At 47.5% G+C, this 68813-nt stretch overlaps 8 protein-coding genes and 1 pseudogene across 12 annotated transcripts; 3 read left to right on the forward strand and 6 right to left on the reverse strand.

The window, feature by feature from the left end:
* Positions 1–4155: 4155 nt before the first annotated feature.
* On the forward strand, positions 4156–7684 carry LOC100831661 (coleoptile phototropism protein 1). 3 transcript variants are annotated; one of them, XM_010237276.2, is made up of 5 exons: positions 4156–4436; positions 4573–4714; positions 4841–4910; positions 5172–5817; positions 6065–7684. In XM_010237276.2, exons 2-5 carry the CDS (start codon positions 4602–4604, stop codon positions 7453–7455), a joined length of 2220 nt encoding a protein of 739 aa, XP_010235578.1. In that variant the 5' UTR covers positions 4156–4436; positions 4573–4601; the 3' UTR covers positions 7456–7684. The 3 variants fall into 3 exon arrangements, with proteins under 3 accessions (XP_010235578.1, XP_010235577.1, XP_003575199.1); XM_010237275.2 differs by having other exon boundaries at positions 4156–4432; XM_003575151.3 differs by having other exon boundaries at positions 4156–4426.
* A 12133-nt stretch (positions 7685–19817) lies between these two features.
* On the forward strand, positions 19818–20679 carry LOC100831971. Its single transcript, XM_003575152.4, has 2 exons — positions 19818–20039; positions 20131–20679. Exons 1-2 carry the CDS (start codon positions 19924–19926, stop codon positions 20510–20512), a joined length of 498 nt encoding a protein of 165 aa, XP_003575200.1. The 5' UTR covers positions 19818–19923; the 3' UTR covers positions 20513–20679.
* Positions 20680–22787: 2108 nt separating this feature from the next.
* LOC100836357 (E3 ubiquitin-protein ligase ATL6) lies at positions 22788–24127 on the reverse strand. The gene has a single exon (XM_003572591.3). The coding sequence runs from the start codon at positions 24073–24075 to the stop codon at positions 23011–23013; it is 1065 nt and encodes a 354-aa protein (XP_003572639.1). The 5' UTR covers positions 24076–24127; the 3' UTR covers positions 22788–23010.
* A 3209-nt stretch (positions 24128–27336) lies between these two features.
* LOC100836661 (E3 ubiquitin-protein ligase ATL6) lies at positions 27337–28498 on the reverse strand. Its single transcript, XM_003572592.2, has one exon. It carries the CDS (start codon positions 28493–28495, stop codon positions 27458–27460), a length of 1038 nt encoding a protein of 345 aa, XP_003572640.1. The 5' UTR covers positions 28496–28498; the 3' UTR covers positions 27337–27457.
* A 3120-nt stretch (positions 28499–31618) lies between these two features.
* LOC100836975 (probable bifunctional riboflavin biosynthesis protein RIBA 2, chloroplastic) lies at positions 31619–35917 on the forward strand. 3 transcript variants are annotated; one of them, XM_024462344.1, is made up of 8 exons: positions 31619–31879; positions 31978–32062; positions 32315–32639; positions 32752–32973; positions 33667–33989; positions 34719–34848; positions 34960–35256; positions 35444–35832. In XM_024462344.1, the coding sequence occupies exons 2-8, from the start codon at positions 31992–31994 to the stop codon at positions 35681–35683; spliced, it is 1608 nt and encodes a 535-aa protein (XP_024318112.1). In that variant the 5' UTR covers positions 31619–31879; positions 31978–31991; the 3' UTR covers positions 35684–35832. The 3 variants fall into 3 exon arrangements, with proteins under 3 accessions (XP_024318112.1, XP_014756665.1, XP_024318111.1); XM_014901179.2 differs by having other exon boundaries at positions 31689–31791; positions 31977–32062; XM_024462343.1 differs by lacking the exon at positions 31619–31879 and having other exon boundaries at positions 31898–32062; positions 35444–35917.
* Positions 35918–36890: 973 nt separating this feature from the next.
* LOC100832262 (probable bifunctional riboflavin biosynthesis protein RIBA 2, chloroplastic) lies at positions 36891–41420 on the reverse strand. Its single transcript, XM_003575153.4, has 7 exons — positions 41119–41420; positions 39983–40379; positions 39650–39871; positions 38617–38939; positions 38027–38156; positions 37626–37922; positions 36891–37337 (listed from the first exon to the last, which is right to left on the reverse strand). The coding sequence occupies exons 1-7, from the start codon at positions 41172–41174 to the stop codon at positions 37098–37100; spliced, it is 1665 nt and encodes a 554-aa protein (XP_003575201.1). The 5' UTR covers positions 41175–41420; the 3' UTR covers positions 36891–37097.
* Positions 41421–45629: 4209 nt separating this feature from the next.
* On the reverse strand, positions 45630–47534 carry LOC100837584 (flagellar attachment zone protein 1-like). Its single transcript, XM_024462345.1, has 3 exons — positions 47303–47534; positions 47113–47215; positions 45630–47000 (listed from the first exon to the last, which is right to left on the reverse strand). Exons 1-3 carry the CDS (start codon positions 47320–47322, stop codon positions 45753–45755), a joined length of 1371 nt encoding a protein of 456 aa, XP_024318113.1. The 5' UTR covers positions 47323–47534; the 3' UTR covers positions 45630–45752.
* A 12033-nt stretch (positions 47535–59567) lies between these two features.
* LOC100832572 (7-deoxyloganetin glucosyltransferase) lies at positions 59568–61648 on the reverse strand. Its single transcript, XM_003575154.4, has 2 exons — positions 60998–61648; positions 59568–60880 (listed from the first exon to the last, which is right to left on the reverse strand). Exons 1-2 carry the CDS (start codon positions 61485–61487, stop codon positions 59886–59888), a joined length of 1485 nt encoding a protein of 494 aa, XP_003575202.1. The 5' UTR covers positions 61488–61648; the 3' UTR covers positions 59568–59885.
* A 315-nt stretch (positions 61649–61963) lies between these two features.
* On the reverse strand, positions 61964–64613 carry LOC100837896 (annotated as a pseudogene).
* Positions 64614–68813: the final 4200 nt, after the last annotated feature.

The following is a 68813-nucleotide window of genomic DNA, read 5'->3' on the forward strand; positions in this document are numbered from 1 at the left end:
ACCACAATAAGGCAAAGGCAATGAGGGATGCCGCGCCGGCCACGGAGCGCATGTACACATGCATCGAGAAGTGCATGTCCGACGCCGCCGCACAAGTCGCGAAGAGGGACGAGCTCGCCGCCAAGAGACAGGCGGTCGCGGCGTCATGGTGGGCGACGGTGATCAAGAAGCAAGATGATAAGCTCGAGATCCTCAAGGCGAATGTCGCGACGAAGAAGAGGCGGGAGGACTTGTTGATCTTGACATGCGACACCACCGGCATGGACGCTGAGGTGAAGGCGTGATACACGGCCAGCGCAGGCTCATTTTGGCCGAAGCGAGAGCGCCGGCATCGGCGCCCGCCACAGCAACAACGGCCACCTCTACTCCATCAGCGCCCTCACCGCCCTAAACAGCAACTCTGGCCCCTTCTACACCATTGGTGGGCTCGGAAGTGCCATCAGTGCCGGCGGAAGACGAGGGGGCCGAGTGATTTCACTTTTATTTAAGTTTGATGTTATTTGATCACCGAAACTTGTGATGAACTTGGGCGATTTGGTGATTTGGGCCGGCCTGTGAGATGGTGGCAAAACTTTGTTTGAATTGTATTTTTTGGGGGGAGGGGGGTGGGGGGCGATGTTTGGGGGGTGCGGTGGGTCGCGACTGGGCCTCGAACGAAGAGGATGCGCCGGCGCCCCCCCAAATGGGCTAGCGCCGGACGCGAAATGGGGGGGAGGGGTGAGTGGAGTTGCTCTAATATAAGATGCAAAATATGAAACCTCAAAAAGTTATAGGGCACAAAAAACTGGAATATAAGCAAGAGGGTTAGTGAGTAAAAGGTGGTGTTTATGCTGGCCTAGCCTATAGCGAACATTGTCATACACTTGCGCAAAGTTGATACACGATTTTTTAGTAGGTTTGGTCATTAGGCGAGACGCGAGAGATTTGTTAGCTGAGTGTTTTGGGCCGAGCGGATCTTCCCAAATACACTAAGTGAGAGAATCTTTGGGGCCCTCTCATGCTCTAACTAAACGGTATTTCCGAGCATCGAGGTAAGGATACCCTCCGGATTCTAACCCAACTCCTTCGTTCCTTGAGCCCAAACAACATTGTCGCTCGTAGGATCCCTCATGACTAGAGTTCTCCAAAAGCTCTTAGCCTCTTCCGTTGAGTTTATTCAAGTTGAGAGTGAATGTTACAGGACCCCTCGATGGTGTATTTATATGCTAGGGGGCTGATGCCATCCCACAATTTGGGTCCATAGCTTGCGTCTATCCCCCTCTCTGTTTCCTTCCTTCCAAACCCTTCCACCAAGTTGACCATGGCATGATGGTTTGACTTTGGTTGATCGGAGTCTTTGTAGGCTTGATCATGCCATGTAGGCACCTTGACCAGAATTGAAAATTTATTGACTTTGGTCTTCGCCATGTAAGATTTGTAGTCCGGCCCATATAAGATATTTATTTTTGTACAACAAATAATAATATGTAAATGTTATAAACTGAAATTTTAGGAAATTTCATAACAAAAGAAACACATCACAAGTGTATGTTATGAAAAAACAGAAAATTAGAGAAAACTCACAAATAATTCTTTATTTCTCATGACTGTTTTTAAACTTCTTATTTTCTGAAAAATAACTGTTATATTTTTCCGTGATTTTCTCTTTCAACACTTATTGACTGTGCTGCTACATGCGTACATGTATGAAAACATACCCCACGACGATGTCCTCGATCAAACCATTTTGGATGGAGTAGGATCAAAATTGTCTAGTTTTAAGTCGAGTCATTTTCTTTGTTATTCAAGTCGAGAGATTAAGCTTCAACTTGAAAGGGTGAAAACACTCCCTCCGATCCATAAAAAATGTCGTTCACTTAGTACAAAATTTGTACTAACTTAGTACAAAATGAGCGCCACTTTTTTATGGATCGGACGGAGTATAAATTTCTCCATCGAGCTTGATTATAGTTGATGGGTGAAAAATGTGTACGTTTTTTTTGTATGCGTTTCTCTTCTTATTAGATAAAAGATCAAGGGCACTTTTACGGTACAATTTACTTGTGCTAGGAGAGAGTAGTACTAATTCAGATAAAACATGGTATAATAAACATTCTGCGTCGAGCTTACCATATCTGTAGATTTGTTGGTCTTCTCACAAGAAGCTAATTATGTAATTAATATATTATATTCCTAAAAAGGTAACTAATATATTAGGCATGAGATTCTACAATCATCGAGATCTGTTATGCATAAAAGAAATTATTCACACTCCTTATTAAAAATATCATGGCAAATTTCATTGCGTTTATTTTTTCTCCAAACCAACTTTTGCTTAAAACATTGTATAGACCACTGAGTAGATCTTTTTTGATGAAACACATGACTACATAAGAAAATTAAAAGGAAGAAAAGAATTACGAGAGAAGTATAAACCAAAAAATGACTTTTTATATACAGTGAGTCATTTGAGAAAGCCGAGCCGATGGTTAGATTCGTCTCGTGAAATTGATCAAAAACAACTATGGGGTTATTCGGTTTATTTCAAATCTTACATGAATTTTGGATTAAAAAAATAAACGTTTTTTAACGAAGAAAAAACCGGATACACATTTTCCCATGAGACATAATTACATGGTAGTAACAAATCAATACTAAAAGAGTACTACTATTCAGATTTAGAGGTGTCTTTTTTCATCAAATATGTAAAAAATATATTCAAGTTGGTCACACTCATCAGTTATCACGTATAAGACAATCTCATCAGATCAAAACAAATCAAATCACCAGCATGGATACATATGGGTCGTTGGGATTTATCTGGGATTCTACCCGATTTACCGTTTTTGCTAGTAGTAAAAGTAAATACTACTCCCTCCGATTCTAAATTGTTGTTGAAATATTACATGTATCTAGACGCTTTTTAAGAATAGATACATCCACATTTAGGCAAATTTGAGTCAAGAATTTAGGATCAGAGGGAGTACTCTTTTGGTATTCCAGTATTGGTAAATTTAAGCCATTAGATCATCTCAATGGAGTGGTTTTATTCATCGGTTCCTACCATAAAAGGCGTACCTGTTCTTGAAAATCAAACATAACTAAGAAACTGCGGCGCGTGTAAAACCAGTCTTCGTAAATAGTGACCGAGAACCAAAGTGACCCGCAACCCTAGTTTTGAAAACTGGACCGGTGACCGAACCGGCGAGCTCTTGGTTCAAGTTTTTCTTGTCGAACCACCGGTTCACCCGGTTGAACCGGCATGGTTTTTTAAGATATAAAATAATACATTTAATTATAATACTGCAAATAGCAGCCAAGACGGCCCAGGTTCGTGGAGCCCATTCCCTAACTCCAAGTTAAAGGTCCAAGTGTCCAGGCAGGTATTTAAGTTTTAATTCAAAGTCCAATATGCGTCAGCTGGGCCAGACACGATACCATCCTAACCCTACCCGCCGCTGATCGATCTCTTTCTCCGTCTGGTTCCTCATCCCGAGCAGCAGTTCCGGCCATCGCCTCCAACACCACATCTCTCTCTCTCTCTCTCTCTCTCTCTGCACCATATCTCTCCCGAGCTAGAAGGCCGGTGGGGAGGACGGGGGCCGACGCCGGCAGGCCCGAGCGGAGCTGGTAGCCTGGTACGCATGGTGTCCGCATCGACGGTGAAGGAGAAGCCGGACGGGGCGGCCGCGTTGGGTGCGGCGCGGAGCGGGAGGCGGTCGGAGACGACCACGCGGCGCGGACGGGGACGGGGAGGCCGGCGAGGAAGGAGAGCAGCGGGGTGGCGCGGGTGGCGGTGACGCGCTGGGGCGGGATCGAGCGAGCGGCGGACGGTTAGGCGCGGGATTGAGCGGCGGCGCTGGTGGTGGAGACACGCGGGATCGAGCTCGAGCGGCGGCCGGCGAGACGGCCAAGACGGGAACTTTTGGAACGGGAACTGAACCGGGCGGTTCGAGCCGAACCGCCCGGTTCACCGGTTTTCACCGAAACCGCCCGGTTCACCCTGTTTTGTCTGGTCCAGTGGCCCGTCCGGTCCAGTGCGCTAAAAAGACCGCAGAGGTCTCCGGTTCCGGTTTTTTCCTGTCGGACCGTCGGTCCGGTCCGGTTTTCAAAACTAGGCCCGCAACACATGCGGCTAGTATATAAGGGTAGTAGCTTAGCTAGGTCCCTGGGCGCTGCAAGCGAACAAACAAACACCCCATGTGGTGGATCGATCTCTCTAGCTAGCTCCCCCATAAGGCTATAATCCTCGTCGACGAGGGCCAATAGATATTCTTCCTTTCCTATCCCCCCCTTTGCTGTGCTACCCGGACAGCTTCACTCCACAATTTCTCACACCAGTTTACATCTCACGCTCAGCACATATACAGCCTCTCCTTGTTCTGAAATCCTGCTGCTGCTGCAAGCAAGAAGAGGATCCAAGCTACCATCGCATCTCTCTCAGGCCGTACGTGTAGGTTGAAAGCATTTCCTGTGATGTGATATTCTTAAACCTTATGTGCATAATATTTGCACATCCATGCGCTACATACGCGCGTGCATGTGTATGTGTATCTACGTATTTCTTGGTTAACATTTTCGCATGCTCTGCAGAAGAGAGCTAGAGAAGGCGTCCGGCGAGCATGTGGGAGTCGGAGAGCGACGCCGGCGAGCGGGGGCTCGTCCCCGTGGTCGGCGGCTCCGACCGGCACGACGCGCTCAAGAACGACGGCTTCGTTCGCAGGGACCAATCTTGGTACGTACGTGGGTCAAGTTTGATAATTTGTTTTCATAAATTATAAGATGAACGATTAACCGTATACGTGGACCTGGCTTAATTTAATTTCTTGCAACCGTCTTGTTCTTCCCGTGATTTGAGCAGGTTTGTGAACAGTGATATTCCGAGCGATTTGCTCGTCAGAGTGGGCGATGTGAGCTTCCATCTTCACAAGGTAGGTTCTGTACTTTTGTTTTCTCGTCCAGATTTCCGGAGAGAGTACAAGCATCCTCAATCATTAGGTATCCACTGCCACAAATAGAAGCTTTTTAGTTTCTTAATTTCGTCGCAGCAACTCAACAATTTTGGCATGCGTCCTACACTCCTGTACTACTACTTTGTTGCTAAAATAGTACTGGTACTACCAAAGTCTAATGGAGTAAAGTGCTGCAATTGATTGATTGATTAATTGGTTGCACGTACTTGGGGCATGCAGTACCCGATGATCTCCCGGAGCGGCAAGATGGGCCGCGTGATCTACGAGTCCGCGGCGACGGACCCTGCAGCGGCAGACAACACCGTGGCGGAGCTGGACGACCTCCCGGGCGGGGCGGAGTCCTTCGAGCTCGCGGCGCGGTTCTGCTACGGGATGGCGGTGGACCTGACGGCGTCCAACATCTCGGGGCTGCGGTGCGCGGCGGAGTACCTGGAGATGACGGAGGACCTGGAGGAAGGGAACCTCATCTTCAAGACGGAGGCGTTCCTGAGCTACGTGGTGCTGTCGTCGTGGCGGGACTCCATCGTGGTGCTCAAGAGCTGCGAGGGCCTCTCGCCCTGGGCCGAGAACCTGCAGATCGTGCGCCGCTGCAGCGAGTCCATCGCCTGGAAGGCCTGCGCCAACCCGAGGGGGGTGCGCTGGGCTTACACAGGAGCCGCCGCGTCCAGTAGCGGGAGGCCGCCCAGGAGCGGCGGCGGCGGCGGCACGGCGAGCCCCCGGTGGAACATCGGCGGCGGCAGCGGCGACTCCAAGGAGTCCAGCCCCAGCCGGCAGCCCGTGCCGCCGCCGGACTGGTGGTTCGAGGACGTGTCCGTGCTCAGGATCGACCACTTTGTGCGCGTCGTCACGGCCATCAAGGTCAAAGGTATCAGTAATTTCATTCCCAGCAGCAAACTCAGTTGTACAGAAAATTGCCTATTTGTTTATGCAAGAAATACAAAATCTTATGACGAAATGTTCCCGGAAACAGTGGAACACATGAGTGCATTTTGTTTAATCAGTAGTGATATGACAGTGAGTCTCGGTATACAAAATAAGTAGAAGAACAGTCGTTCTAGACATGGAGTAGTACTAGTACAATACATTCTGCCTAATTATTTGATCGTTGATAGGCATGCGGTTCGACCTCATCGGCGCGTCGATCACCCACTACGCGTCCAAATGGCTCCCGGGCCTGACCAAGGACGGCCCCCACGGCAGCATCGGCATCGGCATCGACGAGCCATGGGCGCAGGTCTCGGCCGGCGGCAGCGGCCTCCACATGATCATCGCGGCGGCGGGCAGTGGCAAGGACGACGTGACCAGCTCCAGCGCCGCGCCGGCGCGCGAGCAGAGGATGGTGGTGGAGAGCCTGATCAGCATCATGCCCCCGCAGCGGGACAGCGTCTCCTGCGGCTTCCTCCTCCGCCTGCTCCGCCTGGCCGTCATGCTCAAGGCCGCGCCGGCGCTCGTCACGGAGCTGGAGAAGCGCGTCGGGATGCAGCTCGAGCAGGCGGCGCTCCCCGACCTGCTCATCCCCTCCGTGGGCCGCGCCGACACCGCCTACGACGTCGACCTCGTGCAGCGCCTCGTCGAGCACTTTCTGGTGCAGGAGGTGCAGACGGAGGTCATGTCTTCGGGTGCCAGCCCCGGCCGCGCCGGGGACGCGCACGCGCACGCGCACGCCCCGGAGTACTACGGTGCCGGCCCCGGCGCGAGCAGGATGGCGCCGGCAGTGTCGGCGTCGGCAGCGGCAGCGGCATCGGGGCTGAACGCCAAGGCGCGCGTGGCGCGGCTGCTAGACAGCTACCTCTCCGAGGTGTCCCGCGACCGCAACCTGTCCCTGACCAAGTTCCAGGTCCTGGCCGAGTCGCTGCCGGAGTCGGCACGCGCCTGCGACGACGGGCTCTACCGCGCCGTGGACTCGTACCTCAAGGCGCACCCGACGCTGACGGAGCACGAGCGGAAGCGGCTGTGCCGGGTCATGGACTGCCAGAAGCTGTCGTTCGACGCGTGCATGCACGCGGCGCAGAACGAGCGCCTGCCGCTGCGTGTTGTGGTGCAGGTGCTCTTCTCGGAGCAGGTCAAGATCAGCAACGCGCTCGCGGCCGCCGGATCCTCTTCGGGGGCGGGGATGCTGAAGGCGGCGGCGCCGGAGCCGACGACGCGGCGGCAGCTGCTGGACGCGACGCCGCAGTCGTTCCAGGAAGGCTGGGCGGCGGCCAAGAAGGACATCAACACGCTCAAGTTCGAGCTGGAGAGCATGAAGGCCAAGTACCTGGAGCTGCAGCACGACATGGACGCGCTCCAGAAGCAGGTTGAGCCGTCTCCCGGGGCCAAGATGGGCGGCGGCGGCGGCAGCAAGACGCAGCAGCAGGGGCCCTCGGCGTGGAGCAACGGGTGGAAGAAGCTGGGGAGGCTGGCCAAGATGACGGGCAACGAGGCGGCGCCGGGGCAAGGAGGCGCGGCGCCCGGCGAGGCGGCTAGGAAGGCGCAGAGGAGGTGGAGGAACTCCATCTCATGATCGATCGGATCGAATCGAGCTTAATTCTTCCTTTCCTAGTGATCAGGATTCAGGAATATATGACTAGATGCATGCTGCGTGGATTCATTCGTGCTTAATTACTTAATTAGGAGGATGGTGTTTGATTTATTTTTTTGGAAGAAGGATGGTGTTTGATGGAGTTTTGCTTCTCGATCTCCATTGATTTGTTCAGACTGCGCATACTCACTCTAGGAGATGATCATCTGAACCACTGAGTCGTGTTGCATTTGTCATGGCTCGTGTGCGAGGATTACGCTGGAAGATCGGCCGCGTACGTTTAGTCCTCAAGATTTGCTTGCTTGCTTGCTATTTTACAGTAAGTGGATTTGCTTGAACTTTAATGTGGCGGTTCAGATGAATATATCGTCATGTCAGACTCTGCTCTAGCGCAATCGTTCAAAAGACGTACACACATTACTTAATTATATATATAGTGGGGTATTATTTTTTCTTTGCAAGGATGGGTCACCCTCGTGATCCATTCGTGCTCACATGATACGATACGTAGGCATGCATGTCCAACAAGTTATGGGGGTAGATGTCACGTACGTCGTAGAACGGTCGCTACAGTGTCAGTGTCCGGTGGATATTGAGTTCGATAGCCCGTGCGTTGGCGGTGGCCCCCGTTATCTCCTGTGCTCGCCCTTATCTGGCCACGACGACCGGGACTGTGCACTGCCACTAGTAGCACTGCACCACTGCAGTGCAAGCCCGTTGCCCATACGTACGACACACACAACACGTCCTGATCCTGGTTTAGAACCAAGGTTCACTCCCCCTGTTTGCAGCTGCCAGCGATCCTTGACTCGTCGCGAACTGTCACTGTGAACACTTCCATCCATCTCCTGCTTGCTTGCTGGCATGCACCACTGTTTCCTTGTTCCGGGAACATGGCACCCACCAATTATATAAGCCTCCTGTTCACTAGCGTGTAATTCATTTTTGTGATTCTCCGTCCCGTGTGTCGTGAGCTCGATTTACATCTCCAAGTTTGTTTCGTGCATGCACATCCCTTTGGCCGGCCCAGCGCTGGGTTCCCTGATGAAACAAGTGACGACGAGATAAACGCGCTGCGGAGAGCACGGCCGCACTACGTGGCGTCCTGCACGGGGATACCGATCCCTCTACTCCACGTACTCGTACGAACAATTGCTGCGGTATTCCAATCAAGAACTGTGCCCATTTCAACTTTTTAAAGTCGTTTCGTACGTCGAGCCCAGCAGTTTTGGGGGGGAACAGCATGCGAGTGTGTGCGCATTTGACATTTCCACCTGAGTTCTTTTTTACGCTTGCTTCTTGTTAAACGAGCGGTCCAGAGCGCGACGGATGTCGTCTCCCGTTTCCCAATATGGCATTGTCCGCTGGAAGACGGCTGCCCGCTTTCCTGGGGACCTGCCAGTTGCGACGCCAAACCACTTCGTCCGCGGGCTCGAGGCCACGCCCGGCGATGCCGGTGATCTACGGAGTATCTCTCTCGGATCCGCCATCCTGGAGGCTGGATGGATCCCGAGTTCCTGCCCAGGCTGTCCCCGGTTCCCCAAAGTAGGATGGATATGTGGAGCGAAGAGCGCGCAAAGGATCAGAGGAAACAGAGCTTGCCGAGCTGTCGCCGTCTTCGAGGCCTTCGATCGCGGAGTCCGCTAGCTGCTGGCTTGGTGTTTATTAACCGATCTGAAATCTTCTCCTATCTGTCTGGTCCTTGGTTTCACGGATCCCGAGTCCTGAGTTTCGCAATGTAGTTTGGGCTGGCTATTTCACCGGGCTCCTCCCATGGAACATGACCAGCAAGGCGGAGCCAGAAATTGCTCACGCCCTGGGCTGAGCTGGTGGGCCGCGACACCCTAGGCCAAACCTAATTTTTTTTCTTTTTTAGCCTGAAATTTTGGCCACGCCCCAGGCCGTAGCCCGTGTTGCCTGAGGCCTGGCTCCGCCATTGATTCAGGGTCTCTCAGAAACAAAACAAAACTGAAACATGACCATATTTTAGGGCCTACATGAAAGCAGGTCCAGCCCATGGAACGTGTTTTATTTATTAATATATTTTTATTATTCCTCTAATCCAAATTAATTGAGGCAATTTTGTCTAGATAAGCATATACCTACATATTAAAACGCGAATAAGTATATGCATATCTAGACAAAGCAGCGCCAATTAATTTGGATCGGAGGAAGTACAAAATTTAAGATAATATAGAACGCAGTTTTAATACTTCTCTAACATTTAGCAAAAATATGCAAAAAAATCCTAGCATATTGATTTAGTTTTTGAGATGTCTTATCCTAGTTTACCAAATTTTGTTCCGCCTTGTATGTAGAAAAATATTCATATGAATAACATAAATGTGCATACTCTATTTCACAAAAAAAAAAATCATGTGTATAAACACAAACGTTCAGCTAACACTACTATAAATCACAAGTTTTCCTAGTACCAAATTCCTTAGGGGAAAGGATAAAAACCTTAGGTAAAGGCTTTACCTACTAACCGCACTAGGGAAAGAACCCTAGGTATAGTATTGGTGGGGAAAGATGGCTTTCCCTAGTGGCATTTGTACAACTCTAGGGGAATATTTCTTTCCCTAGTGGCTGAAACTCTAGGTAAAGAAATCGCATGGTAGCTATGTGCTAACATAGAAAGTTATGATCCTTAGGGTCAATTTAGCTCTGGGAAAAGGAGTGGGACCAATATTTGAATCATATTTGCCACATCATCATCTTTCCCTAGATGACTTTACCTACCAGGATCTAAACTACACTCTAGTGAACCATATGTAATTCATATTGACCATATATAAATTCATATTGACAATATTTGAATTTGAAATGACCATAATTCAAATATATTCGAATGGAGCCAAAATTAATAACCAACAAAAACTTCAGAAGACACATTATATTCACTCATTCTCAATCTTCATTCAAATAACATGTCTGATCAGTAGTAAGCAACAAATGATTACAGCCGTGACAGATCATACATGGCCAGAGTTAGCTATGGCAAAAAAATATGACACGCTATGTCAATTATTGTCACATATCAGTAAGTAGCTAGATTTTGCTACTCCAAAAAACTACACAAGCAAGACCTATTTAGTTGCTGGCATTTGGCTACACTCATGAGCAGCGATGAGAAAGTAATTGCGCCTGTTGCAATCTCATTGAAGAAACCTCCAAACGCATCTTGATCTGCAGCATGCGCAGGCTCGTCGGCAGAAAAATTTGAGCTAGCATTGTGCTCCTGAAAATAACACAACAATCATGTGGTAGCATCAATATATACAATGGTAGTAATTAACATCTCATTAGAAATCTAGTCAGTATATACCTTTAACTTAAAAACAACTCTACAGTTCAGATGTTTGGATGCATTAGAGTAATTATGTGGTAGCATCAATACATTCAAGCATGCTTGTGCTAAACTTATGTTCACATGCATTGGAGTAATTATGCTAAAGGGGCTGCAATCTCTCAAGCTGTACACACAGTTAATATGACATCCTAAAAAAGCTAATAGTATTTCTCTATTGTGAGAACAACGCACATGACAGTGTGTCGATCAGTGTATTGACAAACAAAACTCAAGAGTGCAGATCTAGAAGAAGGCATCAAATTACATGACAACTAGATTCTAGTCTTTTTGGGGAGAAAAAGGAACAACCAGCAAAGCACATATGTCCAATTAGCAAACCTGTCCATGAGGGACAGAGGGAGTATAAGCCTGCATGTATACCATTGAGCCTACCGAAAGAACTCGACGCCAGAGTGCTAGACAATCAACCAACTGTCAATTTGTAGCTAAAAACAAGTGAAAGACAATCAACCAACTCACAATCAGCCAATCTAGAGCACCAATCAAAGAAAAATTGGAATTGTATGCCAATTGAGTTATTTGAGACAGATTTTCCTAAAAAGATACAAAACTGGAGCTGAAACATAAAAATACCTTTTGTTTAGATACAAAATTTGGACAACATAATGACTATGTTGGAGCAGCTAGCTGCTCCTCCTCTTCTTCTTCCTCCTCGAGCTGCCTCAAGCACCTGCAGCCTGTTTTTCTGCCGCGGCAGAAACATTCCTGCTTTCTGTTTTCATCCCAACCATTGTACATCCAGTCACGGAATTGTTCAGAAGACATGGAATGCTTACTTGATTGCTTTGTAGCACAGAAGATCAGTTTGTTCTTTATTCCTTCAATCTGGCCAGCAAAAACTTGTATTTCTCTTAAAAGAATCGATGTACAAATTAATTAGACAAAGCAAAATAATGCTATAATTAGTACTGCACTTGGTCGTATCTATATTATACATACCTATGAACAGCAAGCCTCAGAAACACCAAGCTTTCAGAACATTTACTTCTGAACAGCAGGCTTCACACAATTGCTCCTTCAAAATACATACAAGAACATCAATACATTATCATTTTAATTTTTTTTATCAGTGCAAAACAAGGTTAAGAATGCATAAGCATGTGCAGGGGCGGATCTACGCCCAAGGCACTCTGGGCTGTAGTCCTGGTCGTGGTGAAAGTAGTATAGGTAATCATCACAACAAATCTCTGAAATTTAGTAGTACCAACACCACAGCCCTGGGCTTTACTATAGATCGATAAGATGATAAGGGTTAGACAGTTAGTAGTAGCACTAGCAGCCAGTCCATCTATTGTTTCTCCACGTGTTCAAGTACTGAATATACTTCCATATCAAAGTGTAAATGGTGCATTTAGATACAAATTAGTTATATACTTTGGCCATTGAAATTTAGCCCCCCTCATGACAGCATCCTCGCATTGGCCATTGAAATTTAGCCCCCCATTGAAAGTTAGATACAAATTAGTTATAGATACAAATTAGTTATATACTTTGGCCAAATCGTTGCTTCAGACAACCAAATCAATCGACTGAAATCATTACAAAGACACATAGAACATGACACATAGCAAATAAAATTAGAAATTAGAGAGGAAGAGACAGAGCGCTGGAGAAGATTGAGATGAGAGAGGACGAACCTGAAGGGGGAGGGTCAAGGGGCGGCCACCACAGGGAGCCACTACGGATGGCATGGACCCGCTGCTGCCCAGATTCCTTGGAGAATCCCTCCAGAAACGGTCACCGCGACTGCATCCTCGCAGGAGGCACGCCCATCTTGACAGCGAAGGAGGCAGTTCTCGGCGGCGCGAATATGGCAGGGAGGGGCGGAGACTGCGAGTATGGCAGGGAGGGGGAGACGGAGAGGAGAATCCCTCCAGAAACGGTCACCGAGACCGCATCCTCACAGGTAGCACGCCCATCTTGACAGCGGAGGCGGTAGTTCTCGGTGACGCGGATATGGCGGGGAGGGGTGGAGACTGCGAGTATGGCACGGAGGGGCGGAGACAGAGGAGAATAGCGGCGCTAGCGCTGGTACGACATGCGGGGAAGGGCAGGGCTGGCGGGGGAGGGTGGGGCGGCGTGGGTACAACAAGAGGAGGAGGGCGGCGAGAGGAGTGTTGCGAGAGAAGGAGGAGACTGGGAGAGGGGAAAGAGAAGCAAATCGAGGGGAGAAGATTATCCAGAGCGGGTCCTTCTCCACGGACCAGAAAATTTTCGCTCAACCCTCTCGCTGTCGACCGGGCCCGCGCCAAACGTCGCGCGTGCGACGGGAAAATAGCGCGGGATGGACCCAAAAAGAGAAGCAAATCGCCAGCCATGAGCTTCTTTCCTCAGCCATGGCGGCATTCTTTACCTAAGGGCCAAATAACTCAAGGGAAAGCTTACTTCGTATTTATTTTTGAATGCAAATTTTCTTTACCTAGAGTAACACTATTTGCACATTTACTTTACCTAGAGTAAGTAAAATCGGATCTAGAAAAACACATGTGCCCCAGAGAAACTTGTGATTTCTAGTAGTGTAACTCACATGAATATGACAGACTGGTGTCAATATCTTCTTTTTACGTAAATGATGAACAAGGGATAAAAACCATGAAAAAGGTAAAAGGAAAAACAAAATCCGCAAAGGGGGATTTCCGGCCCAGGTCATCAAGTCCAGTCGTTTTACCTCTTTCTGAAAGCGCATGCGCACACACCCGCAATCGTGCAATGAGATGCCCATGGGCACCCACGCACTCGAATAAAAAGGAATACTACCCCTCCGATCCTTAATTGTTGTCAAAATATTACATGTATCTAGACGTTTTTTAAGAATAGATACATTCATATTTGGTTAAATTTGAGTCAAGAATTTAGGATCAGAGATAGTACGAGACATTGACAAAAATAATAATCTAATCATCTAATGGGAGGTTAAATTATATTTCTTAGGCGTCTGATTTTTATGCAAAAGTTCAAATCTCAGTTGACATATGAGACCGTTGGATTAGCATCTGGATGTCATTTCACCCTCATCTTTGCATCGTTCTTTCCGAATTGTAAAGCACAAACATATCTAATGACAAAGGAACCAACTTATGTTTAACTAAAAATCAAACGACTTGGATATATCAGAACTGTTAAACTAAAGTCCAGTTGATACACAAGCGTCTTGTTTCAACGACAATATATCATGTCAAAAGTCATTCCAGACATTGTTAATGCACACATGGAATTATTCACACAGAAACGAAGACATAACGAAAAGAAGACATAACACTCAAAAGAAATAATACAAAGACCGTGAGAAGGTTATCTAGAATCAACATGTCCAAGAAGGGAAACGATGCGTGAGTACCTCGGTCGAAAAAACCCTCTGTCGCCAGATCCAACCCCTGAAGGCCGTATCTCATGAGTTTTCACCCAAAAGAGCAAGTGTAAGCAATCTCCATGAATGCATTTAACAAAGGTAACACCTTGTAAACGATATCAATGGCAACAATAAAGCCACATGCTTCGCGTCAAACTAGATGCACACCTTTGACACAGTCTTATAAAGAGTGTCAAAGGTAGCAACTATGAGGCCACGGCAAAAAAGAGATCTGACACGCCCCGCAAGAAGCGTCAGAGAAGTTTTACACCTCTGACGCTTGAGAACTACTTACGCTTGCTTGTTTCTTACGCGTTAGAGGAGACTCTAGCTGTTGTGACTATTTCCTTTGCGGAAGCGTCAACTTTGTTCATGATGAATTCTCTGACTCATTATTGTGTCGTCACGTCATTATACTTTTGATGCTCACTGACTTCTTGTTCTAGCACACGTCAAAAATTTGTTCGCTATCTTTTTTTACATGCACGACGTAGTTGCTAATTAAAGCGATGCTATAGCTTAGAAAAAACACAAATCAAAACAGCAGCTAATACCGCTGCAATGCTAACACATGCCACATAGAAGTTGGTCTTCTCTTGTAGCTGAACTTTGAGATTTTCAATCAGCTTCTTCGCTTCTTGTATCTCCGTTTCGAGATCCTCTATCACCCCATCCTGGACAGCAAGATCGAACACTAGTTTGAGCTTCTCAGCGGACAATTTGTTGTTCGCCTTCTTTTCTTCCTCTACCATGGCTTGCACCTTCGACACCTAAGTTACCTGCATCATCCTACCTTTCTCAAATCACAGGAGGTACTTAGGATCATCTTCAAGGAGATGATCTATGTCCTGGACGGAGGAGGTGCAGGAAACGGAGTCCCTAAGCCACGACATCATTGATTCAGCACCATCGTTGGTGTATTCACTATGACCCATGAAGGAAGGATTCAAGGAAGAGATTTCACAGGAGGTTTTTATCCTTTTCAGTCGCTTTGGCAATTTTATTTTCCATAAGTAGAGGACCGGGGACATATATAGGTTGCTAGACCGCTAACGCATTTTCATCCGACAAGAGTCAGCGGAGTATGATTTTGATGCTCAATAACCTTCTGACACTTGCAGTATAGCAATAAGCGTCAAAGAAAGGATAAGATTCACGGGATTATGTCTTCTGTCGCTTGCCACAGAACAAGAGTCAAATATATATATATATATGTTCACAGGAGGTCTGTGACACGTCCTAGATTCACGATGTCAGAGATCAGTTTGGAATCTATATAAGTTCACGGGCGCAGGTCAAAAAGGTAGCGTGTTCAGACTTCAGTGCGAGCTCAGTATAGGTGCATGCATAGCCATGGCGATGCGTCGGTAAGACGCGGGTGCTCCTCTGAAAGATCGGTATGGTCGACTAGAGGGGTGGAGGGTGAATAGGGGACTAACAAATTTTAGCTTTTCTTTTTTCTTTTCTTGAAAGATACAAACACTTAATCCTAGGATTTACTAGATTCTTTAAAGTGAATGCAACCCTAGAATGAAATGCAATAGCCGAAGCAATAGCTAAAGCAACAATAGATAGCAAGAATGTAAAGGGAAAATGATACCACACGTGGAGACGAAGATTTCACCGGAGTTTCACCTATTGGGATCGGTGTACGTCTTCGTTTGGAGGAGTGCTCTACCACAAAGGTAGAGACGCCATGAAGGCTCACTTTATTCTCCAACTCACCACACCACAAAGGTGCGATGAACTCTCACAACACCCCAAAGGTGAGGTGAGTTTCACTAATTGGCTTCCTTGAGCGGAAACGCCAAACCCTTACAAACTTGACCGGGGCAAACTCCACAACACAATTGGAAGCTCCCAATCCAAGCCCCGAGCTCCTCACACACCAAGGGAGAGCTCGAGGTGACCGCTTCCGTCTAGGGTTCCCAACAACCCAAGAGAAACGAAATCCACAAAGAAAACAAGGGGAATCAACTTTTTGACTTGGTGAAACCCTAGAACAAGATCTTCTCTTCCAATCCTCAAAGAATCAAGAGTTATGAGTGGCTAGGGAGGGAGATCTTGGAGATTTAAGCTTGAGGTGTTCTTGAGGTGAGTTGAGGTGTTCTTGGCTGCTTGCTCGGTCGAATGGCTCGTTGGGGACGAAGGAGTATATAAGTGGGTTCCCAAAAATCGAGCCATTAGGCATAGGTCGGGTTAGGCCGGATCTTCCGCTGAATAGCCGGAACTTACGGCTAACCGTAAGTTCCGAATATTCACCGGAAGTTTCGCATATTCCCCCGGGACTAACAGAGAGCACCCGGAGGTTCGGGCGGAAGTTCACCCGGAACTTCCGCCTAGAAACTTGAGATTCCAGAACACATTCTGAAAAAATGTTTTCTTCTCACACCTTTTTGGGTAGGCTTTTTAGTCGGTGCAATTTGGTGTAGATTTTTACGTGAAATTGATTCACCCGTTACCTTCCCTTGTGGATCCTCTCTTAATAGTACGGATGTCCTACGACTCAAATCAACCGAAAAAGCCGCTAAACAGCACTACACTTCTTTCCTTTTTGAGGGTTCACAATTCATCTTGTGTTGAGTTCTTTATAAACTCTGAAATGCTTAGCACAAGATTAGAAAACAACACACGTTGTCATCACCACCAAAACCACTTAGGAGAGAAATGCCCTTTCAGCCTCCCCCTTCCGGTCCATGGACTGCCTCGCCTCAGCTATAAAAGCGGCCGGATGCAGTGCAAGTCGGTCAGGAACTCCACCATGGTTCGCAAGATAATAGCTGCGTATTGCCGTCTCAATGTGTGGGAGATCTAGGGACGATAACGTTCATCCACCCCGCCGACGTTGGCTGACCCGGCGCCTCCGAGGGTCTTCATCCAGGCTCTCCACCTTCGACTCAGCTGCCTCAGGCGCCTCAGCCTCAACCTTAGCTTCGTCAACCTCGATCTCAGCCAAGGATTCCGCCGTTCCCCGTCGACGAGGCTCCGTGATGAAACGGCATCGAGATATGTCCACGAGGTACCCCGGTGATCGTGATTACGTTCCTTAAATCCCCTCCTTGTTTTTCTTCATTGCCTCAACTACCTCCACCACCATAAGCACCTTCCTCTTTCCTCCTCTCCAAAACACCAGCTTCTCTTGTTGTCCCGGGCTGCTCATGGATGATGTTGCCGACATATCAAAGCGCTGTTTGATCTTGTCGACAACGCTCTGATGTGTGTACCTTGTATGAAATGTAGCAGATCTTGTATGCAGTGCAATGTAATGTGATCGATCTTATATGAAATGTAGCAGATCGTGTTCATCTGCAATGTAATGTGGTCTATCTTGTTTGGAATGTAGCAGGTCTTGCATGCAATAAATGAAATTCAGATTGGCTCAATGTTTCCCTGCGATTTAAATTAAAATTATAATGGTTGAATTTGACGTTGACAGAAAAAGACGTGAGTTGTAACCTTATTTTTTCCTCACATAAGAAACATCACTGACGTTTTCTTGCTTAGGGAAGTGTCAAAGATAACCATCTCTGATGCTTCTTCAAACATAAAAGAGCCAGCAAAAATACCTCGATACGACCAATCAGGTTCGGAGAAAGACTACTCCGAACACGTGCCCTAGAAGAAGCGTCAGGAGGTATTTCCTACTTCTGACGCGTGTCCACGTGTCAGAAGTTCCCGAGCCATCTCTGACACTTGATTAGAGACGCGTCCGTTTTGTGTCAGCATATAGGGTTTCCAACGCGTCAGAAATAAGTGATTATGTAGTAGTGGTCTGAACATGGTCGGTTCACACTCGAAGTCCAAGCAGCCTGAGGAGTTGGAGGCGTCTATTAGAAATTGTGTGATTTGGGGTAAAATATGAAAATGGGTAATTGGTGGCACCAGTTTGTTTAAATGGGGTAATTGGTGGTACACGTTTTTTTTTCTTTTTGAAAAGGAGGTTGAAACCCTGGTCTCCGCATCAAAATGATGCACACAACCATTTTTGTTTATTTATCTATTTACCAAGCCCGACAAAGCGAACACATCAATCGAACAACTGAAAGCTGCCAAGCTATACCTACTAACCTGATGAAGGGTATGGCCATTATCGGAAGCCGTATGTCCTGACCGCACACCACCACCTAAGTTCTAAAACTCCGGAGGCCACAAACGCACAACCGGACAAGCTAATTTACATTGTCTGCTGCATGCACACGCTCAAGACAACCTGCCACCATCTTCGACCAACCCATCTTCAGGACAGAGAACGATGCAAACCAGAGCCAAACCAGCATGTGCCCAGCCGCCGACCAAGATCTAGTGTTACCCCCACGGCACCCCCGAACGACGTCGCAAGCGCCGCCGCTGTCCAGTCCGAGGACTTTGGGTTTTCACTCGGGAACAAAGAGAGAGGGTGGTGTGGGAGCACCTTGATCGACAACACCTCATGGGAGGAGAGAGACGTCCAAAAATGTCACCGCCGTCATGGTCGGGCAATCCGACCAAAGGTTTCCAAAGCCGACCACACCTCCACCATCACCACTGCGTATTCCAAAGCTGATGAAGTGAGCCGCAGCCACGACCCAACGGCCGCCATGGTCGGACCGGACCAGCCGCCAAGGACGCGTCCAAGCAAGCCGCCCTTGCCGACATGCCGCGACCGGGGCCGCCGTCAGGGCCTCGGCCAGGGCAGCAGACGCCGCCTTCGCCAAGACACGGCCAGGGCCGGCCGTCGTCGACGCCAGGACCAGCCATGACCACCGCGGCATGGGCTCCCGCCAGAGCCTGGCTCGCGCAGTCACCATGAAATCAAGCGGCCACAAAATCCGCCGCGCTCACAGGGCCCGGCGGCGGCAAGGGAGGAGGAAGCTGGTTGGTTGCCGGTTTTTTCGAATCGGGATCGTGGGTTGAGAGAGAGAGAGTCTGTGCAAAAAGGGTAAAAAGGGGATTCACTCTTTTTTAATCGAACACGTCAAATAGTCAGTATGAGTTTTTGCGTGCACGCGAGAGTACGTCGGACTGGCACACCATATATCTTAAAAAAGAAACTCGACTAAGGTTAGTCATAGTGGGAGTAACTTAGGTAATAACATAAGATGCCAACTAGACATTTTGGTGACATGGCATGATATTAAATGAAGAAAGAGAGGGAGATGGTAACTAGATATGTTGCCATAACATCACAAAAACCAAGACAATACGAGTCTACAACCTAATAAATGACACTATGCATGACACCATATATATGATACTACCCACTATGTTACTACTTTAAGTTACTCCCCACCGTGACCAGACCATTTCACATGTCTCGGTGTGATCTCAAGTCAAAAACCATAATATGCCCTGGCAGTCAAATGATATTATGATACCCCCCTAGGCGGCGGGTCTTGCCCTCGGTCTACTCTAACCGTGACGTGCCATAACTTTCTGTAGCAGCCACTGGACACGTACGTGGTCAGAGACTCGATCAAGCCAGCGCGTGCGCGGTCAACTCCCTACTCGTCTTGTTTTTCTCCCTCTCCCTGACCTCATGAAAGCTACCCGGCGCACCCGTGAAGACCACAGCGAGCTAGGATGCGACCATGCCTCACACGTACGCCACCCGCAAGTCTTCCAAGTCTATATGTAGTACACATTGATCCACTAGTCCAGCTTAGCTTCAAGCCCCGGCCGGCCCTCCTCCACTCCTTCCATCGATCGACCGTCTCCTCCGGACCTCCCCGGCCCGGACATATATATCTCCATGGTGTCTCCCGGATCCGACGATGCCGCCGCCGCCGTGTGCTGCATGTGCGGCGACCATGGCTTGCCGCAAGAGCTGTTCCTCTGCAAGCTCTGCCGCCTCCGGTTGCAACACAGGTACTGTACGTATATATCCGTATGCATTCCTGAGCTTGATCCTGTGTAGTGTATGCCCCATTTCACTGACCTACGGCGTGCGCGTGTGTAGATACTGCAGCGAGCTTTACCCGAGGGCGGCGACATACCGCCGGTGCAACTGGTGCATCAGGGAGGACGGGGGACTAGGCTCGCCAACGAAACGGCGGATGTCGACGACGACGTCGTCGGAGATGAATATTTCCAAGTGTGATAAGAGGATAAGGCGTTCCTCTGGTACGGCGTGCTCCAGGTCCGTGTTCTCCACGGATCACTCCGGCAAGCCTGTAAAGAAGCCCAAGGACATCGGTGATGACGGAGTGATGTTACCAGTGCCGGAGGCGGAAACGACGACGGCCAAGGGTAGCAAACCGCAGGCCGCTGCTGGGAAGAAGGCGCGGTTTAGGGTGAAGGTGAGACGGTACAAGCTCCTAGCCGAAGTGATCAGCTGCTAATTAATTAATTGCCTAGAGTACGACACCAGTAAAGAGTGCAAGATCATCAGAGACGATCATACAAATAATATACACCAAGTTATTTTTTTTCCTGTGACTGACCAAGTTACTTATGTGTGCCCTATTGTTGCCCAGAAAAAAAAAGGAATTATATATGTGCCCAACGACCTCAATATTGCTTTTGAATTGCGATTTCCCGATCATCTGAAAAATTATCATTTCTAAGTCAGTCAAACTGCACGTCAAGAAACATAGATCTGGAATTAATAATAATTTGTGCAATCATGCTACTGTCAGTTATATTTTTTTTCCTAACCCGCACATTAGGATACCATGCCCATGCGGGACTATGCAATGCTGCTACGTACATCGGTGGTGTCTTTCCATGGGGCACGTCCGATGTAGCAAAAGGCAATTCCAGGGGGTTAAAATCGACCTCACTTTATGAGAACTATTTTCAGGGGTATTTTAGTCTTCAGAGTGTGTGAAGAGAGCTCTTAATTTTGAAATATGTGAGTTATTCAAACCGGCAAATCCAATGTATTACCAAAAAGGCATTCCAGCGGGTTAAGAATCCACCTCGCTCGATAACCATCATGAGAACTATTTTCAGAGGTCAATACTATCAGAGTATGTGAAGAGAGATTTCAATTTTGAAATAGGTGAGTTATTCAAACTCTGGCAAATCTGTAGATTTATATGCATCATAAAAGGGTCTCGTTGTGTGATGCGCCCACAGGGCTCCTTGGGGTGGCCCGGTCTTTCGATGAGAAGGATAACCGGTGGAAGTAGACGTTGACGACCCGACTATACCGTACACAAGATGATGCGCCTTAGCAATCGCTACATCAATTCTCTGTGGTTATTGACGGAACCGAAGGCGCCGTGAACCTGAACACGAAGTTCAAATCCCTGCTAGCAATCGAGAACAAGCAAAAATCAAGATAAGGCAATCTGAAATTGCAGATGAAGATATGAAGTACAATAGTCTTAAGGAGACGAGTTTCAGGGTGGAGTTCTGATAGTCGGTTCTGCACTACGCCGTTGAGCACTAGAGTGAATCTCGTATGTTGCAGCAATGGCAAACTTTATCTAAACAAACCCAACTAACCAAAGGGGTGGTGGCTACTCTTATATAGAGTGGGAGGTGGAAGAGTTACAAGGCCTTGGGCCAATACGGAGTCTTATCTTCTCACGACTTAAGTGGTTGCAGCTTCTCGTATTCTTGTCCCCGGGGATGGTTGGTTGCCGAACTGGGGGCACCGGGATGATGTGCTTGGCGTGGTTGGTTCCCGGACCGGGGCACGTGGGGATGATGCGCTCCTATGACTTGGTTCTTCATTCCTAATCAACACAAAAACATCTGATTTAAGGAGCATCATTTATTTAGATTATCCAACGTACCAAGAAACGAGTGTATATGGTAATTTAATTGGCGGGCATGAGCACGAGCTCTAGTAATTGTCCGTGTGTCTCCGATGCTTGGTGTAGGTGTTGCAAGGAAAGTGGTTATATCTGTAGGTGTGATGTCCTCGTCGTTGTGCTGCACCTTTGTTTCAGCCATCTCCGCGTCCCTTGACCGGAGAAACCACATAATCCATTTTGCATCAAAACCTCTCACCATAAGACTAGATAGCAGAGAGTCCCAAGATACCGTGTCAAAAGCTTTACTGAAATCAAACGTCAGGATCATTGCTCTCTTCCTTCGTTTTCTGCATGTTTGCACTAGATCCATAGCACACATGAAGTTATCTTCAATACACCGGGTTTTGACACAGCAATAATAAACAGAGCCTTCATGATTCTGGTGCATGTTAGACCAAGTAAAGTCTCGGTCCGACAAAGGGATTTTTCCTGAACCTGCGAGGCTCCGAGCAGATAATTAAATCTAGTTTTCAGTAGAGAGGCTCGGCCAGAATTTCGATCTTAAACTCAGAAGCGTGAACAAAGTTTATATCACTTTGCAATAATCCACAGACCCGAAACTGATTTCTGAATATCTGCATTTTTTTTGAGCGAAATTTCTGAATATCTGCAAGTTCTCGAAAGAAATCGCTCCTTTCTGCATCATTTGTTAGCCCACATACATTAGTGGGCCAGAAGCTCAGGCCGCAATTTGTCGCTGATACTTACTGAATAAGTGAACAATGACACATGTCACATATCTTTCTTTGATCTGCTAAAATTAGTAGTCTGGCAAAGCCGTTAACACCCCTCTCACCAACCCATTAATTGGCACTGAGCTGCTCGGGCGAGTGAAGATGCGAACTTGCCGACGGAGGAAGGAGGAAGCTTTAACATTTGCAGAAAAGAAAGTAAACATCGATTGACATCCTCGGGCATAAACTGTCCTACAGATTACACTCACAAACAAAATTGGAAGTCATGCAAGCTCTGCATTAAACTCCAAAGAAGAATTGATATCACAATTCACAACCAAAGGAGCCAGACTAGCAATCTTGGAGCTTAATTAGCCAACACCTCAAGTTTCCCTTCTCTCAATCGCTTCTCTTCTCTTCTCCAGCTCCCCGCGCCGATTCATCGCGCCGCCGGCGAGACGACCCGCCAGCGCCTGACCTGTCCTCGTCGTCGCCCTTCCACCCTGCTCCGGGCGCGAAAAGCGAAATCAGCCTCGCCACGGCGCTCCGCACCGAATTCCCGCCTGCGCCTTGGTCATACCCACTCCCTTCCCTGACGCGCACGGACGCCACCGCGCTGGTCGCGTGCCTCAGCCTGTGCGACATTAGGATCTCGAGGCGGACATGCTCCGGCAGCCGCAGCGCGAATCGCTCCATCCCGCCGCCCCCGGCGCGCTCGTGCCCCGTCGAGTTGGACCGCGGCAGCACCTGCCGCCCGGCCTCGCGCTGCGTCCTAGCGAGCGCGATCCTGGACCTGATCTCGTCCTCCTCCTCCTCGCTGCGCTCGACGTCGGCGCCGATCAGCACCACCGTGTCGTGAGCCGGCGGCGAGTCGGGTGGCGACGCCACCGCCGTTTCGTGTGGCGGCGACGGGGGCTGCACGACCTGCAGCAGCTCCCGTGGATCCGGCGGCGCGTCGAGGACGTTGGCGCGGCAGAGCGGGCACGTGACGTGCTTCTCGAGCCAGGAGCCGATGCACTCCGGGTGGAAGGCGTGCGGGCACGTCGGGAGGAGGCGGAGGCTGTCGTCGTCCTCGAATTCCAGGAGGCACACCGCGCACTCCAGCGGGTCCACCGTCGGGCCGGCGCTGATCCGGTGCTCCTTGACGTCCCGGTACGACACCAGCGGTAGCGCCGCGATCTCCGAGGCGTCGAGGCCCTCCTTGGGGCCGTGCGACCACTGCGACGAGGCGGCGTCCGCGGCCGCGGGCTCGTCTGGTGGGCGGAACAGGCGGAGGCAGGCGAACGCCAGCAAGACGACGAAGATGGGGAAGAAAATGGCCATGAAGAAGGAGATGGTCATCACGTCGGACAAACTCATCGAGTTGTAATTCGGTCCCGGGCCTCCCGCCGACTGCGCAGCGGCGCAGGACGCGATCACTGTGAAAATAGCGGAGGCGAAGGAACGGCGGCGGGAGGCGGCCATACCGCGCGCGCGGCGGCGGCTAGGGTTCTGGTCTGGAGAAGCTTGTCGTGTTGGGTTGGGTTTCTGTCTCCCGGAGCCTCCAGGGGTTTCTATATGGACTTTCTATGAAGACCCAAGAATTCCGTGAGACATACTAGATCGGCGCCCGATTAAACTTCGGGTGAGATTCATTAGGCCGGTTTGATATCACTTTCCATTTGTCATTTTCGCGACTAAAAACTTGATTTGCAGTTCTGTCTGTTCCACAAAACTTGATTTTCTCGTTTATTTCTTAATATACTCCATCTCTTGACTCCCAAATCCGGCACACACACCCGTTTACACTTAATCCAAATAAGATGGTCAGTTACTACAAATGAGAGTTGCCTTGTTTCAAATCTACAAATCTATATGAGGTGTTTTGTGGAACGTACAGAGCAAAAGCAGATCATCTTAGTTCACGAAATCGAAACTTCTCAGTGCACAATGCTTCTATGTACTCACTTTGTTCCTGAATTATTAATAAGTCTAGGATTGTTCTATGTTAAATTTCTTCGAACTTGCCCGAGTTTATAGAAAAATGTATTAAGATTTCTATAAAAAATATGTAAGGACCAATTTAATAAAACTAATTTCAAGTTCGAAATGTCTGTAGATTTTCTTATAAACTTGGTCACACTTGAAAAAAAATTGAAATAGGATAAACATAGAACTTCTTATATGCCCAGGTCCACTTCCAAGTTCAATCATTTTGTGAGCTACTGTAAGAAAATCGTATTCCATCGTATGTGTAGCGGCACCGAACAAAAAATACCTCGACTCCTTTTCCTCTGAGTAATGAGCCGGCCCGACTCGGCTCGACTCTTTAGAAGTAGCGCTATGTTTAACTTGACTCGTCATCTAATGAGTTGAAATCTAAAGTGAGCTAATTCCTTTCACTCGTTAAGCTCGTTACACAAGTAAATAATAGAATTTGCGTATAATAAATGTCACTATCTAAATAGAGCTGTATCTATAATTGAGAAGACGCTAACAAATACACAAGACGCATAAAATATTTTTGTGTGTCATTATAAACAAGAATTAACAGAAAACCAACTGTCCTCTGTATAGCGTCATAGAGATACAAAAATTTGAAAGAATATAAGTTTCACGAGAGCTTTGCAAGTAACTCGTTACTAGACTCGTCAATTAAACTTGTTTGTTAAGGAGTTCAGACTTCTACACGACTCATTAGAAGCAGAGTCAAGCCGGGTAACTAGTTACTGGTTTAACTCATGAGATTCAAGTTTTTTCACCGCCCCCTATTTTGAGTTCATCCTAATGAAAAGTGTCCTGACTGGGCCCACCTCCTTACGAGTCTCCGGCCCTCTCCTACGGCAAGTCCCTTGCGCCGCCGCCGTCGGTATGCATGCTGTCACTCCGCCGCCCGCTATCATGCGATGCTACATAGCGGTGCCTTCCAGTGGAGCGTGTCGATGTAGCAAGGGCAATTTCAGCGGGTTAAACATCCACCTCGCTGGATAACCATATTGAGTTGGTACCTTTAATTTGGAGTAAGTGCAGAGTGTTTGGAATATGGACAACAATTAAGCAAACCACAGTCCCCACAACTTGCAATGAACTTTAAGAATAATTTGAACCAACAAGTAGGCAGCGGAATAAACACAATCACATGCACAAGTGACACAAGGATTTAACGTGGAAAAACCTCCTCAACTTAAGGAGTAAAAAATCACGGCTGTGGACCGACCGTTCCACGCAACTTACACTATGAGCAAATGGATATAAGAGTTATTCTAGAACATCTAGAGATGTACAACACACTCAACACATTACCAACTGGTAATCACAATAACAACCATGAAAGGTATAACCACAACAAAGCAGAGTTAAAACAGCTTCTATCCACTTGGGTATTCTGTCAACTATTCTTAAATTGCTGATCCAAACAAGACCAAAATTGGGACAAGTAAATCCACAAGTCCCCAACAAGCCCTCCAAATTTCAGCTCAATTAGACACCGTTTGCCTACCTAAACTGTTCGTCTACCAAAACTATTCTGTTCTGAAACTGCAGTCAACAAGCTAACGAAAGTACTCTCAAATCTGATGCTCCTCTGACCCACACTCAAACTAGCCAACCAGATCGAAGTACTCAAAGTAAGAAACAAACTCACCAAATTTGGAGCCAATCGAAGCACGTTTGAGCCTTCAACCACCGACTTGAAGACAACCGGCCTGGAGTCACCAATTTGGACAGAAATCACATCTTTCTTTTTCTTTCTCTCTTCTCACAGGTTGCGTTCTTTTGTGTTGTTCTCTGTTGCTCACTCTTGCTCTCAATGGCAGCCACACTCTGAACTTCCGTGGACTTGGGTGGCCAGGTTTTTTTTTTCTCCTTATACAACAAGGAGAACAATCTCAGCCGTTGGATGGGGATGAGATCAATGGTTCACGGACACTGGGGTTGTGGCTGTTTGCTGGGCTGAAAGTTCATCTCCATGTGGAGGGATGGCCCAACATAAAGAGCTTTCAACTTTGAAATGTGTGAGTTCTTCAAAATGGCAAATATGTAGTTTTATATGCGTTAGAAGGGCCTCTGTTGGAGATTGTCGCACTTGTGGTTGCAACCAACTCTCCTTCTCTTGACCGGAGATGCTTCCATAGTTCCATTACAGATTGCCTCGCTAATTTTGGTCACCGCACTACCCTAATCCCTACAGACCCTAACCGTATGCCGAGTGAGAATAGTGCATCAGGACCGAGGCAAAACATGCTAGGCTTAACTCAGTTTGGTGCCCCGTTTGCCCTGGCGGATGCATGCACAGAAAAACACCACCATCCCTAAAAAAAAAAAAAAAAAAAAAACACCAATGTGTCATCACGATACCTGCCATGTATGCCTGGCTTGTGGGAATGGGGAGATGCTGAAACGGATGTGTAAAGAATTTTCACAAAATAGTGTAATTGGTGGCAGAAATGGAGAAGTAAGACGCAAGAATTTACTACGGAGTACTTTAAACTATCAACTTCCTTATTTCTGCTGGCACAAATTTAATTAAAATCTTCGACCGAGAAGGTCTACCTAGAAATGAACGATACCAGATTATGTATGCGGAAGAAGTAGTGGCGGCCGGCACGACAGAGTTCTATCCAGAAGTTGTCGGATTAGCTACAGTAGAGAGCCATTTGTTATCTTAGCACACGGTGTCAATGTGTGAGAAATATGAGCTGAAGAGTAAAACAAAACAACACAAGATGTAAATATTGTCGTATTACTACATCATACATTTCTCATAAACAAATTCTCACATCAAGCAAGCTCTGCTTTAAACTCCAAAAAAGAACTGATGGCACAATTCACAACCAAAGGAGCCCTGGAGCTTTAATTAGCCAACACCTCAAGGTTCCGTTTTCTTAATCGCTTCTCTTTTCTTCTCCTGCTCCCTGCGCCACCACCGGCGAGACGACCCGCTGGCGCCGGACCTGTCCTCGTTGTTGTCTCCCTTCCACCCTGCTCCGGGAGCGAAAAGCGACAGCAGCCTCGCCACGGCGCTCCGCCCCGGCTTCCCGCCCACGCTGACCCCGCCGGGGTAGTCATGTGTGCTCCCTTCTCTGACGCGCACGGACGCCACCGCGCTCGTCACGTGCCTCAGCCTGTGCGACATGAGGATCTCGAGGCGGACGTGCTCCGGCAGCCGCAGCGCGAACCGCTCCATCCCGCGGCCGCCGGCGCGCTCGTGCCCCGTCGAGTTCGACCGCGGCAGCACCGCCTGCCGCCTGGCCTCTCGCCGCCCCCTCGCCGCATCTTCGTCCTCGGCGCCGATCAACACGTCCACCGTGTCGTCGTGAACCGGCGGCGCTTCTGGCGGCGAAGAAGAAGCCGACGTTTCCTGGGGCGGCAGCGGCAGCTCCCGTGGCTCCTTTGGCGCCTGATCGAGGACGTTGGCGCGGCAGAGCGGGCACGTGACGTGCCTCTCGAGCCAGGAGCCGATGCACTCCGGGTGGAACGCGTGCGGGCACGTCGGGAGCAGGCGGAGGCTGTCGTCGTCCTCGAATTCCAGGAGGCACACCGCGCACTCCAGCGGGTCCAGTACCGTCAGGCCGTCGCTGATCCGGTGCTCCTTGACGTCCCGGTAGGACACCAGCGGCAGCGCCGCGATCTCCGACGCGTCGAGGCCCTCCCTGGGTCGGCCGCCCGACGACGACTCCGAGGCCGTGGGATCATTATCGTCTGGCGGTCGGAACAAACGGAGGCACGCGAACGCCAGGAGGACGGCGAGGATGGGGAAGGCCAAAATGGCCACGAAGAAGCAGACGGTCATCGAGTTGGAGAAACTCATTATCGAGTTGTTCGCCCCCGCCGACTGCGCAGCGGCGCAGGACGCGACCGCTGGGAGGATTGCGGAGACGAAGGAGCGGCGGCCGGAGGAGGCCATAGCGCGCCGCGCGCCTGGCGGAGCTTGTCGTGCTTGGTTGGGGTCTAGCGCGTGCGGCGACGGCGGCTAGGGTTCTGGCGGAGCTTGTTGTGTTGGATTGGGCTTCTGTCTCTCGGAGTCTCCAGGTCTTTCTACGTATAAAACACCAACAATTCCGTTCAGGAGTAAAACGTTTTGCATTTGGCAATTGCATCGCCGCGGTTTGTTGTATGCAAAAATCGTACGGTACATATATGTCGTACGCGTAGCCTGCTCTCTCATAGAATGTGTACATTTTTTTGGAAACATCTGAGATTTATGGGAGTTGTACTCGTTCCAAAGACTCAAATACTGACTGCATACTGGAGTAACGTTTACGGTACCGCAATCAAATTCCCGCTGACACCCCGTGACTCCGTCCCCATTTCTCCACGAGGAAAGCCATGTATACCCTATGTTGAGATTGGCATGACCCCTCAAGTATTGTGCGAAATGGGATGATATTCATCACGTACAATCCAAGTTCTGAAAATTCCAAACTCTCGTCGAGCCGACCTGCCGGCATTGTGGTGGCTCTAGCGAGCTCGCGGTCACAATGATCGATACATACACGTAGCTCTTGCCTCCTGCTGATCGTTCTTCTGTTACCCAGGATTCCCCTGCTGCTTGTGATTATTTAAGGTTGCAATCGTCGGGAACTCTTGTTCAGCGTCAACGGGTGGTGGTTCAGTATACTGCGGCGGAGTCATCGAGGACAGAGGTCGACTGAACGACGACATGGGCGCAAAAGAGCGGGCAGTTGACGTGGGCGCGGAGCTATGTGCTCATGCAGGTGACGTGGAACGCGTCCCCGCTCTCTTGGTGAACAGCCCGAGGAGCTTAACATCAATGAACACGCCTAGGCGGACGGAGCAGTCGTCGGCGCCGCCCAGCGTCCCGCCTCAACGTTAGGCATGCCACGCTGCTGTCAAAGTTTTGCCTCGCCTCTAACTGCTCTGCGCGCCACACTTTTGTGCCTTTTTGTGCCTGATTTGTGGCATCGGATTCCTCCGCCAAAACTTGGGCGCACGCCTAACCTTAGTTGTGGCAAACTGTGAATCCAATCCAAACAGGCCCTAAGTTCTTTTATGCACTAAAATTTGGATTTTCGAAGAACAATTTTACTTGATTTTTGCTCCAGGCCTGTCTCCGCGACTGCCGTCTGCGCCGGTTACGACATCTTGGGGCCATCCTCTAAAACACTGTCGGGATTGGCAGCTTCAGCAGCTAGAGGTTTGACAAGGAGGGGAGGAGCGGGGCACTCGTTCGAATTGTTGCAGCCGACGGGCACCAGTTTCCATGGGTCCGGCGTCATTGGAGCTTGCTTGCGCTTCTCTGCAACGTCCAGATAGGTCTTTCTCGGACAGAGGCCGGAAAACTGAAGGGAAGAGGCCAATGGAGTCGAGCATCGCTCTTGTGCAGAAAAACTCTCTGCGTGGTGGCATCACCTACCCATGAGTTTTACCTGGTACTGCCCGGGACCTTTCATATGATATTTACAATATGGTTTGGTCATAGCTTAGGATTAAAAAAATTTGCAGGAAAATGAATGAACAAATTATAAATACTTTTCAAAAAAATAAAAATACTTTATTAGGCAAATCCATGCTACATCTATCAAATGCTACTCCATAACTGGATAGTTAGTTTTCATGTGTGTATGTTGTGAAACATGCATGCTAGTCATAGTTGATCAAGATGAGATTTCCTCCTCCGAGTCAGAGAAATATATGTCTGGGCCCTCTCGAGTGATCAGTTTCAGAAAGCATGGCCATGCGATATGGGTTAAGAGTTAACCCAAACAAGGATGATAAGTACACGCCTTGAACTTGACAACATATATTGTGAGACAAAAGAAATGTTGCATACGACACATGTATGGTTCGTCGGTATGACTTTGTGAGCACTCGAGAGTTGGTATGTTCCGCTATAGGACTATATGAGCCTCTACCGACTATCGACTTGAGTTCGAGGACTCGTGGCCGAGTAGTGTACTTGGGGCCATAGGTAGGAACTCGAGTAGTGTCGGGGTGATTAGGGACCTAAAGGGTTGCACACTTAGGCCTCGTTCGGCAATCAAGGAATTCAGAGCGATTGGTGGAGATTGAGGAGAAAATGAACTACAATCCCCTCTAATCTCTGCCATTCCCGCTAGATCAGGACAGGGGTGTGGGTTGAAACGAAACAAGACCTGAAGGCGTGGAAACCCGGTCGATTGGATTCGAGGATTTTAATTTGGAATATGGTCTTCAAATGTTAAGCCCAAATGGGGATGTCTATATAAGTGGAGGAGGCTCATGAGTTACACTCATTTCTATCCCTCATTTAAACCAAATAATCTGAGATATTTTTTATTATTCCTTCAACTTGCCCGCTAGTCGCTAATAAATGCAAAGATGTACGAATCACATTCTTTATTTTATTCCTTGCATATATGGAAATTGTTAAGGGAAAATCTGAGCAAATATGGGAAGAGCTAAAGGAGGGACTCAAACAATTCCTATCAAGAGAGAAGCCTCCTGCATGGACAGAGCGAAAGACGCAGTGTGGAAACTTTCATTCATCCCATATTCGCACGGAGGAGGGAAAGTCTGAGCAAATATGAGATCACATGCAGCTGGAGCTGGTAAATTTGCCACGTCCGAATGACAAAAAGCGTAAACATGGGATCCCATGCAGCAGGAGCTCGCAAATTGATCCATCTGAATGACAGCAAAACAAATGTGGGCTATTTACTCCCTCCGATCCATAATAAAAGTCGTTGATTAATCAGCGATACTTATCACGGATCAGAGGGAGTAAGTGAGCACAGACGGGGTTGTATACAGCAGGAGCTGTCAAATTAACCATGTCCTGATGGCAGCTAAAGACGTGCGCGGGCCGGTTGGTGACGAAGAAAGTACAGATGGGATCGCATGCAGCAGGAGCTGGCAAATTTACCACTTTCAGATGATACCCAAAGACGTGTTGGTCCGGGAAATATTTCAGCCATTGATGACAATAAAAAGTACAGATGGTATCGAATGGCAGCACGAGCTGGCGAATTAACCACGTTCCATACAAGGGAGACGCGCAGAACCTGGGAAGATTTGATACGTTGACGAGAGCCGGGAGCGTGCATCGTGGTCCAGACAGACGAACCACGCACGCTATAAATTCAGGGTCTTCCCTTCCTGCTTCCTCTCTTCCCTCCACTCGCAGAAACCCGTAGCACCTAACAAGAAGGAACCGAAGCTCTCTCTTTCTCTCCCGCAGGCCAGGGACTTTGCCGGAGAACTGTGAGCCATCCCCCCCACCCCAGCTCGCTCTTCGCAACACCTCACAAGAATCGCTAGCTGATTCGTCTGTGTCTGTCGTCAGTGTCCGGTCCAGATCTCGTGTTGCGACGCGGCTTTTTTCGTTGTTTGGACTTCAAAATATTGACATACCGTTGCTAATTTGGTGCTCTCCGATGTTGATTTCAGGTCCGGGGCTTGCCATGGAGCGGATCATCGGAATGGCTTCGACTGCGCTGCCGCCTTCGTCCGTCGCCGCGCTCCGCTGTCACCCGTAATCTCTCCTCGCCTGCACCGCACAGGCCCCTCCCTCTCCGCGTCGTGCTCTGGCTACCCCTGTCGATTCCTGTGTTACGTGTTGGCACCCTGAGCATCGGAATCAATGCGCTTTTGTACATTTGATGGATATCACTGATTTCCTAGTCTCCTTTAGTGTCTCTGTGCATTGATAAGCATATAAGCTGATGAAATAGAATGGGTAAGATTGATTTCTCTGTTATTTACTTTCCTGTTTGTGCAAATGCAGGGTGCAGTTGTTGCGAGGCAGCGGTGTTTCCAAGAAGACGGAGGGATCTGTTTCCTATCCTTCTGTCGCAGCATCCTTGAGAAACAGCAGCAGTTTGGGAAATGGTGACACGCTGTTGCCAAAGAGTACTTCTGTCCGAGGACAGGACTATCCAACCACAGACTCTGTTCGCCCTGCAGATTCCATTGTTGCCCCAGAAATCATTTCTGCCGATCTGTTGCGTGTTGTGGACACATTCTCGAACATTGATGATGACACCGATGATAGCCCAACCGAGGGTTTCTCATCCATTTCTGAGGCTATTGAGGACATTCGACAAGGAAAGGTTAGTATGCCTTACAATTCAGCATTTCATGGCTTATCTGCTACTGTAAATCTTTCTAACAAAATCTGTTGCTACCACCTTGTATTTTCTTGACATTGGGTTTCTCTTGTAGCTCGTGATTGTCGTTGACGATGAATCAAGAGGAAATGAAGGGGATCTTGTATTGGCTGCCTCTTTGGTTACTCCAGAGGCTATGGCTTTTATAGTAAGGCATAGCACAGGAATTGCGTGTGTTAGCATGAAAGAAGATGACCTGGAAAGATTGAACCTTCCTTTGATGGTTTCAACAAAGGAAAATGAGGACAAGCTCGGTGGTGCATTCACCATCACAGTGGTATGCTGCCGTTGGTTATTCCTTTTCCCACACTAGAATATGCATCTTTTGTGTTTATGAGGGGAATAATTAATCTCTCTGTTACTTGTCAGAAGCATGCTTACTCTCTTTCTTTACCATTTTGCTGCCTCTGCGAAAGCAGAAATGTTTTTTATGTTGAGTTTGGCATATTCCTGATGCTGACAAAGTCCTATCCATATTGTCATATTGAATACCTTAATGGTAAAAATCATTTGCTGTTACTTAGTGATCGGACCTGACTACAATATTGCTTGTATTTTCATCTCCTGTATGAAATTATACATGCTAATTGTCCTAGTAGCAAGTGTCTACTCCAAGTACTCCATATGAAGGTTTCCAGAATTAGTGCAGGTCAATTTGGTTAGCTTTGTACTGGTCTGCAACTTGTGTTTAAGTGCCCCCCCTTTTTTTTTTTTGCAAAACTGGCCTTCCCTTTTGTAGTCCTACTTTCTCTGGAGTTCTATACAGTAAGTGCTAAGCACGCTGATCTAAATAAATGCAAATTTTATCCAAAATGACTTTGTATCTTCTTAAGTTGCTAGCATGTATGGCATACTAGTTCTGTTATTCATAGTAAACTTATTAAATCATCTTATGTGTTAGTTGTTCCCTAACAATTCTCTGATATATATATGTGCTACTAATAGACAATTTGTCTGCTTCGGTTTGTAGGATGCTAAAGAAGGCACATCGACCGGGGTATCGGCAGAAGATAGAGCAAAGACAGTCCTAACTCTTGCATCTCCTCACTCGAAGCCTGAAGATTTCAAGCGACCTGGCCATATTTTTCCTCTGAAGTACAGAGAGGGTGGTGTTCTGAAACGAGCTGGGCACACTGAAGCATCTGTTGATCTTGCTGTTCTGGCTGGGCTACCTCCTGTTGGCTTACTCTGTGAGATTGTGGATGAGGATGGATCCATGGCTCGCTTACCCAAGCTGCGTGAATTTGCTGAACGGGAAAATTTGAAGATCGTATCGATTGCTGACTTGATTAGGTGAGTTCCATTACACAAATTTGTTGTCCATTTGTTCGAGAAAAGAACTTTGTGGTCCGGTCACCTCCTGTACTGGCGTTCAATTAGTCACGGTTTTGGTTACCGGGCGGTAATTTTGGTTAACGCCTGGTAAACGCATTTACCGGTCCCCAAGGTAAATGTACTTACCGAGCAAAATTTACCCTATCATTTTGAATTTTTTTAATTCAAATTTACCATAAACTTAAGAGTTATTATATATGTGCTACATTGACAGTATAGATATTTGATGCGAGCAAATTTCGAATTCAAATTTTAGATTCTAAATTTGCCCTTAACCATTCGGTAAAACTATTCATTCAAGTTTACCGTCACGATTTATGTCAAACCCTAAAAGCTTAAAGCTCCTATCAGTGTTTAATGTTTAACAATACGGTTTCTTCACATTTTGATAGGTTGCAAATGATATTCATTTTTCCTTGAGGTTACTCTGCTTTTATATTTGATGGCAATAAAAATTTCTGAAAATCTTCTCTGCTTGAAGTGAATTTACTACCATTCTGTTGCCCCTGATCATCTAAAAAAAAAATTACTACCATTGGGATCTCCTAGTTCCAGGTTCAGTAAAAATGGAAGTCTTCGTTATATCCAGGACTAGTGAGGATCATACTAGCCCCATTTTTTATTGCCCTCTATGCTCTTGTTATGTTTGTTGATACTGGTGGCATGCTCACAGAAGTTCTTTTACAGATATAGGAGGAAAAGAGAGTGGCTAATTGAACGTGCATCTGATGCACGTTTACCTTTGAAATGGAGCAATGTCCGTGGTTACTGCTACAGATCTATTAGTGATGGAATTGAACATATCGCAATGGTGAAAGTAAGTTACTGCAGAAGTAGAATATATACTTCTCTAGGACTAGGTGGATCTGCAGGTTGTTTATTTCCCACAAAACCTGATATTATCCATGTCTTTTTAAATAACTAACAGGGTGAGGTTGGAGATGGTGAAGATATTTTAGTGAGGGTCCATTCTGAGTGCCTCACAGGAGACATTTTTGGATCAGCAAGATGTGATTGTGGTGAGCAGCTTGCAATGTCAATGGAGATGATTGAGAAAGCTGGAAGGGGTGTACTAGTTTATCTTCGTGGACATGAAGGAAGGGGCATTGGTCTAGCTCACAAGCTTCGTGCTTATAACCTGCAAGATGATGGCCGTGACACCGTGGAGGCTAACGAGGAATTAGGACTGCCTGTGGACTCAAGGGAATATGGGGTTGGTGCACAGGTAAGAACATACATGATTAACATGGTACTTTTTCTGTACAGAAAGATTTTATATTTCAGATTGCTCTTGGCCATCGCTTCCCCCATTCTCTTCATGAACTGTTACTAATCTTTTCTGGCATATTAATTCTTGCTACTTTGGTGCATTCAAGGAACTACTGACATTTTTTCTTTTTCTCGATTTGTAGATATTACGCGACCTAGGAGTCCGTTCAATTAAGTTGATGACCAACAATCCTGCAAAATTCGTCGGTCTCAAGGGTTACGGACTGAGCCTTGTGGGCAGGGTTCCGTTGGTAACTCCAATAACCAATGAGAATAGGAGATACCTGGAAACCAAAAGAGAGAAAATGGGGCATGTATATGGTGCAGCCAATGGTCAGGCTAACCGTCCGACTGTAGGCAACAGCACAAAGGAGAAGCACTAGACCAAATGGATATGCTTCCATTCATATTTTAGTTGATGATATTCTGCTTTGGTGGAGTTTGGCAGATTATTTCACTCCATGTGTTCCAGCTGAATTGTTTTTTATGTCATTGATGATCCATGCGTTCCAGCTGAATTGTTTTTATGTCATTGATCCATGTGTTCCAGCTGAATTGTTTTTTATGTCACTGAAAGATGGATATTCTAATAAAGTGTTAATAAATTTTCCCTTTAATTTTCTTCCTTTCATCTATTTGCAATCCTAAGCTATCATATCAAACCATTATTGTAAAAATCATCTGAAAGGCCCTAGGCGGTACCAGTTGAAACTCAGGCGCCAGTGACGCCACCGGCACGCACAGAGTTTTTCACGCACACGGTGACGCTTGTCTCCACCGGGCAGCTGGCCTCGACCATCCACTCTTGGTTTCACTGGTTCGCGGTCACACCCTTGTTTTAACTCTGCTTCAAGAAAGACCAAACTGTATGTTGAAGAGAAGGGCAAGCAAGCCCCAATGACTACAGACCAGCGGAAACTGGTGCCCCGCTGTTGGTCGTCTTCCTGTGCCTCGCGTCCTTGTCAATCTTCAGTTTCATCCGCTTGTGTCAGCAGCTGTCCCTTCTCGCTGCTGAGGCTGCCAATCCCGACAGTGTCCAACGGGACAGCCCCAAGACGCCCAACAGACGTTGAAGTGTAAGAAGGATAGTTGAAGCATGGCACAAATAGTGCCGAAGCATGTGGATGGCCATGTCTTGCAACTTTTGGAAGACCTGTCGATTAATTAGTGAAGAGTATGTCGTTTGCACGCCTGCTAATCCTGGCGCCATCTTGTTTTTTTTAAGCAACCCTGGCGCCATCTTGTTCATTGGTATACCTGCACCAGGTTACGGTGAGGTCGGCAAGGACAACCAGAGTATTCACCGGTAGGTGCAGGACGACGTCAAAAGCTTCGGCGGCTTGTTGTGCATGCCGTCCATCTCGCTTCGGAACTATGTGAGCATCATGCTGTTTTGGCAATCGTTGCTGCAGCCACTGACGGGGTGTTTGTGGGGAGCTGCCTTGGATGTGACCGAGCGAACCACAGGATCAGACTACCGAACTAAAGTGTTCCCTTTCTTGTACTCATGCTTTGGCAATAAAATTGCTAAAGTTCTGCCAGTTCTTTGGAGAAAAATATAAATTACAAATAAATGAAAGGTCAAGAGAATTTGCAGGGAAAAGGAAATACAATTTATTAACATTATTTGTCAAATATCCATCTTTCAACAAATGATGACCTAAAAACAATTCAGTTGGAACATGTGGAGTGAAATGATCTGGTGAACTTCACCAAAGAAGAATATGAACGTCTGCGTCTCTGTACTGCGTTTCTTCAAAAAGAAAAAAGAAAAAAAAGGAAGCAAGTCCATTTGGCCTAGTGCTTCTCATCTGTGCTGTTGCCTGTGGTCGGATGGTTAACCTGACCATTGGCTACTCCATACACATGCCCCATTTTCGATCTTTTAGTTTCCAGGTATCTCCGATTCTCAGTGGTTATTGGAGTTACCAAGGGAACCCTACCCACAATGCTCAATCCGTAGCCCTTGAGGCCAACGTATTTTGCAGGATTGTTGGTGATCAACTTCATTGAACGGACTCCTAGGTCGCGTAATATCTACAGATAATAAGCGAAAAGTCAGTAATGCTATGTTAACAAGAATATTCCAGAAAAGGTTAGCAACAACATATTCATGGAGAGAATGGGGGGAAGCGATGGCCCAGGCCACCAAAGTAGAAACGTCAGTACAGTTCAGATCTGCAGTTCTGTACTGCATGCAATAGTATGAACTGCAACATCTACAAAAATTATTTCAATGTGTCCTCGGAAGCAATTTGAAATATATCATCTTTCTGTATACAAAAATACCATATGACATGCCTGAGGGATCATGTATTTTCTTACCTGTGCACCAATCCCATATTCCCTTGAGTCCACAGGCAATCCTAGTTCCTCGTTTGCCTCCACTGTGTCACGGCCATCATCTTGGAGGTTATAAGCACGAAGCTTGTGACCCAGACCAATGCCCCTTCCTTCATGTCCACGAAGATAAACTAGTACACCCCTTCCAGCCTTCTCAATCATCTCCATTGACTTTGAAAGCTGGTCACCACAATCACATCTTGCTGATCCAAAAATGTCTCCTGTGAGGCACTCAGAATGAACCCTCACCAAAATATCTTGACCATCTCCAACCTCACCCTGTTAGTTATTGAACAAGATATGGATAAAATCAGGTTTTGAGGGAAATAAACTACCTGATCCATCAAGTCCCAGAGAAGTATTATAAATCTTTAGTAACTTACTTTCACCATTGCAATATGCTCAATTCCATCAATAACAGATCTGTAGCAGTAAGCACGGACATTGCCCCATCTCAAAGGTAAGCGTGCAACAGATGCCCGTTCAATTAGCCTGTCCCTTTTCCTCCTATATCTGTAAAAGAACTTCTGTGAGCATGCCACCAATATTTCAACAACTGTAACAAGATCATAGAAGACAATTAACAACAGGGCTAGTATGATCCACACAAATCATGGGTATTACAAAGGCTTTCATTTTTAGTGAGCCTAGAAACTAGGAGAACACATGGTAGTAAATTCAGTTCAAACAGAAAAGATTTTTAGAAATATTTATTGCCAACAAATACGAAATCAGAGTAACCTCAAGGAAAAGGAATGTTATTTACTCCCTCATGCGTATCTAGCCAAAGTTGCGACACTTGATACCTCAAAATGTGAAACGGTATCGTTAAACATTAACCACTGATGGGAGCTTTTAGGGTTTAACCTATATCGTAACTATCTGAATGCCAATACAGGAAGTGACATGACCACAAAGTTATTTTGTTGAACAAAAGGACCACAAATTTGGGTAATCAGGTAATGTAACTCACCTAATCAAATCAGCAATTGATACAATCTTCAAATTCTCCCGTTCAGCAAATACACGCAGCCTGGGTAAGCGAGCCATGGAGCCATCCTCATCCACAATCTCACAGAGTAAGCCAACTGGAGGAAGCCCAGCCAGCACAGCAAGATCAACAGATGCTTCAGTGTGCCCAGCTCGTTTCAGAACACCACCCTCTCTGTACTTCAGAGGAAAAATATGGCCAGGTCGGTTGAAGTCTTCAGGCTTTGAGTGAGGAGATGCAAGAGTCAGGACTGTCTTTGCTCTATCTTTTGCAGATACCCCAGTCGTCGTGCCTTCTTTAGCATCCTATAAAACAAAGCAGACAAGTTGTCTATTAGTAGCACATATATATGAGAGAATTGTTAGGCAACAACTAACACATAAGCTGATTTAATATTTTTACTATGAATAACAAAACTAGTACACTATGTATGCTTCATCAGCTTAATAACTTACGAAGACACAGTTATTTTACTTAAAAGTTGCATTAATGTGGATCAGCACGGTCAACATTTGTTCTATAGAACACCAGGGAAACGAGGATTACAAAAGGGAAGGGCAGTTTTGCAGACAAAAACAGGCACTTAAACACCTAAGTTGCAGACCAACACAAGGCTAATCAAATTGACCAACACTCATTCTGCAAACCTTCGTATGGAGTAATTGTAGTAGTTACTTGCTACTACGACAATTAGCTTGTATAATTTCAAAGGGGAGATGAAAATACAAGTAATATTCTAGTCAGGTCAGATTACTAAGTAACAGAAAATGATTTTTACCATTAAGTTTTTCAAGAAGGACATGTACAATTACATTGTCACCTAAACTGGCAGCATCAAGAATATTCCACACTCAACAATTGAACAACATTTCTGCTTTCACAGAGGCAACAAATGGTAAGAAAAGAAAGTAAACATGTGTCTGACAAGTAACAGAGAGATTGTGATCCACATAAACACCAAAAAATAAATAAATGATATTGTACTGTGGGGAAATGAATAACAACAACAGCGTACCACAGTAATGGTGAATGCAGTACAGAGCTTTTCCTCATTTTCCTTTGTTGAAACCATCAAAGGAAGGTTCAATCTTTCCAGGTCATCTTCTTTCATGCTAACACACACGATTCCTGTGCTATACCTTACTATAAAAGCCATAGCCTCTGGAGTAACCATAGAAGCAGCCAGTATAAGATCCCCTTCATTTTCTCTTGATTCATCATCCACGACAATCACGAGCTACAAGTGCAACCCAATGTCAGGAAAATACCAGGTGGTAATAATAGATTTTATTAGATGATCAACAGTAGCAGATAAGCCATCAAATGGAGAATTGTAAGGCATACTAACTTTTCCCTGCCGAATGTCCTCAATAGCCTCAGAAATAGATGAGAAGCCCTCCGTTGGGCTATCCAAATCATGTTCGGTGTCATCATTATCGTTCGAGAATGTATCCACAGCACGAAACAGATCAGTAGAAATGATTTCTGGCACAACAATGGAATCTGTTGGTAGAACAGAGTCTGTGGTTGGATAGTCCTGGCCTCGAACAGAAGTACTCTTTGGCAACAGCGTGTCATCATTTTCCAAATAACCTTCATCTGGAAAACTGCTGATGTTTTTCAAGGATGCAGCAACCCTCAGGCCCACGGATTTCACATTGGCATTTCTTGAATTTGCAACAAAAGAATAGGAAACTGATCCCTTTGTCTCCTTGGAAACATCACTGCCTCTCAAGAACTGCACCCTGCATTTGCACAAACAGGAGTATGTAACAAAGAAATCAGTCTCTCCCATTCTATTTCATAGATTGATTAGGTTGAAAATCAGCACAAGTAAACTTCATCATTTTTAAGTCACGCTTCTCGAGTTCAGTGCCTGCACAGTTTAACACCTCGATCGAGATCTTTCACTCACTAGGTATTGCTGTAAGGGACTTCCAAAGTTTGGATGGTCTGTTCAATGTGCACAAACTTAATCTGACACCCGGAAAACAACCAGCTTGGGAGTCAACTTTGATTGCACTTTTGTGGAACATTTGGTCGACTCCTAACAGGAAAGGTTTCAACAATAAAATCATTACAATTGCATTAATTTCCATGCCCTCCCACTCTTCCAGAAATCCGGCAAGCTTTTAATTAACTCTCATCTGGTTTTATAAAATTTTGGTAGGGGTCTCTCCTCCCCATTCGCTAAAAAAAAAGGGGTTCAGTTCTGCGGTTGCGAAGGTTATTTTTTTATGTTGATGTCATAAACCGTTAGTTTTGTAATCTTACGACAGAGTTACAACTGCACCATCCCTGTTCATGCATCAACTTACTACAACTCATCAATCCACAGAGACACTAAAAGAAAGTAGAGCATAGGTGACATCCATCAAATTTACAGAAGCGTTTGCCCTTGCGCGGGTTGATTTAGATTCTCGAGGTGCCAACACACTAAGACAGGAATCAAGAGGGGGTAGCCAGCGGAGGCGAGGAGCTTACGGGTGGCGGCGGAGCGCGGCGACGGACGAAGGCGGCGGCGGCGCAATCGAAGCCATCCGTTGATGGATCGTGTCTGGACCGGACAGGGCGCGACGAATCAGCGACTCCGGATCTCGAGGGCTTGGGAGGGGGATTGGTTCACCACACCAGTGGACGCCTTTTTCTCCGGCAGAGTCCCCTGCGGCTGCGGTGGAGAAAGAGAGAGCTTGGATTCCTTCTTTGGTGCTCTCGGTTTTTTGGTGCTCGTGGTTCGGTGGGGTTGTGATTAGGGATGGGGTTGGTGTTGGTGTTGGGTGGAGACGAGGTGAAGGATTTTATAAGGTGCGTGCGGCTAGCAGCAGCCAACGCCGCAGGTTCGTCTGTCCCGACCACTACGGATGGAGTTCCTGACAAGAGCTGGCTGGCTGGCTGCTGCCTGGAGCGATCGGGAAACGGAGAGTCAAGTCCGGCCGGCCGACTGGAGAGTTGACCGACCTATCCGAGCCCTCAAACTCGTTAGGGCCCAATCCGCACTTTTGATGGTTGTCAAGCCTAGTTTTGGTTTTGTCTACGTCGCCCTTTGCTTCCCTTTTAAAGGCGTGAATCGGATTCGGTGATGTCAACGCTTACGCCGGCTAACGTAGAGTGGGTTTTCCCATTGCGGTAACTGTTCTATCCAATCCTAAATTCTGTCGTGTTTTTAATTCAAATTAATTTAAGATCGAAGAGAATACTGTGTACGTTTTACCCATCGCATGCAGATTTAAGCAAAACTGTGTGTCTGAACGTACACCATCGAGAAAAAAAATGGTGTGGCCAGTCTATAACTCTATGTGATTTAAAATGCAAGAATTTTTAACCGTGTGAAAGACACAGGTGTGCCACTGTCATTGTAGTACATGATTTATTTGTGGAACCGTGTATGATGGTTGATGAATACCCAATCCAAATCACGGTGCTCACCGCAGACAACTTGGACATACAGGGGTGACATGTTTGTCCATCTGCAGGCAAACTCCTCGAGACGGTTCCTGACACGAAGTTGTTTTGGGAGACCATATGCGGATGGACGGAGCTAGCCATCATCCCTGATCCCATCCCTGATCACTGTAGTATTAGCCACTCGTGGGATAACCTCATTCTCATGCGGTCCAAGGTGCAATGTTAGCAAGCGAGCGACATTTTGATCTACGCCATGTCAGGAGTTTGAAAAGAGTGCAATCAACGTACCTTTAGAAACATGGGTCCCTCCTGCAGGTGCCCCGATTAGTCCTTGAGGGATCCTTCCGCATCGCATCATGAGTTCCCTTGATCAAGCACGGCAGGGGAGGGGGATGCTAGCAAGGTCGTTCTGCAGCGGATGGAGGCGTTGCAAGCCCTCGGGAAGGCCCGGAGACGGCCGGCGGCAAGGTCAAGTGGCGGCGGAGGACGACGCTCGACCGCGGGGCGCTGCAAGGCACGAAATATGATGGGACAAGGGGGAAAACAACTGCCAGCTCATGCTGAACGCGCTGCCAGCATCGGATGGGGCGGAGGAGCACCGCAGCATGGTCCTCGTCGGCGGTGGGCGGCGGCACTGCCTCAGGGACGACGCGGCTAACGGCACAAATCTCTCGCACAACCTTGCCAAAGAGGTAGGCGAGGGTCACAGGAGTCTACCGGTAAAAGGAATTTGAAAACAGAGGTCTAGAGAGACTCACTGTTGACAGATGGTGGCGGCGGATGGCGGAGAGAGACATTGAGGTACCGGGATCTATAGAGGCTTAAACGCAAAATGTTTAATACAAAACTGAGGGAGGAGAGTTAGAGGCATAATGTGACGCGATCGGATTTTGGTTTAACGGGCCTACGGGGGAGATCAGGACGTGGATGCCGACGGTTAGCATTCGGGGTGCCTGGTTGAATTTGAGAGATGAAAACGAGAAACGGGCGATTTAAGGTCTGAACCGGTTCGTGGGGAGATGGGAATCAAATCCATGGTCTTGGCTCGACAAGAAACGGTTGGGAAGATGGTAATCCAACTGAGATTGCTATGTGCAGGGGTCGTGCGAGGAGGAAGACGAGATCGAGGCAGTTGATGGGCTGGGGCAGCTCGGCCAGGAAATAGGCCAGATGGACAGAGTTTGGCCCAGAATTTGGATGTAGGGGTTTGGAGCTGGGTTTCAAGGGGTTTGGCGCTGGGGTTTGAATCTGGTAATTTTACCGGCCGTGTTAAAGAGAAAGAGCTCCGTTCACTAAACTATGAGCATCGACATTTGACACTCGACTCTCAAAAACAAACTTAACATCTAAGAAATCTTTACTCCGCACAACAATTTCTGAACATGAAGATCTTTGGCTAGAGCCAAGCCTCACAGCATGCCAACTCCTCAAGGGTTGGTGGATCGGTGATATCAGCAAAACACACGAGCAGAAGAGCCTTGATATCTTCCTGTTTCATTGCAGCAGACCGCGGCAGCAGCACCATGGTTCAGGTTCTTTGAAACGCTCTCATCAACATTGATTTTGACCATCCCTGCAGGCGGCGGCAGCCAGCGTGCCGCCGGCGCCATAGGTCTTGATGCTGCACTGTTGATACCAGTACATAATAACAGTCGAAGCTCCAAACATGGTAGAGCCCAACACAAGCAGAGTTAAAACCCGAATAATAATACTCCCTCCGTTTTTTATATAAGGCGTGTATCATTTGGCACGAATGTTAGCGCATGTACTTGATTCCATCAACGGGCGAGCCAGCCAAATGCAACTACCTGCATGCAAGTCAGTTCCCACAAAACAAACTGCCTCCTGCACTCCTGAATGCGTGCAACCACCCAAAGCAAACTACCGATTTTTTCCTCCACGTCTGCACGGGCTGCCGATTTTCTCCTAGCCGATGCTGCGCGCCTTATATTTCGGAATTTGGCACAAAATTTTACACGTCTTATTAAAAAAAACGGAGGGAGTACAAAAAAGCCCATGCAGCCCACATTGTGAAACATAACAACGCCGGAACAAGAAAAACACGACCCATCCCATAGCATCTCTCATGCAAAAATAAAAATAAAAATCACAGAACACCCTTGCACAGAATATTTGGACGGCTCATTGATTGATCTAGAAAGAGTTATTTCGTATTTCATAAGTAGCAAGACTGCATAAAGAAATTGCAGTTAAAGTGGTTGCATTTTGATGGCGTGCTCACACGTACCACAAATATAAGAGTGAATTCCACTTTTTAACCCCTAAGTTTCACTTTTTTGACAGCTTTGACCCCGTTTAGTGAGATTTCCGTTTTCTGACCCATTTAGCAAAACTTGTGCCACTAATGACCCCACTTTTGCCCAAATTCCCCATTTTTCTTTTTTTCTTTTTTTCTTTTTCTTTTTTCATTTTTCATTTTTCTCTCACCCGATTTTTTATCCTTCTTGACGTGTGTATTCGTAGGCCGTGAGTAAAGCGTTTATGCTTTTCCACGATTGATGCAACAGACTAAGGCAAATATGTTATATAGGTAGGTCACGTGGCGTGAGGAAGCAGAGGGATCTCCACTGTCCAGTTTAGATCTCAGTGATTGCGTTTCGAGAAGGATGAGACCAGCCGATTCGGTTCCACCGGTTTTGGTTCAGCTGGGTCACCAGCAACATGCGAAGGAAACACACCGGACAAATACGCATTAGGACTGAGGAGATTTGGGCAAAATTTTAAATGAGATCATTAGTGACACAAGTTTTGCTAAATGGGATGAAAAACTAAAATTTTACTAAATGGAGTCAAAGCTGTCAAAATATTAAAACTTGGTGGTCAAAAACGAAATTCTACGATGTCACTAGGCTTATATGAAGATGTTGAAGAATCTTTTTCTAACTGCTCCCTCCCCCTCTCCTCCCTCTCCCTCTCTCGTTGTGCATAGATCTTAGTATCCAGAGCACGAAGTTCTTGCTCCGCAGGAAGCACCGGAGCCTTACCCCGTTGTTCTCTTTCAGGACACCAACCTGTGCGCCAACCATGCCAAGCGCGTCACTGTATACCCAAACACATTCAGCTAGTAGAATAGATGCATGTGCTTTGTCAAAAGTTGGACCCTGATTTTGTCAGGAGCATCCTGATTCCGGGTGCTGTTCTCAATTCTTGACCTCTCTTGGACGTCTCATGTGTATGTCCTCCTGGATCTGGGTCAGCTTTGGATCTGCTGGCCTAGAATTGAAACATCCCACCATATCCATGTACTCCCTCCGATACTAAAAAAAAGTATACTGATCCTTTTATCATGAAAGAATTGGTTAAATCAATCTGTTTTGCTAAATCTGATTCGCCTAATTGCTCACTAGTCGATGTGCTCAGGCCACACGGGAACAGATACAGGAACACAAGGGGCGAATCAAGCCAGCTACTACAGTCGACTGAGGCCTAGACACACGAGAAATAATTCAGAAAATGCAGTTGACATCATCACAAAAAATTGTGTCACCGGCATGGCTATGCAATCAAAACTCTGAAAACCATAGGAACCAGTATCTTCTTCCTCCCGACTCTTGACAAGAATCGAGAACTAGGATGATCAGATCATATACTTCATATTTATTATGTGTGCATTTTTCATAATACAGTATACAGTACGAAGCAAACACACACCGCAAGCATCACGCAAATATCTACCTAGATTCTACGGAGTACTAACTAGTAGCGCGGCACTGGCGCAAAGTTGGACCTGTGTACAGGCTTCTCTTCCTGAAGAAATCCCCGAATTTCCTTAGAACGGACCTCCGCTTCTTGTGCTTCATGGCGTGCTCCAGCTCGCCGTACCGTCTCCCTCCGTCGTCGAAGTGATCGTCGAACTCGTAGTCGTAATCGTCCATGGCCGCCGCGGCCGCCGCCGACCTGAGCTCCGCGATGTTGCTGAGGGACGCGAACATCCTGTCCTTGCGGCTCGCCGCCATCACCCTGCCGGAGTCCAGGAACGCCGCGCTCAGCTTCCCCTGCGCCTCGCTTCTCCACTTCTCCAACGCCAACGACTCCGCTGCCTTCTCAGGGGCGGCCTTTTTGGTGACCGCCGCGGCCGCGAGCTGATCTTGGAGATCCTTGGCGCGCGCCTGCGCCGCGGCCTCGCTGGCCCTGAGGGCCTCGTTCTCCTGCCGCAGGGACTCCAGGGCGCGCTCCTTGGCCGCGACGGCGTCCCGCAGCCTGGCGTTCTCCCCCGTCGCGAACTCGAGCGACTCCCCTGCCGCGTTGGCCTCCTCCACGGCCTGCTCCAGCGCGCGCCGCAGGCCGCCGTTCTCGTCTTCGGCCGCCCGGCGCGACTCGGCGAGCTCGGCGTTCTCGTCCTCGGCGGCGCGGGCGCGCGCCAGGAGCGCCTTCTCCCTGGCGCGCCAGGACGCGGTCGCGTCCTTCCACTCGCACGTGACGCCGTCCAGCTGCTCGGTGACCGCCCAGAGCTCGGCGTCCGTGGCGTGGAGCAGCGCCTGGAGCCGGCCGGCCTCGGCGTGGGCGCGCTCCAGGTCGGCCTGCGCGTCGGAGAGCCACGCCTTCACTTGCTTGGCCTCCATGGTGACCGCGGAGAGCGAGGCCGTGAGGTCCTCGGCCTCCTTCCTGCTTCTCTCCTCAGCCTGCGTTGCCGCCCGGAGCTTGCCCCGCAGCCCGTTGATCTCTTCGTCGACGCCGCCGAACATGAGGTCCATGACGCTCCACTGGGCCTGGGCCACGGGCCCGGGACCGGGCCCGGTCCGTAGCGTGGCGACCTCGAGCTTGGCCTCCGCGAGCGCGATCTTGGCCTGCTCCAGCTCCTTGGTCTGCTGGATCAGCGACTCCAGCATCTTCGTCTCAGTCTCCTTGGCCGCGGCCACCTCTCGCTCCATGAGCTCTCGCAGGGACCGCGTCCTCTCCTCCTCCTCCTGCTGCTGCTCCGCCATGTCGCCGCTGCCACGCTGCAGTGAGTCCAATTAAGCACTCAGTTACCGTGGAGCAAAATTAAGCCCGCCGCATGTTACTTTATGCAGCTACTACTACTCCGTGAGTAGCATGCAACTACGTGCGCACCTCGGAAGATGATGGTGTGGACCTGCTGCGCCCGTGCCGAGGCGTCGCTTTGGAAGCCTCCGCCGGTAGAGCCCTCGTCCCACTTCCTCCCCACGACCCGGATCTACACGGCGAATGGAGTATTTACCAACTCGTCAGAATGATCGGAATGCTCGCCACGGCTAAAAAAAACTCATTCTCGATGGCAAACCTTGGCCTGGATGGCAGCATCAGGTCGCGCGCGCGACGCACCGGCTATCCGGGAGAGAAGTAGCAATGCTTCGTTCTTGGAACCCCTTTTCTTTGTCACGGGCTTGCCGTGCTAGAAACAGGATGAGAGAGCATGTCAGATTTATAGTGGATCGCGCTAGACAGAAGAATGGACGAAGGGGGGACGATCGATACGCCGAAATGAACAACGGGAGATCGACTCGGAGAGAATAATTTAGTGCTACTCTACTCGTAGACAACTGAGATGAGCCGCTGAACTCGCTTGGGAGTGCGGAGCAGGTGGAGGAAAGAAAGAGACGGCGGGCTTGATCTGGACCGTTGCGTGCGATCCCACGCGAATTTACAATGCGTACGCGCGCGTGATCCAACGGACGGAGACGGGGCGCGGTGCTACGTACTCATTCCTCGTGGCAGCGTCACACGATGCCGATCTACGCGCGCCACTTTATATTACTACTATCGCACTTCGGATCATTTTCTAGTCATTCGCTCAAGCTATTTGCCCTGCGTAAGTAGATACTAGTGTAGTATCATGTCCAGGCTATGTGATGCCGAGTACAAGCGGAAGCCGCCAATCGCCGTGACAAATTTTTCAGTTTTTTGTCGGTCCAGTGGAGAAGCAGTCAGCGGATAAACTATTTCTCTGCTATGGTCACTGCGACTGATGTGTCGGCCTTCCATTGGCTTGCCAACTTGCCAGTGGAATGGGAAAATGATAGTAGCAAGTACTTCTATTTTTAATTTTGTGCCGGCACTTGTTTTTCTATCAGGAATTTAAAGAAAAAGGAATGATGAAGTGAACATAGCAAGCAGCTGGAGAGACCAAGTTAAAACGTGGAAAATCTGCCTTGTTTTTTTCACAGGAGCCGATCTAAGCATACACTTTTCTTAATCGGACGGCTTGAATTGCTATGGTCGGAAATTTAATTTGCCGCACCTTTTCCTTCTTCAGACAGCCGCGAAGAAAATCTGCATGCATGTAAACAAGGGAGTCAAAAAAAAAACAAGGGAGTTGTGAAGGACGAACAGAACACGGAGGGCAGCGTCAGCAAAAAGCGTCGTGAAGCAGGGGCAGTTGCGTTCCTGTCACCCATTGAACTATTCAATTATCCTGTTGCGTCATCGATGGCACCAGCTAAACGTGATAAGCTTAATTAATTGGTTAAAGAAAGGTCAGCATGATAAAGTTTGCAAAAAAAAATTAAGGAAAAAAATTATACAAATTCATGTCACTTATTTTGGGACGGAAGGAGTACTACCCAACACAACTGATATTTACGATCTCTCGGGATAAAACAAGATGATATTTTGCCTAAAAAAACAAGATGACATTTGTTGGAAATTATATACAATATTTCGTCTGTGAATTTTCGCCGAGTATCCACGTGGTGTGCATCCAGTTCGCAAAAAAAATTCATCTTAATTTTTGTCAAGCCATGCAATAGTTCTTCTTAATTCTGTCACTTAAATCATTTATCTATAAATCCTGGTTAATTCCGGTTGTAACTACAGCCATTACTAGAGGGTAATATTGTTGAGTTATTGGTCAAGCGGTCACTTATAGTTACTCCCTCTTTTTCACAAGTGTTGGCATATTTTATTTCGTTAAGACAAGACTTTGACCAATAATTCACAACGTGAAAACTCTGCGAACATTCACGAACACACCATGTGTGAGTAGTGCAAGTCCCTTTGTGTCCCTAATTCGTTTTTTTAGAAGGTGTCCCTAATATGTTGGAAGGCAAGAAGGATCCATCTTATAAATTGGTCTCTAGCCCGTCTGCCTTAGCAGTACCCTCCATTTCACAGAACACATCGTATATTTTTCTTTATTTCTTAATATAGCTTACTTTTATCTTGGCTCCCGCACCCGGCCAATAACTACTCATGTTATTTACTTTAAATTTAACTAGCAAGGTGCCCCGCGCAATTGCGCGGGAAACATCTTTATACACTTTTTTAGGTTTTTATCTGAGATTGTAGTCACATGAGAAACATTTCCCAAGTACATCCAGCTATGAGTGACCAGCTCCATACCAAATCTGTGGTGTTGGAGATGTCCCAAATACACCCTTAATATTTGTAATTAAAATTCAGATCACCTACTAAACGCTGGTATTTGCCTTGCATTGTTAATCACACGTGATATACAAATCACATTCGTAAACAAAATGCAAGTTCACATGCGGAATTAGTGGGTCGGTAGGTTGCATTGATAGTCGTATGTATGTCAAGTTATATTAGTATGTAGGATTTTAGTGATAATAAATCATGAAAATTCAAGGTGGCCCAAATTTATCTTACTAACCCTATATTGTTTGCGGAGTTATAGTTTTTCAAATACTGTTAATAACTCATCCTTGAAAAAATATGTAGATCATAATGAATGGATTTGGATCAACTTACTACTCCTTAATATTTTTATGATTCGTGGAGAAAAAAAGAAAAAATAGCTAAGAGGTCGTATCTATTGATATAGATTATTACTAATGAAGCTAATTAGCTTACTAGTTAACATTTTCATGGCTTGTGAAGAAAAACAATGAAAAATAAAGTGAAAATTTCGACCGCCTAACGGAGTAATTTACATTTGCCACCATAAAAAAAATTTGACTTAGTTACCACAAATCATACAATATTATAGTCCTATGTGTGCCTTAAACCACTTTGATATTTTATTGCTAGCTCATCAAATACGTACATGCCACTTGTTAAATCTAGATCATTAAAAAAAATATTTAGTGATCAAAATAATTCTGGATGAGCGTGGTGCTTCCACTTGGACAACCCTTATTGTGCTTTTACTATATAAGCTTTTCCTATATACATGAAAGCTTTGTCGCAAGAAAAATATGCTCGCCTCCATCAAACAGAATGTTACAGTGGCACAAATTGTTGTTGATTACTCCCTCCGTCCCATATCAAGTGTCACAATTTTTTCTAGATTGCTAGTTTGTACCTAGCTACACACCAAAACACGTCTAAATACATGCGTATTTAGTTAAATTGATGTTAATTACTCCCTTCGTTCCATATTAAGTGTCCAATATTTAGATAAAGTTGTGACATTTAATATTGGACGGAGAGAGTAGTAAACTTATCTTTTGGAAACCTATTTGTCAAAATAAAATTCAGAAAACTTATACGGGTGAGATACTGAGATGTGGTTCACGGAAGTATATATTACGTTTCTTAATCAAACATTTGATGTATTCTACTTTGACGTCATACGGCAAGCGTATCGTACGCGTGCCATCTGATCATTAGTCGTGAGTTCATATCGGTCCTTTTCAGAAAAATAATAATCCATATTGGACATGGAAATATTAGATGGAGAATACATGTTGAACAATGGCTCTATATTTTATTTGGGCCTAGCCGTGAACACTTTTCGTGTAGACCCAAAACCGTATTTTTTTTTATTTGCGCCTACATGGATTTAACACCTTGGTCAAAAAAAAAATACATGGATTTAACACCACTTTGATTTAATTGTTTTCATTAATTGCTAGCCCATCAATCAGCTATATCCCTGTTAAATCTTGACCGTCAAATACTCAAATGCGTGCTTCAGATTACTATCGCCTCCAGTGCCGTCGGCCACGTGCATCTTGTAGTCGTCGTTGTCGGAGGCGTGCGATGTTCTCGGCCTTCTCTCCGCGAACGCTCATGTCTTCCACGTGCATCAAATGTGTAGATCCAACGGTTCAGATCTCATAGATTAATTCTAGATCCGGCCATCAATATAACTGTGATGATATTATTATTTGTTAATACGGGCTCGATTAGGCCTGGATGAAAAAAGAAAAGACATGTAAACAGTTGCGCTGTGCCGTGTGCCTCCTCTTGGGCCTGTGGGCCGTGTCCGCTCCCTGCTCCCACGCCACGCGAATCTCCAGATCAATATACCTGAATCGGTCCAAGCTCGCGATGTTTGTAACGTACATAACTCAAAACAATTTCTACCTTCAGATCTCAGATCCAACGGCCAAATTAATTGAGGCGACGTGGATCAACGTGGCGTCTCCCCTCGGTACTCCTCATATTATTTTTAGTATATAACTAGCATGGTGTCCCGTGCAATTGCACGGGAAACGTCTTTATAACTTTTTAGGTTTTGGGGACACAAACGTGTTGCTATATTATTTTAAAAACACTAACCAATGATAGGTTGAATGTAATTCATGTGTACGGTCACAGTTGGTAATTAGTTGTTTGTAAGAACTGACAGGCCGTATCTGTATAGACATTGGAGTAATATATCTGAATAAAGTTAAGATTATGAACAGTTTGGTTGTTGTAAGTGCAAAATTAATCAACCCTAGTACATCTACAAAAGTAGAATTAACCAACCACCTAGAAGTAGGAAAGTATATCATGTTATGTTTTGGACACGGAACATTATTTTATTTCTATGTGATTTTAGCTTGTAAGAACGCTAGCTGGTTGGTCGATTGTTCACGTTTGTAACTTATCCTTGCACTTCGGCGAACTCTTCACCATATGTTGTTAACATGACATTTTGCCTAAGGTTGCCGTAACTTGTCAAAATAAAAAGGTCTCCGTCTCATGAAACAGTAGCCACATCTGTTAAAAAAATGCATTCATTTCCACTACACAGCCCCACGGCACTTCAGAGGAACCCTCCTCCCCCCGCCTGCCACTACGGCAGGAGGGTGGAACGCTGATCTACAGCAAGAGTTATGTTTGGTTCCTCAAATGCAATGCTATGGTGGGTGGGACTCCGACTTGCGTTGAGAGGTGGTACTTAGGTTTCTTATAGTTAGGTTTGGTTCCTCGGCTGCAACGCTATGGTGGATATAGTGACGTCGTGCGGTTTAAGAATCAGCGATGATCTCGTTGGAGGCGACTCTTCTAGAGTAGTCAATTCGGTTCTTTCGTCGCTTTTTGCAGATGCTTTTACGTCCCAGTGCATTTTCTCTAATCGGCGAGGTTCTCCCAACATCGGCTATGTCTCAGAGCTAGTAAGGTTAGGCCTCGACAGATCTGTATGGCCGAATCTACCATGGTCATCGAACCTTTTTCGTCGCCTTTTTTCGAGACGACGATCTGTTTGTCAGATCAATATCTCTGTCATCTTCATACTCGGACTGGCTACTTCCCAGCTGCCATGTCAAAAACGTTGTCCTAACTCCGACGTGGTTTGGAAATCTGAAGTCGTTTTTTCTTAAGAAGTTGTGTAATTTTATTTTTGTTTAATTGAATATAGTACTGTAAGAGTTGGTTGCTTTATTATATGACCTTTGCCTTTTGCAAAAAAAAAAAGGTTTTGCCTGAACTCACTTCACATGAATTTGTGTCGATGATTCATCATCTATTGCACCAAAAATATGTTTTCACCGTTGTGAGAATGTTATTTCTTTGCTGTAAGCTTTTATCGATCAAGAACAATGTTTTCCTGCCACAACTCATGGTCCCATCATGAAAAAAAGGCATGCATATTTAAACACAAATTGTTATTGATTTGGTAAATTTATTTTTTAAAAACCTATTTATCAAAATTGTTTTCAGAAAGTTCATCTTGGGAATCAAGTCAGACGTGATTCACCTAAGCATATTCCAATTACAAATCATGTCAAGGGAAGTTCTATTTACAGCAACTACATACGTACACCTTGCACCGGTTCAGTTTTTTTCCATTAATCGAACCATCCGGTGCTAATTCGTAATGGGCCTAAGTGATGTTTATTTCTAGCCCATTAATCAAACCGAATATGTAATCCTCATAAATCTTGACCATTAAGTATTAGATTCAAGGTTTAAAATAATTAGGGTGATGTGGATCAGCATGGAGCCTCCTCCCGATACCCTTCATATTGCTTTTAGTATATCACACACTGACAATGTACACAAAAATAAAGTTCATACGGAAAACTGGTGAATCGATTTTTTCCGCCGATAGATCCCGTGTATGTCAAGATATATTAGTACATGCGGTTTTTATGCTAATAAATCATAACGTGAGTTTAAAGTTTTATGCAGTTATTATATCGATACTCAGATTAAAAATAGGTAATGAGCTAGTTGTTTCTATTGAGTTTGTAGAGATATTTATTAGTGAGCGTCCGGTTAATTTGCTAGCGACTCATTCGCTAATATCTGACATCAGTTAATAGCCCGTATTGAAATTTAGGAACATGTGTTAATACTAAGATTTATAATTCTTTAAATACCCGCTAATATCTTACTTTTGCCAGAAAAATATAGTAGATATAGATATAAATTATGAATAACAGAGTTTACCATACTATTTATATTTTCATGAGCTGTGAAGAAAACCAAAAAATAAAGTCAAACTATCATACTTAATATATTGACCGCCTCACAGAATATGTTAGGCTTGACACCACATAAACAAATATTGATGCTGCCGAATCGATGAGGGGTGAAGTCATCTGCTTAGTTCACACTGCCAAATGGATGAGGGATGGTGCTAATCGATCTCATGTTGATTTTTTTTTTGTAAACTCATCTCGTGTTGATCGATCTCTGTATCTTCCCAGAACGTAAGTAGCATATAAATGCAAGATTGTTTAATTAATTATGGGGCCATGGACCCCAGTGCGGCGCGGCTCACGTTGACGCCCGGCTGATAGGGCAAAGGTGGCTCGATCTTTCGATGAGAAGATAGCTATCGATTTGGGTGGAGGTCAACGTTGGCGAACCGACTACGAACGTGCGAGACGTTGCGCCTTAGCGATCGCTACACCAACTTCCGAGGTTATTGATCATGCCGGAGTTAGATCAACCTGATCCCGAAGGATCTATCCCTGCAAGCAACCGAAGAACAAGCAAGAATAATAGATGCAATCAAGACATTGCGAACAAAGGTGAAGCTTTAGATGTGGAATTTTGCAAGTGCGTAGTACAGGAGGTCGATTTGACTCTCGTGCCTGTGGCGAAGATTAGCAATGGCTAAGTCTTAAACTAAACAAAATCCGCCTCTAAACGATGACCTAGAAGGTTTATATAGAGGGGTATATGCGGCCAGCCTTGGAAAGTGGGCCAAACCCTCTATGGGTCGGTTTACATGGGCCTGGCCCAACCTGAGGTGACGCAGCACCATATCTTCACGTGGACGTAAATAGGAATTGGAAACTCTATATGTCGCCAACTTCTTCATCTCTCTTTATGGTAGCTTCAAAGTTCTGAAATCTCCCGTTGCGGCATCATCTTCAATCCTCTCACACTTGCTACCATCTTCTTCATGCGTGATCATGCTCCAGTGCTTGTCCCTCTCATCCATGCTAGGTCCATCATTCCTAAGTGTAACAAACATATCTGATTTAGACAACATCATATTCTCATGTATGAGAGGAATCGTTCCAAAAAACGAAAGTACCTGATAGTTAAGTTGGCGTGCACGAGCTCTTGTGATAGGTTCTTGTATTGTGGCTGTAGGTGCAATGGTTCTATCAACATGGGAGATGTCCTCATCATTGGCTCGCCGCTGGCTTGCCGAAGGATGCCACACGCTCGCAGGAGGGGCACATCACGGTGAGTGGCGGCGCGCGCATGTAGAGCTGAGCATCCATGAATTAGAATCTTCTTTTTGGATATTGATCCATCGATGGTCGACGATCTCCTGCAGCAGCCAAGTACGTGACATATGTTTTTGATCGTAACGTGTATGTAACGTACCAATAACCGTGTGTGAGAGGACAACGTTACACGTTTACCACGCCTTTCTACGGCTCTTAGATATTAGATCCAACGGTCAGAATAATTGGGGAGACGTGGATCAACGTAGAGCCTCCTCTTGGTACCCCTCATATTGCTTTTAGTATATAATAGATATGAGTGGTCAAGTAGAAATGAGAGTTGTTTTGATCAAGTGCACAAATTTATACTGTTTTGTGGAACAGATGGAGTATGGGACTAAACTATCAGTGGAAATTCTAAAATAACCATCATGCACATATGAACATCCTATATTGTGGGCTAATTAAAATTAATTCTATCATTTGTACGTGTGTTGGAGGGATTTCAGGATTTTATCCACGCATACCCCACACAAAAGATACTTTGCCAAGACATGAGCTAATCGATATATTGAGGTCAGGGAGAAATCCTACAGGGAAAACCCATAATGGCATGTGCAGCACGGCAGATCAAAATAAATCCTCACGGATTACTCCGGTTTTATGCAGGAAAAACTGGAAAAACACCGCCTGCCCGTTCCAGCAAGCAAGTGTGTGGATGTTTCCGCTGCGCATGTTTTCGGGTTCTGGGGTGCTGCCAACGCCGCGAAAGGCTGAGACGAGGACAAATAGCTCAGATATTTATCTGCAAAATATGTGAGGCTCAGTTGTAAACTAATTACCTTCTCTGGACACTTGTTCCATTTTTTTTCTATAAAATGTACTGGGTACTTGTTACTGACAGCATAGTAGTATCGACGATCCTCCGACTCTATAATTCCCTTGATGGTGGATGATGTAAGTATAGTTAAGTATGAGTAATGTTTACCTTCCGCGTTGAATAAGTGTCCCAAACTTAGCATGGTGCTTGCATTTTTTGTATTTATTCCGGGGTTTAACCGGTTTTGTGGTTTTTAGTAGGAGTGACGTATCCGTCAACTACGAAGCGTCTGTAGTGACTTCGTCAATCTCAAGATGATCTGTTGGCCCAGTCTCTCGGAGATGATGCAAACTCGTACTCCCTCCGTCCCGAAATAAATGATGTAGACTTGTATAAGATATTCCGGGACGGAGTGAGTACTAAATTCGCGCCTAATATGCGGGGGAGTAACAACAAGCATTATTGTTTTCGAGAATTGGGGATACACGAAAGACTGCTCTTTATAGAAGGCAAAAGCGAATCAATACCATGGTTTTAAATAGCGCGCTATTTCCTCGCTATAGCATCGTTATAGCATATCTGAAGAGTCGACGCTACGTTTAAGCATTTTTTTTCTCGCTACGCCGCTATTCTCGCTATTAGCACGCTAAATAACGCTAAACGCTATATGCTATAGCGTCACTAAATATTACAGCGTCCAAAATTGATCAAATAGTACCAAGTCGGCCTAAAGACCATGCTCAAAATCTCCTAGTCTCAGTCTCTCAGACCTAACCGGTTCCACCATGAGGGCCGGAGGCGCCAAATCCTCACAGCTCGTGATCGGCAGCGGTGGCGACGACTCCTTCCTCCAGCCTGTGACCAGCGGTGTCGTCACCTCCAGTGCTTCAATTATGCCTCGTATCTTTTGTTTATGTCATGGATTTGGTCCTCGAAATGATTGGAGAACTTTTTAATACGTTGTTATGCTGAAACATTTAATTTTGCACTACATTTGATTTTACTTTTTTGCAAAACACTATTTGAAATAGCGCGCGCTATAGCACGCTGTAGCGTATATAGCATCTGGATGAGACCGGCGCTAAATGCCATAGCGCTCTATTTAAAACTTCAATACCCAGGGTATTACACTAGAAGCAACGGATCACAGCAACCACACAAACCAATCTTGATTAGGGATTTTGGGTCCTCTAACAAAGGTAAAACAAACTCCAATAAATCAGATACCTTATTGAACTGAAGTTTTCTTAGACGCAGCAGGATTTTTCTTTCTATTTCGTTACATGTTTCAGGAGTCTTCTGAAAAGGTGTCCTACTGGAATCCAAGGTTGGAGTGAGAGCACACTTCAGACCAAGCACAACTCCAAGTGCTAACTTCTAAGAAGCAAGTACAGAAAGATTTATGTTTTAACTTCTAACGATTAAATGTTCTTCCAAACCAAATGCAAGAGGTTGCATCCGCCTAGGCAAATCTGTCATTTCAGCCCAGGCAACCTACTACCTCACCTCGCTGGCCCTTCCCCAAGGTGTCATGGCGAGCATTGATAAAGTTAGAAGGGTCTTTCTATGGGCCATGGACCAGCACCGATAAAGTCTCAGGTGGCAAGTGCAAGATTAATTGGGGCATGGTCTGTCGTCCAACCAATTTGGGTGGGTTGGAGATTCTTGACCTCGAGAAGTTTTCCAGGGCGTTTAGACTGCGGTGGCCTTGGTTAGAGTGGAAGGAGCCTGAGCGCGCTTGGGTGGGTTCTGGCAACCCGTGCGATGACGCAGACATGGACCTTTTCTACGCGGTGACGTCTATCACCCTTGGCGACGGCCGTAGGGCAAGCTTTTGACACTCGCCGTGGCTTGAAGGTCAGAAGCCTAAGGATATTGCGCCGACCATTTTCTCTATCTCAAGCTCTGGACCCTACTTTCAAATGTTCACCTCTACGACGGAATCGACGACGATATATCTTGGAACCTCTCTCTAGTTCTGGGGTCTACTCAACCATGTCTGCCTACAAGGTGCAATTTGCCGGGTTAATTTCCACCTCCATGAATCCGACGGTGTGGGGAAACTGGGCGCCCCCCAAATGCAAGTTTTTTGCATGGCTCGTGCTCAACAACAGAGTTTGGACTGCAGACAGGTTGGAGAAGCGTGGTTGGCCGAATTGCGGTATATGTCAGCTCTGCAAGAGTGAACCTGAGACCGCAGCGCATATTCTTTTTTCTTGCAGATTCTCTATCCGCATTTGGATGATGGTTAGGGATTGGTTGGGGCTGGCTGAGCTCAACCCAAGTTTGTGGCAAGACACCGACTCGGTGCGGGAGTGGTGGGATTCCAACATCTTGGGAGTTGGCATGAGAAGGAAGACGATTGCTTCTATCACCATGCTGGTCATTTGGGAGCTTTGGAATGAAAGAAACGTGAGGGTCTTCCGTGACATTTCGACCATGCCGCTTATTATCTTCTACAAGATCAAGAATGAGACTCGCAATTGGGCGATCGCGGGCGCTAAGCATATGAGTAGTATTATGTCAGGAGAGTAGGCTTTTGTTGCCTTTTTTTATTTTCTTTTTCCTTTCAACCTTGTTCGAACTCCTTCTTATTTAATGAGATGAGGCAAGCTTTTGCCTCCGTTTCGCAAAAAAAGAGGTTCCAACCTTAAAGCTGGCCACATCCAATTCAGTGTGACTGTGTGGCTTGCCGCTGAACAGAAGAACTAGAAAGTTGATTCTGTCGAGCTCCTTGAACCAAGCCTCCGGTGTAACCAACTAGAGATGTCAGCGTAATTCTTCAAAAAACAAAACAAAGAAATGTCAGCGTAGATAACATCAAGACCCTCGGCCTCCTGTCTTTGACATACACCCTTGTAGCAACTTTCATGATCATGCATGACATCGAAATCGCTAGGTAATGCTCGCGACAACCGTGTCTTATATCCCAGCTGCTGAGACACCTTGGCATAAGAATAGTATTCCTGGGAGTTCTCAGTGAGAAGTGACAGGGTGATGGATACCATTGTTTTCGTCAGGCTTAGCTACGTTTCACCAATCTAACCATCTCTGATGGGAAATTTTGCACTACTCCGGGTTTGCCTTTGTTTGCATCAGAACCTGAAAGTAATAGAGACCAAATTAGTCTATCAAATATGGCATTTAATTTCCCTGATAAGGATCACCCGTTTCTTACCTTCAGGAAGATGCAAGTGGATCATAACCAAAGAAGCTGACCTCATTATCATTTGTTGTCCTTGCAACAATGACATATTTGCTCTCTATACTGAATAGACTGCATTACCCAGATGGCCATTCGGGTACCTTGTGAACCCCCTTGTGGTCAATAGACGGAGCAGTGTGAGGTGCCGGGTGATGCCCCTTTAGTACTTAGTCACTTCTGATTCTGATCAATACACCCAATTAGTGATGCCGCGTGAAGATCCCAATTATAGTAATCCCTTCGTCCCATATTAAGTGTTAAAATATTACATGTATTTAGATGTATTTTATTATACAGATACGTCCATTTTTAAACAAATTTGAGTCACTTAATATGGGATGGAGGGAGAGTTTAGTACTCCGCCACCTTTGATTTTGATCACCACAAGCAAATACCCAATTAGTATCTGTACAATGCACATGTGGTTCAGCAACATAACTTATCCTGTGAGTGAAAATAGAATACAAGCAAGTTGTTTGATCAAATAAAAGAGAGAGAGAATTCCACCTTTCGTCCTCTCTAAGAAAGTTTGTGACACATTCTACCCCATTCAACAAAAAAAAATCCTTTGACTTACCTCATTGAGAAACTTATGACACGGTTTTACTCTTTTTAGGTTTTCGTTCATCATGGCGGAGTAGCCCCACATGTCAAGTCTACTGCCTACGTGGCGCCTCTTAAATGCGCTTCGGATCACGATTTAAAATTTCAGTGACCCTAAACTTTAAAAGGTCACTAATTTTTTGAAATCTCATGGCATACTCAACACGATTGTTTCTTCCTAGCTTCTTGCTTGCAGGGACTGCTCTACGTAGTGTCCGGTTGTACTGTACCACATGATAAGCACCTTCAGCAACAATGTAGTTGGATGATTACTACGTACAGATACGGATCACCTATCAATAATTTGCAATTAATTTCTTGATGATGAACATCAAGTTTTGACAGAGATTGCCAACCATGAGTCCATGACACATATATATCATATTGCCTGAATGCCTGTTATCATTATTGCCGGTGAAAACCACAAATGATTTCATGTTTCACTATGCTTCTCCGCTAGAGGCTCTTCTGCACCCTGCGCCAGGCAGATCACCTCACGGATCACCTTCTCCAGATTTACCCAAGACGGCCCACCTGGCATTGCAGCAACGGTCGCCTTCTCCTTCCATTCCATCACCGTTCTCTTCATCTCCTTTCCCCTCTCCCCTTCCATCACCTCCCTGATGGCTGATTCTACCTCATCTCTCTTTGCATCGCTGCTGATCTCCATGCCGACGCGCCACTCAGAACAAGCGTACCTGCTGTTCGTGTACTGATCGGCGCCGAACGGCCAGCACAACATCGGCACCCCGGCGCTGATGCTCTCCAGCATCGAGTTCCACCCGCAATGCGTCAGGAACGCGCCGATCGCCTCGTGTTGGAGCACCGCATCTTGCGGGACCCAGTTCGTCATGTAGTTCCTCGCCTTGGTCCCCTCCAAAAACTCCGGTGGCAACACGTTGGCAGGCTCGTCGGCGCCATTGTTTACCAAGTCATCTCTGATAACCCACAAGAACTCCTGTTTACTGTTAGCCAAACCCCACGCGAACTCCACTAGCTGTTCTTTATTCAGCGTTGCTATGCTCCCAAAGCTCACATACACCACTGAGTTTGGCCCCTTGCCCTTGAGCCACTCTAGGCAGGCGTGGTTCTCCTTGGAAAGGTTTGATTCCAACGTGTCAAGTGCGCCACCAACGGGGATCTGGCTGACGAGGAGCGGCAACGGCCCGACGGCGTAGATCGGTGGCAGGATGCCGGCCATTGCGGCGATGGTTTCGCGCTCCAGCTCGTCGAAGGTGTGGAAGATGATGGCGGATGGAGTGGTCCTGTGGCACGCCATCGAGCTTAACAGGATTTTGATCATCGGGTCTTCAGGGTCCGTTGTGCGTATGAAGCTCGGGAAGTCCCTTAGGCGAATGTGCTTGGGCATCCCTGGCACCCAGTCCACGACCGTTCTGTCCAGGTATCCATTCCGTAGCTGCTCAGCCTCTGTTTACCAAAGCAAGATGTATCACTAGAAAATACACATCCAAGCTGCTTTTCATTCCAAACAACCGGATATATAAATCGATGTATAATAATATGGAGTACAACTTGGCGGCTTACCTTTGAAGGGAAGAATGCCCATATCGACGAGCTGCTGGCACTGCTGGCACGCCATGAAGGCGCACGCGCCCGTGGTCCAGAATGTGACGCAGCGAAGGCCCATTTCCTTGGCCGCGATCAGGATGTGCTCGATGTCGGAGATGACGCAGGACACCGGCGGGAGGTCTGCGACGAGGTTCCTGAAGTGCGGGACCGATGTCTCCAGGGATAATAGCAGGGCAGCCATGTCCTGTGACGCGTTCACGTCCGAGGGGGGAAGGCCGTCCGGGACGGCGGCGAAGCAGAACCCAGGGATCCCCGAGAGCGCGTCGGGGCGGTGCGCGCGGAGGAGGCGGCGGCGGTTGTGCTCCGTGTGGACAAAGGTGACCTGAAAGCCATGGTAATGGTGGAGGAGCTTGGCCAACTGAAGCGCCGGCTTGACATGGCCCTGAGCTGGGAATGGGAAGAACAACACGTGAGGCTTTTCGGTGTGGGGAGCTGGGGTCGCCATTGCTGCTTGAAAGCCTGTTTGCTGGAATGAGAGTGCAGGATTGTTTAGCGGCAGTGCTCACCTCTGTTCCTCTGCTGCGGCTATATAATGTTCCTAGCTTTTGGACGATTCGTCCATCACACCCTGAGTGTTTGCCGTTTTGGTAACTACGGAGTATCAAGACGGAAAACATCCTTCTCTTGGAAATAAACAAACCAAAATATTAGCCGTTGGATCAAGATGTGTGGGCTGAGAGAAGCATTCAACAGTTTTTACTTAGAAACTTTTGTTTCGAATCAATCCGCACTCCACTTTCTTTCTCTACGATGTGATTTTTTCATGAAAAAATTGGCCACGTGACACCTTTATTTTGCGGTATTTGTCAAACACACTGCTGAATTGCACATTTGACCAATACTATACAATTCGTGATCGTTTGTCCCAACACATCGCCTGACCCAAAACAGGAAGCTTCGGAACTAGAAAATCTAGTCGTGCACATGGGCTTCAATTATTTTTCTTGACAAAAGTAGCAACAAGGTTTTTAAACAGATCACATATGGACATGAACCATGGCATATAATCCTATCCATTCATCAATTATTGTTGGCGTACACGGCAAATATTTTTCATGACAAAGGAATAGCCACGTTTTCACGCAGATCACATGAACCATGGCATATAGTTATCTCAAATACTTATTATCGGTGCAGGCCACTTCATACTATTTCAGCATGCTTCTCCACAAGAGGCACTGTAAGTACCCCACGGATCACCTTCTCTAGATTTACCCAAGAAGGCCCGCCTGGTAGTGCAGCCACGGTTGCCTTCTCCTTCCGTTCCATCGCCATTCTCCTCATCTCCTTTCCTTTGTCCCCTTCCATCACCTCCCTGATGGCTGACTCTACCTCTTTTCTCTACACATTGCTGCCGATCTCCATGCCGACACGCCACTCGGAGCAAGCGTACCTGCTGTTCGTGTGTTGATCGGCGACGAACGACCAACACAACATCGGCACCCCAGTGCTGATGCTCTCCAGCATCGAGTTCCACCCGCAATGTGTCAGGAATGCACCAATTGCCTTGTGCTGAAGCACCTCCTACTGCGGGCACCAGTTCGTTAGGTAACCCCTCTTCATGGTCTGGTCCAAGAACTCAGGTGGCAGTACATTAGCAGGGTTAATGGCGCCATTATTCACTTGGTCGTTTCTGATCACCCAGAGGAAATCTTGTCTACTGTTAGCCAAACCCCATGCGAGCTCTACAAGTTGTTTGTTTGTCGGCGTTGTGATGCTCCCGAAGCTCACATACACCACCGAGTTTGGCCTCTTGCCCTTGAGCCACTCTAGGCAGGCGCGATTCTCGTGGGTATGGTTTGATTCCAACGTGTCAGCATTACTGTTGGAGAGTTGATCTAGGAGGAGCGGTAATGGCCCGATGGCGTAGATCGGTGGGAGGATGTTGGACATTGCGGTGATGGTCAGGTGCTCGAGCTCGTCGAAGGTGTGAAATATGACGGCGGATGGAGTGGTCTTGTGGCACACCATCGAGCGCAAGACGAGGCTAAGTATGGCGTCTTCGTGCGGATGAAGCTTGGGAAATCCTTTAGGTGCATGTCCTTGGGCATCCCTGGCAACCAGTCCATCACCATGTTGTCAAGGTATCCATTCCATAGCTGCTCGGCCTCTGTTTTGAAAGCAACCAATTATCCAGTATTACAAAGAGAATTGGTAAGCAATTTAAAACATACGATGAGCAAGCATCTAAGGCTTAGGTTGCGTTTGGTATTGCGGTGGATTCTTGTAACCTTGTTTGTCTCATTCGCTTTGCATATTTTGTTGTTGGCTAGCTAACTTGTTCGTGTTTTTGTGTGTATTTGTCTACAAAAAATTGTAAGACAAATTACATGACGTCACAATTTAGCGACCGCAAACTAATCAAGAATTTGTTAAATACAAGTAAGCGCTTCAAAATTGAAAATATTTATTCAACGGTAACTTGATTATTTTGTGTATCTTTATTTGAAGAAGCAGTCACATTCTTTTTTTTCCTCTTTTGATTCTTTTAAAAGAGAAATGCTTAAAATTCCTAACCAAAATTGCAGATGAACTTTCTGTTTTCTGAAAACTTTTACAGTTTGATATGGACTTTCAAATTTTATTTTTTGAAGAAAAGTGAGCCTTTTCAAAATTGTGATAAACTTTCAACAATTTGTGACAAAGTTTCAAAAAATTTGGAACAAACTTCCTATTTTTTTACAAGACTTTCAAATTCTTGGTTGGGCTTCCAAAATTTGAAGGATGTAACTTTCATCTTTTTGTGGCAAACTTTCTATTTTTTGACAAAAACTTCATGGACTTCTAAGTTTTTTGACAAACTTCCAAATTTCATGGATGGAACTTTGAGTGTTTTTTGGGGGACAAAAAATTCAGATTTTTCTCTGGTGGACTTCCATTTTTTTTCAAGAAAAATAACTGGGCTGCGTTTGGGCCTTGTTGGAAACGTGCGCGTGCATGGCGGTTAATCGCCAGCAGGTCTTTGAGGTAAGAATAAGGTTGTTGATCGCAACTAATTAATCTGAGATGTTCTAAAAAAACTAACAAATTTATCCGATATAGTACATGCAAAGGATCACAGTCCAAGTTGGAGCTGGCCCCTAATTAACTGCATACTCATCTGCTCTGGAGATTATGGCTCACCTTTGAGGGGAACAATGCCCCTGTTGACAAGGTGCTGGCACTGCTGGAGCGCCATGAAGGCGCAGGCGCTCGTGGTCCAGAGGGTGACGCAGGGTAGGCCCATCTCCTTGGAGGCAATTAGGATGTGCTCGATGTCGGGGACGACGCAGGACACCGGAGGAAGGTCCGACACGAGGTTCCTGAAGTGCGGCGCCAGCGTCTCCAGGGAAAGTAGCAGTGCACTCATGTCCTGTGACGCGTCCACATCGGGCAGGTGCAAGCTGTCCGGGACGGCGGCGAAGCGGAACCCGGGGATCCCTGCCAGCGCGTCGGCGCCGCGCAAGCGGAGGAGGCGACGGCAGTTGTGTTCGGTGTGGACAAAGGTGGCCTGAAAGCCATGGCAATGATGGAGGAGCTTGGCCAGCTGGAGCGCCGGCTTGACATGGCCCTGAGCTGGGAAAGGGAAGAACACCGCGTGAGGAGGCATGTCTGGGCCGGCCATGTCCTCACGTTGATGACTAAAAAGAGAGAGGTGGAGGGGTGGATTGTTTAGCTTCAGAACTCATACTCAGAGGATATATGATGATTATACACTTAGGTGGTACAATAAATCCATTGATTATGGGGATTTTTAAATCGAAAGGAGGTTGCAACCATTGACCTTACAGTCACATTGTATTGATTTATTTAGATAGCCTAAGAAAATGAATGCATCAATCAACAACTCAAGGCCATCAGTTACAAGCCTGATGAAGGGGCCGCATGACTTGACCGCATACCACTGCGTAACATCAAAATCCGAGGCTGCACCGGGGCACAACCGGTAACGCAGATCCTCGGCGGGTGTCATATGCGCACGATCTAGAATCAGCGGTGGGTGTGGTGGCCTCGAGGGTGCTCGGCCACCGGTGTGTTGGGTGGTTCAGGAGGTGGCTCAGGAGGCATGCTTGGTGCGTGTTGGCCGGCTTAGCTGGCCTCACGCGGGTGGCTGACGCTCGAAGGGAGGCAGGCATTGGCGTGTGGCCTGTTGGGGTCGTCGGTGCTGTGCATCAGGTTTTGCGGCACGCTCGTTTGCATCCCTCCGGTGGCACCATGTGGCTTGCAGCTAGCGCTTGTCGGGCTCTAGCATGGGGGGTTGTTGTGTGCACTGGTACCTGATCGCCGTTGGTCTGGTTTTGCCGGTGCACAGGCCGGTTGGGCCACGTGCCAATGCCTCATGGGGTTGGTACTGTGGCAACCATGTGCACCTTGATGCGCGGCGAGTGGTGGCCTCTGATGGCAGTGTGGCAGGCTATCTAGGTTCTCGGACTAGTACGGCTGTCGGCGGTGCTAGGACTTGGTTGCTGTTCCTTTGCGAGGTTGTTGCGGTTGCATGAGTGTTGATCGTGGCGCTCCGGGCAAAATCCGAGGCTGCACCGGGGCACAACCGGTAACGCAGATCCTCAGCGGGTGTCATATGCGCACGATCTAGAATCAGCCGCCACCGTCATTTGACAGAATCGAAGAATTGCAACTTGCCGAGCCTAGCAACGACAATCAACACACGTCAAACACTCGCCCACCAACCAAGACCCCCTCACCTACTGATCTGGCGTTCCCCCAACGACGTCCCCAAGGGGGAAAACGATACCATCAGCGCTGCCGTCGGCTAATCCAAAAACTTTTGTTTTTCACCCGGGAACATAGAACGAATGGCATGGAAGTACCTCGACAACGTTTCAAAAGAGAGGAAAGAAGTACAACGACGTCACCGCCGTCGTGGTCGGACAAGCCAACCAAGGGTTTCCCCATTACCAATCCACGCACCATTGAGAAATATCTTGATTCTTGAACGGCAAACCTAAGCTTTTTTGGCAATGCCTAACAAATGAGCGTATGTCGCAATGTGGAAGTGCATAAGCCGCGCGCTTTCAAGGTACAAGTGCACAACTCATCCAAACATAGATCATATCCCCAAGAAACAAATTTTCTGCTGCGTTGGCACTGTTGATTAGACCTTCAGTCCACACGTGAGGCTTAAGAAATTGGTGGGTGGTTGATCCCTTGCTGCCTCTCCTAATAGCTACAAAAAAAATAGTCGTCTCTTGGCCTTACGCTAAGCTTCAGGGAGCACCGGATGGAGAGTGCACTAGTTGACCATGAGATGGAGACATGTTGGAAAGCAGCTACTTGTTCCTAGTCAGAGCATCTTCAGCAGTGCCCCTAAACACGATCCATACTGCGATTTTAGGGGCTGAGTCCAAAAAGAGGTATTCAGCAGGGCCCCTACTAAAGCCCGTAAAGTAGGAAGCCCCTAGATCGACCCCCCAAGCCCTCATCCCCAAGGGCTCCCAAGGGAGGCCCCTATTCCTCCCTTCTCATCCCACATCACCATCCCTCTCTCCTCTCGCGCGTCCATGCCACACTGCCGGCCGCCACCGCCGCCCCGCGCCTCACCGCCGGCCTACCGCCGCTGTGCCTCGCCGCCCCTGTCCCTCGCCTCTGCAGTCCCGTGGCACCCTTGGCTGCGCCGCCTCCGCCGCGAACGGCCATTGCTTCCCTGTCTCCTAGCCAGCGGGCTACAAAGCCATGTCGTCGTCCGCCGCCGCGCCACGGTCGGTAGCCTCGCCCTGCCCCCATCTCCTCCTCCTGCCGCACCCCCATCTCCTCCTCCTGCCTCCGCCCCCATCTCCTTGCCCCCGCTGCCGCATCTCCTCCCGCCACACTGCCCATCACCTCCTTTGGCCGCGTCGCCTCCTCCACCGCTGGCAGCGCCCGCCGGCCTCCGTGGGGAAGAAGGGCGTATCTGCCTCTCGTATGTGCTCGGAGAAGAAGACAGAAGAAAGAAGAAAAAGGAAAATGTCCCACTTACAGATGGGCCACATATGTCAGTGTAATGGAAAAATTAAATAGGGGCTAGAATATAGGGCTCCTACTGAAGATGGAATTGAAATCTACCCAAATAATAAAGGGATGAACGTTTCCTTCGTCGTCGCCTGTCTGTGAATTTTGCAATTTGCCCCTACAAGTCTGTGTTAATTCAACTCGTGGTCCAAACTGGTACATACCACCGTCGTACCCACGGAAGAAAGGAAAACCCACCACCGCTATGCCTCCAGCCCTCCACTCCTCCTCCTCCCGATCTCCTGTGGTAGCCGTCCCCCTCCTCCTCCTCTTGCCTTCCCCTCCGCCCGTCGCGCCACCTCTGCTTCCCTCTGCCTGTCTAGCCTGGTGGGCTAAACTAAGCCCCGCTCGTCGCTGCAGCCATCGCTGCCGTGCTGGAGAGAGGTCGGGGCCGCCGCTGCCTGCTTGTTGTGCTGAGAGGATCGTAACTCTGCCTGGACGTTCGAGCCCAGCTCGGCGAGCAGGACCGAGCCCACGGCGAGCCGAGCCGGCTCGGCTCGAGCTCGCATTTTTTTCGAGCGAGCCGAGCCCACCAAAATGGCCCGCAAAATCTTCGGGCCGAGCCGAGCCAGCTCGGCGAGCTTGCGAGTTTGGGCCACCTCCCCGATCCGTGATCGATCCCGGCCCAGACCAAGATCCGTCCAGCCTCCTAGGTCAAGTCTTGAGTTGTTCGGTCGTTCCTTGAAGGCTCTCCCTACCGCCGCTGTGCCGCCCGCTGCCACTGGACGGCCCGTCCTACGCTGTGCCGCCGGCCGCCGCCATGAAGAAGAACTCCGCCGTGAGGGACAAGGAGCGCAGTGTCTCGGCGCTCATGCAGTGAAGAAGCTGGCTGCCACTGCTGCTTGCTGTGCGCCTCTGCTGCTGAGTGCTTGTTGGCTGCTGCTGCTACTACGTGCTGTTGCTGCTTGCCGCCGGCCTATTGCTGGCGCGGATCTCGCCGCCGCTCACCCCAGCTGGTGTGCGCTGCTGCTTCTGCTCGCCGCTGACGCTGCTACTGCATGCCAAGGTTCTCCTCGCCATGGACCCTCCCTTCTTCTCTGGTGGCCCGGACGACGAGCTGGAAGCCATGGACGACACATCCAGCTGCCTCCCGCCTCCGCGCGCTTCACCAAGCCACCCAGCTCCTCCTCCGTGCCGGTGCCGGAGACGTCAAGGTAGTGTCCACCGACGGCGACGGCGCTGGACCGAGCCAGACCGAGCCAACCCGAGCTAGGTGTCGGCCGAGCCGAGTCGGCCAAGATGACTCGGCAGGTTTTCGGGCCGAGCCAGACTCAGCTCGTCGGTGACGAGCTTGGGCCGAGCCGAGTTGGCTCGCCGCGGATCTCGCCGCCGCTCGTCGCAATGGCTCCCGACGCCGCTCGCCCCAGCTGGTGTGCGCTGTTGCTTCTGCTCGCCGCGGATCTCGGCGCCGCTCGTCGCAATGGCTCCCCGACGCCGCTCGCCCCAGTTGGTGTGCGCTGTTGCTTCTGCTCGCCGCCAACGCTGCTGCTGCGTTCCAAGGTTCTCCCCGCCGTTTACCCCCTTCTTCTCTGGTGGCCTAGACGACGAGCTGGAAGCCATGGACGACACATCCAGCTGCCTCCCGCCTCCGCGCACTTCACCAAGCCACCCAGCTCCTCCTCCGTGCCGGCGCCGGAGACGTCAAGGTGTCCACCGACGGCGACGGCGCTGGACCGAGCCAACCCGAGCTGGGTGTCGGGCCGAGCTGAGTCGGCCAAAATGACTCGGCAGGTTTTCGGGCCGAGCCGGGCTCAGCTCGTCGGCGGCGAGCTCCGGCCGAGCCAAG

Source organism: Brachypodium distachyon, chromosome 3 (genome assembly GCF_000005505.3).
Source record: "Brachypodium distachyon strain Bd21 chromosome 3, Brachypodium_distachyon_v3.0, whole genome shotgun sequence".
In the NCBI taxonomy this organism is placed as follows: domain Eukaryota; kingdom Viridiplantae; phylum Streptophyta; class Magnoliopsida; order Poales; family Poaceae; genus Brachypodium; species Brachypodium distachyon.

Coding starts and splice junctions, on each gene's coding strand:
- LOC100831661 (XM_010237276.2), top strand. CDS start 4,602: ATGTGGGAGTCGGAGAGCGACGCCGGCGAGCGGGGGCTCGTCCCCGTG. Junction 4,911..5,171: donor TGAGCTTCCATCTTCACAAG/GTAGGTTCTGTA, acceptor TGGGGCATGCAG/TACCCGATGATCTCCCGGAG. Junction 5,818..6,064: donor CACGGCCATCAAGGTCAAAG/GTATCAGTAATT, acceptor GATCGTTGATAG/GCATGCGGTTCGACCTCATC.
- LOC100831971 (XM_003575152.4), top strand. CDS start 19,924: ATGGTGTCTCCCGGATCCGACGATGCCGCCGCCGCCGTGTGCTGCATG. Junction 20,040..20,130: donor CGCCTCCGGTTGCAACACAG/GTACTGTACGTA, acceptor GCGCGTGTGTAG/ATACTGCAGCGAGCTTTACC.
- LOC100836357 (XM_003572591.3), bottom strand. CDS start 24,075: ATGGCCGCCTCCCGCCGCCGTTCCTTCGCCTCCGCTATTTTCACAGTG.
- LOC100836661 (XM_003572592.2), bottom strand. CDS start 28,495: ATGGCCTCCTCCGGCCGCCGCTCCTTCGTCTCCGCAATCCTCCCAGCG.
- LOC100836975 (XM_024462343.1), top strand. CDS start 31,965: ATGTTGATTTCAGGTCCGGGGCTTGCCATGGAGCGGATCATCGGAATG. Junction 33,990..34,718: donor TCGATTGCTGACTTGATTAG/GTGAGTTCCATT, acceptor GTTCTTTTACAG/ATATAGGAGGAAAAGAGAGT. Junction 34,849..34,959: donor AACATATCGCAATGGTGAAA/GTAAGTTACTGC, acceptor AATAACTAACAG/GGTGAGGTTGGAGATGGTGA.
- LOC100832262 (XM_003575153.4), bottom strand. CDS start 41,174: ATGGCTTCGATTGCGCCGCCGCCGCCTTCGTCCGTCGCCGCGCTCCGC. Junction 38,940..39,649: donor CTGCATTCACCATTACTGTG/GTACGCTGTTGT, acceptor TTTGTTTTATAG/GATGCTAAAGAAGGCACGAC. Junction 38,157..38,616: donor TCAATTGCTGATTTGATTAG/GTGAGTTACATT, acceptor GTTCTTTTACAG/ATATAGGAGGAAAAGGGACA.
- LOC100837584 (XM_024462345.1), bottom strand. CDS start 47,322: ATGCTGCCATCCAGGCCAAG. Junction 47,216..47,302: donor ATGCTGCCATCCAGGCCAAG/GTTTGCCATCGA, acceptor TTCGCCGTGTAG/ATCCGGGTCGTGGGGAGGAA. Junction 47,001..47,112: donor CCACACCATCATCTTCCGAG/GTGCGCACGTAG, acceptor GACTCACTGCAG/CGTGGCAGCGGCGACATGGC.
- LOC100832572 (XM_003575154.4), bottom strand. CDS start 61,487: ATGGCGACCCCAGCTCCCCACACCGAAAAGCCTCACGTGTTGTTCTTC. Junction 60,881..60,997: donor GGGCATTCTTCCCTTCAAAG/GTAAGCCGCCAA, acceptor TTTGGTAAACAG/AGGCTGAGCAGCTACGGAAT.